Consider the following 65,954-nt stretch of genomic DNA (forward strand, 5'->3'; position numbering starts at 1 on the left):
ATTATTTTTTCCCTGGATTCCTTGGGTCATGACGCATCTCCCCATATAGGCCACGCCCATTTTCGCCATGATAGATTTTCCGCCATTTTGAATTTTGTCCAAAACACACTTTTTGCTTTTCCTCCTACAGATTTCGTTCAAATCTCACAGAAATCGGCCCACGTGATCTCTGGACCCATCCAATTAAAACTGAGCCGCAGAATTTTGAAAGTGCGTATCGTTCGGCCGTAATCGTCTTCCGAAGTTAGTAGGAGGGGCCTATATCACAAAAAATGCCATAAATCACGAACGGAATGTCCAATCCATCCCAAATTTCAATCACAGGTCCGGGGTGGTTCAATCAACCAAGTTCTAAAAGCAATTCCATTTTCATCCATAGGGGGCGCCGCAAATGCGAGAAATGTAACCGTTTGTCGCAAAAACATGAATTTCGGGGGTTAAATCCCCTCCGAATTACTTACGCATGATCTAAGGCGTGACTTGAAATTGTAATTGGCTGGCAATACTAGTGGGAGGGGCATATGTAAGCCACTGCGGCAACCACACTCTGCAATTTTTTAAAATTGCGAATTTTCTAGTTTAATTTTGTATCACTATTATCATTATTTTATTTTTTGCACTCACTGTATAGGACGTAGCATTTTCAAAATGCGTTATATGATTGGATTCAATGCCGTAATGAGGCTGTGAGGTTTTCAAGGTTTGCAATGTTTATCGTTTTGTCTTGTACATGTATGTTGTATGTAATTTGTTTTGTCTTATTGTTTACATGTACAATAATGATTGTGACATGTGTTGGGAACCCTCGAAAATGAGACGGTACATCTCAAGGGGTCTTTTTCCTAATAAAGAAACGTATTGGCAAGAAAGGGATTTGTTTTCACCGGAGGAAAAATCTTCTCTATAAGGGTTTTCTCTTGGCAATATCAGTATAGGGCGCAGTGGAGTGAAGTATTTTTTTTCCGGTGGAAAACAAATCTCTTTCTGGCCAAAAAGTGCTTTTTATACGTGTGGTGGGGGTCAGAGTGCATCCACTAAGGAAAGTAGGCTTTCTAATTACACAATCCGCCTTTGTATTGGTGAGTAGGTAAAACATTAATTAATTGCATCAATAAACAGATGAAACTTATTATTAAAATTAATATTTGGGTTTATCCCAGAGAAGAGAAAAATGCTTATGCGGAAATGCTTAGCGTGATGTTTGAGATATATCGTTCTGAAGTTTAAACTGAGAGTACAATACAACACTAAGATGTGTGGGGAGGATTCATTGGCCTAATGACAATAATTGACTGTAAATAATTGGCTACTCAAAAAGGAATAAGGTTTCCAGAAAGGTTTGTGTTGTGGTTAATTGAGCTTTTATGAGCCAATTAGGACATGTTTCAGTGTGTATAGTAGTTGCTTATTTGGGCTTGCTTCCACATTTCTTCACATCAAGGAACCCCAGATTTATAGGCTATGACGCTATGTAATTGTCCACAGACATCCATCTGAACATATATGTTTTGAAAATATTCAAAATATTTCGATTTATTCTCAATAACGGATGTACAACCTCACAATGTGTCGCTGTGAGCTTGTAGATCAGCTATTTTCATTTGTGCTTTTTTTCATAGACCTGGCCACGTTTCTCTTGCAAAACTGGCAACACTGCAAGAGAAAGAGGAACTCATGCACACACAAACGCAATGCACTATGGGCGGTAAGAAAAAGGTGAATAGACCCTGTGGGACTACGGTTTACAAAGTAAGTATATAGGGTTTAAGTGGTTAAAATTATTCTCACAGAGTGTGACATGCATTCATACCTGCCAGCGTGACAATGCCTTTGCTCTTGGGGACTGTCCTGAGGTATTTGTTGCAGAAGTCTGCAGACTCCAGAGCCAAGAAGAGCACATTTCCCAGGAAGTAGCCAGCTGTCTGGCCGACTGAGTTGCACGTGGATGCGTAGCCGACGTTCTCTCTAGACAACATAGTCAGGGCCCAGCCGTCCACAGCTATGTCCTGTGGGGCAGAGAATGAGAGAGATAGAGAGGGGGAGAGATAGAGCATGTGAAGTTTTCTTATCCATCTACCACACAAATTATGTGTATCAGTTTTGCCTTTCCTGTCTACTACAGTACAGAATCTGACAAATGAATGCTTTGTTATTGCATACCTGTGTAGCTGCCAGGAATGCCAGCATGAAGAAGACAAGAGTAAGTGTGACTACATCAGGCCCTCGTCCCTCCTCACTGTATAGCAGTGCATCTACTTTTAGAGAAAGGTAGATCATGAAAAGACCCAGCAGGTACTGAGTAGGGACCAGCCATGACTTCCTACAGAGGAGAGACGGGGCCCAAGAGTGAAAAAAATGACATGGGGAAGACATACAAGAATACAATGGCCAAAAAAATGTTGTGCATTTATTTTATGCACAATGAAAATCAAATCAATATGAACCCATTATGGGCGGGAAGTTCCAGGAACCCATTTTTGTAACCATAACGTTCAACACAGTACAGTGGTACTGTCACTGTGTTGTGTGTGTGTGTACACCGTATATAGCAAGTTTTTCAGAAAACGTAGTTCAGGATTTAATGGCCTAACGGTTAAATAAAACTCACTTAGGATGATAGACAGTCGGCTACAGCCTAATTACTGGAATTTTCATGTTTTTCCGCTTGAAAATCTATTATTTCTGGCAACACCGGCCAGAGAAATGTAAATTAGACTTACCTCCTGAGGCGTTCCAACGCCTCGGAACGCATTGAGATCCCCCAGGAGGAAGTTACAAATGTTGCTCTGGAGAGGGAAGTCTGCAGCTCTCTGGTGGAGCTGTTGCCCCCGCGACCCGACTACGGATAAGCGAAAGATGGATGGATCATGGATGGATGGACTTACCTCCTCCCAATCCTGGTGATGTAGAGTGCATCCACAAGTGGAGCCCACAGCAGCTTGAGGCTGAAAGGCCAGAAGACGAAGCTGAAGAAGGCTTGGTCCTTGTAGCTGACACTCTTACTCTGCAGGATGAGGGGGATGCTGCCAGCCAATCCCAAGGGAATGCCCTGAAGCACGTAGAGGAAAAGGAGAAGCGAAACATTCCCCAGCTCATCGCGAATCCCCGTCCTGACTTTGGGACGTCCACCGTTCTCGTCGTCCGACCCTCTGATGAGATCTGCCTCTTCCTCTGAGCCGGAGGCTTCCCTCATGTTCTCGGACTGGGGGCCGGTGTTCACTGGCTTTCTCTGCCGTCCGTTTTTGTGAGTGACCACGTCTGACTCCATGATGGCGGAGCAATGGGCATCAAACCAGCTGTGCCCTCCAAAATACTGGAAAGGAATGAGGGAATGACAAAGGAAAACAATTGTTCAGCACAGCATCTGACAAGACTTTGGCTGAACTTTTGAATGATTGGCATTCACAATCATCCACCAACGTCAACATTGATTTTCTTTTGTCTGTCTTTATTTGAAAACGTAATAAAAATATTAAATACTAACATTGATTGGTCACTTTGACATCACCACCAGCGTCTATATCTAGACTATTACACATACAGTATGTGTTGTTAACTTGTTATTGCAATTAAAGCTAGAGCTCTTAACCAACTGGTACGAGTCAAACAACATTTTTCTAACAACGATGAATGGATGTTGTGACAGCCTGGCTAGAGCGACAAGCAGGAAGCACAGGTATACAATGGAATGGATGCTATGTAAAACACCCAGCAGGACCATAACCATATCTCAAGAATCCACAGAAAAATAAAAGTTAAAACCGACAATTAATCAATAGTGGACTGGAAAGGACATGTAGACAAAGGTAGTCTAAATTAAATCAATGGATGCATGCATACCTGGTGATGATGAAAGCAAAACTAGCACCATATGTCACAATAGAGGTCTAACGGTTGATACATTAAATAATCGATAAGAAAACAAAGCCGCTTGAGTTTGCGTTCATTCGGCTGTGAATGAATTGCATCTCATACACAAAGCAAAGAAGGAAAATAGCAGGTACCCGTTCGGCTTTGAACCTGTTCTTACATCAACATAACAGACAACCACAACCAAGAGAGAGGACCAGGACGTGTGTGTGCAACGTTGAAATGTGTCCGTTTACTTCATATGACGTGTCCCTGTTATATTAAATATAGTTCCTATTAAATCCAGGTTTTTTTTAAGCTAATGATTGATTATAATAATACTATTACAAATAAACAAGACTATATTTTCTATCATATTAGGTCTGGGTAATTAGACTTATTTGGATGAATATGAATAATAATCCTTTATACTCCGATGCGCCGAAAATAGCAAACCTACAAGCACAGGCGTCGCATCCGCAACGCGGATTCTTGTAAATACATTGTTCTATTTTGATTGTCTTGTTCCACTTTAGCCATGGTTCATGACTCTCGTATTCATACGAGAGTAACGAGAGTCATGAAGAAACTTCACCCTGTTTTTTGCGCTCGCTGCATTTACAAGATTTCCGTATATATAAACATTCAGATTTCAATTATAAAGTACTCACAATTTGTCCCACGGGTGTTATTTAGTAGCAGCTCCAGCGATTAGAATTTCTGCATCCCGCGTTGTTTAATAAAAAGCATTTTTATCCGAGGTGTTATTTTGCCATTGGCTTTCAACTACGCGCCCCTATTGGTCGGGAGGAGGGTGGCACTCGGTGTGTTCGATATACGTACGCTGACCGCCCTGCCAATACAGACTAATAGGTGAGTGCGCTCCCGTTGTGCAACTGTGGATTTCCCAAACGAACCCCGTTTGAAAAGAGTAGCCGGGGAGCTCGGACAAAAATGCTTTTTATTAAACAACGCGGGACGCAGCAATTCTAATCGCTGGCGCTGCTACTAACTAACACCCGTGGGACACTTTGTGAGTACTTTATATTTGAAATCTGAATGTTTATATATACGGAAATCTTGTAAATGCAGCGAGCGCAAAAAACAGGGCAAACTTTCTGCATGACTGTCATGATAATCATCACGGCAGTCATGTTCCAGGGCTAGTTCCACTTCTGCTTTGGCAATGTAAACGTACGTTTTCTCATGCCAATAAAGCTCCTTTGAATTGAATTGAATGCTATGTTATCATGATGCATCACCATGTGACAAGCCAACTTTAGGACTGTACCCTCAGATACAGATACAGTTACACTGACTGTTTGGAGAATGGTTTTAAATAAATACATGGGGATAAGGATAATATGTGCGCATGTGTTTTGAAATAGTTTTTGAAAAAGTTATGAAGTAAACAGAACGCTAGAGTTCTCAACCATACGTTCTGCAAGGTGGTCTTTTAGGCTATAGGTGGCTGTGTGCCTGCGTAACTGCGTTACTACCTGCCTGTCGGGCCATATGGCTCTTTAGCCGATTGATAACATACGCGGTTTATTGATACGAGCTCCCGAGTTCGCCTCCCGGGCGTCCCGGCCGAGGCTACAGTACGGACCGGTACGGTACGTAACTTACCACATTTGTTAGTAAACATTTAAACAGGGAATTTGAAAGAAAACTACAGTTATAGCCTAAACTAAAGGGTGTGTGTGTGTGTGTGTGTGTGTGTGTGTGTGTGTGTGTGTGTGTGTGTGTGTAATTACTGCAGCCTGCCCATAATGGTTGTCGTCATACCTTTTAGAGTACACTTGCTGCTTTACCAGTTCAATATCCAGAAGTCTTTAGTGTTTGAATGGTTTTGTGAATCCCAAGTCAGACAGCATTTCCATCTCTGTAATTATGAGAGCAGAGAAGGCTATTCTACAGCAATCCAGAGGATCTGTGGGCTGTAGAAGTAGTCTGTTTACTCAATTTCTCTCTCCCCCTGCTTTGCCAGCAGAGAGAGGGGGGGAAAGTAATTTGGGATCAAGTGTAACGGGACCTTGTAGGGGAAATCCACTTAGCAAGCTTGTTGATAAATTTTCAGGATTGCAGGTTGCATATCCCACACAGCTACAGTTTCACAAAACACACACCAGCATGCAAGTTTGCAACTACAGCCTGGCCACAGCAACTACATGCAGCAAGTAGGGCTGGGCAATAAATATCAATAGGCCTATCGATATCGTGATGAAACAAGATATTGCCTGTGATTTGGTATATCGTAATATTGTGAAATGGCATATGTGTTAAAAGCACAATTTATAATGTAAAAATCACTCCCGTATGAAGTTAGAGGAGCTATCATCGTACACCATCATGACGTACGGTACTGTATAATAGACTGTCTATTTGCTCAGACCTATGATGTAAAATTCACCATTCATTGTCAATGGGAATTTAATGTTTGTGTAGGACAAAGTTTGTGAGACAGACATGATGGATAAATTTAAATGGGATCCATCTTTTATAATGAAAGCGAGGACTGTATAATTTGTAAAACATATTGTAAATCTATAACTTCAAATAACCCAGCTGGGAGACCAATTAAATACCGTGCTGTATTTACCTTGAAAATGAGTGATTAGCCCTTTAAATGACAATCACGGTACCAAAAATAGAAACATACCTTAAAAAATGATTTGGAGGCAGGATGAAATAAGTTTCGGAGAGAGCTTAAGGTTTAACAATTATTTTAGTCTGTATAAAGTCAATTTACATAGAGAATGTGCTACATGGTTCAGAATATATTTACATCAATATAATTTAGAATAATCAATTGTTGATTCCAAAAAGAACCCGAAGCTGAACTGAACTGAACTCCTCTTCACAGTATTTGTTCCAGGCTAAATACTGCAGATCCCGTCAGATTTGTTGATATAATGTTCATTGGCTGGAGATGTTTCATGTCCGCAATGTCAGATGACAAAACCAGTGTTGGCTGTCCCTCATTAGTCCAACGCCTAGATGATGAGGATGGCGTAGCGACGCAGAGTTAATCTTCCTTGGTTCAGTCATTGATGCCCATTGAGGCCTGGAGAGCGGCAGCGCCTAGGCAGGCGTTGCGAGGCAACCTGTAGATAACTTCTTTCCCTGTACCAAGTTACTAGGCCAACTGGCCAAGGTCAAACTAGACTGATAACACAGCAGCTGCATGTTGAATTAAAAACAGCGCCTACAGTATTGAAAGTTTGTATAGCTGGAGGCAGACCCCATGGAGACTGAATAAGGAACATGGTGACTGAATAAGGAGTCAACAAGATATTAAATGGGACAGATGAAAGCATATTTTGACCATAAACATGGATGACATGACATTATGATGATAAGGAGAACAACAGGCAGTAGGTTAAGAGTAAAATGATGAATAAGGTGACAATATCAATGACCCGGCCTGGCTCATAGTTCAGGAGAAGGAGAATATGACCACTGGACATTAGTTTGTATACAAATAAGACCCTTTTTATCTATCAAGACACCAAAAGAGTAGGCTAGCCTATAGGAGGGGCTTGCGGCCCTCAAAAATGTAAAAACAATAATATGGTCACACATTTGACATTTGATTTTGCATATCACATTCCAATACCATGTCCATGAATGCAGCTCTGTATTTGAATGAGTTGCCCTAATATCCAGAAGTGTAAACAGTTCCAGTTACTGAGTTATATAATCCTTCAGAAGACAAGGTGAAATTCCTTCAGAAGACAAGGTGGAATCTCTCAGCAAAGATATAAATTCCTAGCAGCACAGAAAGAGACAGATTGTTCCATCATACCCCCCAAAAATGGTGGTGTTCAATTATTGTCGAAGGCATGGGGAGAGTTTGTTTTGCAGAATTTGTACCCTGTCCATCCATCCGTGTGTCCGTCTGTCTGTCCGTCCGTGCACAGCTCATCTCCGGTACCGTTGGCTCCGGTCGATGCCAAACTGTGCACACACACTTCCTGGATGCATTTTACAGAGCGGCCAGTTATAGTGCCACCATCACCATGAGGCCAATTTTTGAGGGGTGTTTTCCCTCCTATATACAGCTTTTGTCCCCACACTTTTCCATTGACAATGAAAGGAGATTTTAGGTCAAATGTCCGCCAAATATGACGTAAATTTGTAGCAACACAAACATGACATGCCATTGACAATTAATTAAATTCAAATCATATGTAGACGAGGAAATCGGCTAACCAATCATAAATTCAGTTGTTCATGAGATGATGTATGATGATGTATAATGATAAGAGTGCCCCTCACTTCACACGGGTGTGATTTTTTAAAATATATTATATCCTTAGTATACATCACGCAAATCAGTACATGATAAACACAGATCTGTCCGATTTTCCATATTCCATCTGATTGGCTAAGATTGCCTTCCAAAGTTTGCAGGATTGGTGAGTTTTTAACAGAATGCCTCTAATCATGTTTTCTGTGACATTTTGCACACACATTCTCACTTACCCACTATAGGCTGAGGAAGAAACGCCACTTTCAAATCAGCCTCATGGTGGCGCTATAAGAGGCCCTGTAGAGTCATTACCTGCAATAACCACACTGATCTGTGTAAAAGTTTCAAAAAGCAGCAAAAAAGAAAAAAAACTAAAGTTGTCCTTTAAACACATTTTTGTCAGGTGAAACCTTTAGAGAAGGAGGGAGGCAAATGCCTGAAGAAGGCAGAAAGGCCGAAATGTTGCTTTGACTCTTAAAATAAAAAACCTCTTGAACCAGCAAGTGGCAGTGTGCGGGTCTCCCTCCTTCTCTAAACGTTTGCTGCTCTGCTACCAACGCACCTGCTGAAAATGAAACCAGGTGTCTTCTCTGTCTCTCTATATGTCAGGTGAAACCTGACATACAATAGAGCATCGCAGTCCCGCCCCTCAAGAGACCCGGAAAATAAATCCCCGTTCATTTTCCTCATAGACTTTTCAGAATGTATTTATTTAAAGACGATTACGCAGCTGACAAAGCCAACTCTTGTCGTGACAAATCATGACAATAAACACAATGTTTTGGGCTTTGTAATTATTTGTTTGGTCCAAAATATTGTGTTGTCATGATTTGTCACGACGCTTAAAAGGTCTTTAAATAAATACTTTTTGAAATGTCTATGGGAAAAATGCATTGGGATTCATTTCCTGGGCCTGGCGCAGGGGGGCAGTCAGACAGATATTTTGTGAAGCCACTAAGGAAATCGTAGTTCATATAATGGCCTGTTGTGGCGCTGTCATTGGACCCAGAAAAACCCATAGCCCCATAGAAGTCCATGTATTTGGGCCCAACTTCACCTAGATTGTATTACCTTAATAAACATGGTCATGAATACTTTCTGCTTCCAGTCACTAGTTTAAAGTCTCATTTCTAATGTCATAATATTCTTTTTGGAAAATTATGGTCCCATTAATTAAAAAAATTACCATAAAGTTGCGTATGTTCTGAGGGGCGTGGCTACCGTTACAGTCTATGATCGGGATTCCCCTCCCACTCGAGTCAAAATAAAAACCAACGGAGAAGAAGGGGGGAAGTCCCGCCTCGTTGTCTGGGCCAGCCAATGGCCAGCTGGGCCAAAACGGAGCCAGCCAATGGCCAGCTGGGCCAAAACGGATCTAGAAAGATGGCGACTTACAGTGCAGGAATAACCAAGGGGCCAGCTAGGCACTCCAATGTTGAAGCGCTGGGCCCTAGTGGTAAGAGGAAGGACTGCAGGCAGACCCGTGGATTCTTGACGAGGAAACCCCGTGCAACCAAGTTCTCAATGTTAAAGCCCAGCTGCACTTCCGCTACTGAATCAGCGAAAAAATGCGGAAATAGACGGTACTTCCGGCAGCCTTCCGGGTGCTTCAAAACGCCACTGAGCAACTTCCACTGACATGAATAGCGGAGGGGGCGGAGCTTCGCGCCAGTTTAGTCTCTATCCTTTTAATACTCTATGGGAATAACAGGCTTCATTTTACGTCCATGTTAGACCCGGGGAACGCTTTGTCCATATTTTTTACTGTCTATGGCCTGGCGTCGTCATGAAAGGGGGCGGGACTGCGACACTCTATAGGCCCGTTTTTATTAGCGTTTTTTATACCCAAATTTGTGCATGTACAACTTCCTGGTCTCAACTGCGCATGTTTCTTTCCTTCCATGGAGCACCATGGAGCAACATGGCGTCGCCCGTACGGTCTTCGCGTCTCGTCCTCTTTAGACCACAAGCCCTCCACAAGATGACAGCAGTGCTGACATTGTGTAAATACTTGTGTAGTGTATTCATTTTCTGCCCCCGTAGATGTTGTATTATCCATCCATCTTCAACCGCTTATCCACCAGAGAGCTCCAGATTTCCCTCTCCAGGGCAACATAAGTGACTTCCTCCTGGGGGATCCCTAGCCGCAATTTGCAACTCTAGATTTTTTTATAATGGGATGAATCTAGAGTTGCAACAAGCTCCATCCACTTCCTATTCATAATTTTTGGTTTGTGATCTGCTTGTCTTAAACGATGTTAAACTCACCAACATTGCAGCTGCAGTGCCTGCAGTCCAAGCTTGAATTATCCTCTTTCAATCTGCCGAGTTTGTTTTTCATAAAAATCCCCCGTAGACATGTTATGAGCTACTTTCTGTCAAGACATCCTCTGCAAATGATTATTTTTTTAAGTGTTGCAGTTTGGAAGCACTCGTTTCTGTTAACGGGTCGCGCTGCTGCCTCATTATGTGCAAATTCGAAACAGGTTGAACGCAGGGCCGTTCAGTGACGTACGACGAGTGCTTCCAAACTCCAGCACTTAGAAAAATAATCACTTGCAGAGGATGTCTTGACAGAAAGTAGCTCATAACATCTCTACGGTGGATTTTTATGAAAAACAAGCTCGGCAGATTGAAAGAGGATAATTCAAGCTTGGACTACAGCTGCAATGTTGGTGAGTTTAACGTCGTTTAAGACAAGCAGATCGCTAACCAAAAATGATGAATAGGAAGTGGATGGAGCTTGTTGCAACTCTAGATTCATTCAACCCATTGTAAATCTAGAGTTGCAAATTGCGGCTAGGGGATCCCGAGACGTTCCAAGGCCAGTGAGTCGATGTGTTTCCACCAACTGCGCCTTGGTCAGCCCTGGGGTCTCCTCCCAGTGGGACATGCCTCGAGGACCTCCCTAGGGAGACACCAGAGAGGCATTCTAACCATATGCCCGAACCACCTAAGCTGTCTCCTTTCCAGGCGAAGAAGCAGCGACTCTACTCTTGAGTCTCTCTCGTGTAACTGAACTTCTCAGCCTTCTCAGCCTACTTCTCAGCCACCAAAACTCATTTTGGCCGCTTGTATTCGTGACCTTATTCTTTCGGTCATGAGTCATGATTAAAAAAACTTATATATAAAAAAAGTCAAATGATCTATTGCTTGTAGGCATATTATAGACAGGATGCAAATTCAACAGCTATTTATCCGGCTATCAGTTGCATTTAGAGCTGAATTATTAGGTCCCTCAGTGTGTTTGCCGGTGTCAGTGAAATGGTGAAAATAGACGCCCCAATTTGGTATTAATTTATAATACTGTACTGTATATTGATCACATGAACACTACACACAATAGCCTAATAAGTCTTACCATCTGATGAGGACACGCAGTATGAATTAAATCTAGCTGTGTCCAGAACAGATCCATTCCCCATTCCGACATAGGATAGTGATGTTTCCCCTCAGTAATCAACATCCATCGGATAAGTAGGCCTATGCCTTGGATTCCAGCATTGACACATTTACACATTGTTTACAACCAGCTTAGTGAATCAGCCTAATGAAATCATCCTACTTTTCACACCTTGACTATTGTTGCAATGATATTGACTTAATACTTAATACTTAATACTCAATAGTCTCCAAATTGTACTGAAATTATTCTGCATCACCCCACCTATAAGGAGTAGGCTCTATACATTGTTTTTAATCACTGCAACCTTAATTTTATTGATAGACTTATTTGATTGCCTTAATGTTTTTATTCTCACTGTGCTTTATGTCATGTTTATGTTATGTTTATGTGTGTTTTTACCTGTTGCAAATGTTATTAGATTTTTCTTCTGTAAGGCCCTTTGTTTTTATATTATTATTATTATTGGAGCAGTTTTAATGAACCACTTAAACCCAATATAGTTTGTTGACCGGTGTTCCCCCAGAGGCTTGTATACTTGGTCCCCTCCCATTTCCCTCTACAATTGTTTTCGGTCAAAATAGCCGATTTACATGTGTTGTGAGCTTGTAGATCGGTTATTTTCACAGAATGTTTGCCTTGAATAGGGTTCTAGGGGTCATGTGGTTTTTTAAGTGTGATAAATGTTGTCACAGAAATAAATGCATCATAATCCGTTCTTTGTTTTCCCCATTAAAACAACTTTATTAAGATCAGTTCATCTCCTGATATTTAAACTAGTAATAGGAATCCATGATGCGCCTCATGCTCATGAACCTCATGCTGCTGTCCATGCCCATGTTCTGGAAGTTCCTGTACTCGCCAGGCCTCATGTACATCTGCCTGCCTCTGTATTGGGCCTGCTCGTACATCAGCCAGTGGCCGTCCATCACGTTGCAGGACATGCAGTTGTTCATCTGGTAACGGTCCATGATGTTGTCACAGTCGTCCATCATCTCGTGCATCTGTCCGCCGAAGTTCTCCCTCTCGTAGATCTTCATCCTGTAGTTGCCCCTGTGCATGGGGATCATACGGCAGGACTTGATGTGGTCCCTCATGCCCATCATGCTCATGTGGTCGGCGTACTCGCCCCTCCTCATGAAGTACTGGTTGCCCATGTAGTTGTTGCGGTCGTACACCATGAAGCAACCCCTCTCCACCCTGCAGGAGTGGCACCTGTTCATGTAGGAGGACATGTCAGAGCAGTCGTTCATGCACTCATAGGAGCGGCCCTGGAAGTTCTTCTCCTCGTAGAAGATGATCTTACTCATCATGTTCATGCCGGAAGTCATCTTTGTGTGAGAGTTGTTTCAGCTGCTGTTGCTGCTGCTACTGTTGCTGTGGCTGTGGGTGAACTGACTGACTTCCTACCTGCCTGAAGTCATCCTTTTATACAGTACCACCAGCAGGTCAGTACAGTACTGTGTCCACTCCCAGCCCAGGCAGCTGCCCTGACACAGCAACATTCAATAAAAGAGCATAGAGCTCAGCTGAGGTTGTTCAGTGTTTTTCCACCTCAAATAACCTTGAAAAGGCTGTTTCTCTGACGGCACAAAGCCTGCACCATTACGACAATGCAGACAACAAGGAGTGCAAGGCTGCGCAGTTCCGGCGGCTGTACGTCCGGGGCGAGGTGGTAAAGGGGCGACTCGTTTGGTATTCCTTCATTGTCCCTTATTGCCTATGTACTCAGCCTATCAGAATGCTTGTTACATTCCAAAATCACTTTCTGACAATGCTTTTCAATGGGAAGGCATAATTTCCCCCCCCCCCCCCCCCCCCCCGTTCCATTCCCATTGAAAATAATTGACAGAGTCTACCGCATAAGGTAGCAGTTTGGTGTGACTTTAGGTAGAAATGGTCTTTGAATGTAACAAGCATTCTGATAGGCCAGTGGTCCGGGACCACTATTGGTCCCTCACGGGTCCATTTGGTTTCATTTTATACGCTCTCTGGGGTTAGATTATTAAACATTTGTAAACATTTCTTGTAAACATTTAATTTACAAGAAGTCTTAGTTAGAGAATGTAGAAGAATTGCTATTTTGATCATTGTTTGCTTGTTATCTCTCCTATGTTATCACATCAATTCAGCATGGAATTGTGGACAAAATCGTATCCAACAACAACAACATATTTTTAGATTTTGGGTCTGTGAGGCTAAATCTCATCAAATGGTGGTCCGTGGCTCAAATGCCGAATAAATAATGGACCTTGATATGAAAATGGTTGAAACCCACTGTTGTGGCTGATAATAATTACCAATAAAGTATTCATGCCGGCAGGCTAAACCTGGGAGATAAAACAAACTGTAATGACGCGCGATAAAACAATGATAAAATGATTCATATACAAACGAGCTCAAAGTTTAAAATGTTTATAGTTCAGTGCACCAAATATTACAATACAATAAATATATATATAATAAATATGTGCAAAGAATCTAATAAATAACAATCAAAACAGTGAGCAAACAAAACGTGAATGAATCAAACTAACAAAGTATATGTGCGGTCAACAAAGTGTATCCTCCCAGCTCACCCTGCCTCCAAATTCAAACAGCCTTAGGGGCGAGCTGGTGCAGACACCCGTATTTGTTGACTACCAGGGGCCACCCACAGAGACGCTCCCACCAATAACGGAACGTCAATGTGGTGCCCACACCCATCACCAACCAAGTGACAATTACTGTATATAAGCATTCTTTGGCTCCTACACCCACTGTAATAGGCTGAGGACATAGGTAATAATGACCCACACTTCATGACCATAGGTGAGAGTAGGAACGAAAGATTGTTGTATTATTGTGTTATATATGATAAATTCCTGTTTTTTCTTTTCTTTTCTTTTCTTTCTTTCTTTCTTTGTATGTATGGATGGTTTGGCGGCACACACACCCAGTGCCTGCACACCCATTGCCATTGTAATGTACTATTTTACTGTACTGTACTATTTTTACTGTACTATTCTTATTGTACTGTACTATTCGTACTGTACCATACTGTACTGCACTGTACTATTCGTACTGTACTAGCATTGCTGCTGCAGTGGTCAATGGGTGTACTGTACTAACATTGAGTACAAATAGTACATTACAGTATGGTACGGCACCAGTACGGTACAGTAGACCTACTACTACAGTACAGTAATGTACAGTACTACAAATAGTTCAGTACAGCACAGTATGTGTACTACAGTACAGTATAGAACTTATTTTAGCCATTGTGAAAAAGAAGGTGCTTTATCCGATTCTCCATTTAAGGAGGATTAGTCTGGTCTGGCCACATCTTGGGCAGCCAGGGTCTGGGATGTTAGAGAGCCTGGCCAGCTTATCCCCTGAATAATGAAGTCGGTGTAGTATTTAAATTGAATTAAACCATGGCGTATACACATTAAAGAAATGTGAATACGTAGTAGACTTTCCTGCCACATCTCCTCAGGAATCTCTACACCCAGATCTCTCCCCCTAGCTTTTGTTTTATCACAGGTTACTGGTTTTAGATCCCATATCAAATCATAAATCACAGACAGACACACAATTGTTTTCATAGGGGCCAAATTCCAGTATGTCCAATTGATTCTTGGGTGGTATGTATTATATACTATGAAATAAGGATTTTCTGGATAAAACTACAAATGTGAAGAAATCTAAAGAAATGGGTAAATCTGGGTATATTATGATCGGCAAGTGTTTGAAAAGAAATGAAAATTTCGTCTGGAAAGAGATCACAAAAATAAAGTGTCCCTCGGGGCACAAGTCTCCACCAGGCAAGGTCAGGTTATTGTGGCCTCATGGTGGCGCTATAATAGGCCAATGTAAAAAGGGTGCCATTTCTTCTTATGCCTTTGATGGCAATTGGATGATTTAAGTAACCTTAGTAACATCACTGAGGATACATCCATGCGATGTTTTAGTTATAGTTATTCTATTTACAGTGGCTCATAGGAATAGACTATGTGACAACCGGGTATAGTCTGGTGACCACCGGAGAGACGGGTGACAGCCAGAATGTAGACGGAACCCGGGTGAGCAGTATGGGTTATTATAATCTACCACTCCTTGTGCCTGGTGCTGGGAGTCTGGTGCAACACACAGGTCCTGGGCCTGGTGAGAGCAGGAGGGGCCCGGACAGGAGTCAACCCACAAAGCCTAGTCCTTCCACGCGCCAGAATCTGGTTCTCCCAGGCCCAGCAGAGTATTTCCGGAGCAACGGATTGTGTGGCCTTGCTCATTCCCTGATGGACTGATCGAGGGTAGCTACTGGGACGTAAGTCGGGATTTGATCACCCTCTTGTAAACAAGTGTAATGCTTTATTGGGTCGTCACAGTTAACAGTCTTTGTATTGAGTTGTGCTTGAAATGTACTGTAATTCTGCAAACTGTTAATAAATATTTCAATCAATCAATCAATCAACCCCAGCTGGGTCACCTGAGTGAGGGGTATGATGTTGGTAGACCTGAAACCCCGACCTCAGGATACATAACTTAGGATACGTCCCAGGTGCATCCATGCGATGTATTTTTTGTTACAAGGCATTTTGTTCCAAAAATCCATCTGTTGGTGGCGTTATAACAGGCTAATGTGAAAAGGGTGGGATTATATTCCTCAGCCTAGTGGAAAGTGTGTGAAAATGTTCACATAAATTGCTCTGCGTTCTAGGCCTCTAGCCTAGGGAGTGTGCATGCAACGTTTCACACAGATTGGTGCAGTTATAGGTAAAATTTTGAAAATGTGCCTTACGGTGGTGCTATAACAGGCCATTCTGGAAAATTTGTGTGCAAAGTTTGGCATCGACCTGCCGGAGATTAGCCGTACGGACGGACACACGGACAGTGTGCTTCCCATGCCTTCGGTTGGTGGAGACAAAAACACCAGTCCATTCCTATGCCAATGTTGAAATGCACTGTCCATCACCGATGGGGGGACCCACTTTCTTTATTTTACTGTGCAGCTAACTTGCTTGCCACCTTGGATTGTTGCAGTTTAGAGCAGTTGTTCCCGGGGGTCCTCAGCTAAATCACTGATAGATAGGAACCAAATTAAAGCTTACAGTTCTAGTCAAAAATGTCAAAAATGGACCCAATGGATGAGAGTTATGGCCTGGTGGTCCAAACTGGAAATTAAATTAAAAAGATTGAGAACCGCTTAGTTTAGACTTGAGGACCATATTAGAAATAAATGTTTCATTATCCATCAACTTTAGTGTAATCTGAGAACCCATCGTGTAAAGTATATGCTAATGCAGAACAATGCATTATTAAGTCTAACTTCCCATTTGATCTGACTTTTTGAGACAAAAATAAACAATAGCTGGCTATTTTCTCTATTTCCCCTGGCAATTTAGCCCTAGATGATTATGACTGTGATATTATAGGCCTACATAGCCTAACTAGTAGGCTACAATCTTTAGTATTTCAGGAATAAAGTAAAAAATAAAAGAAACGTCCTGATATAAAATAAACTCCTATACAGTAGTCATTGATTTTTTTTGACAAATTCTAATGTCAGATCCACCCCGTTCTCTCGTTTTGCACATTAACTTTTTGCTCCACCCATGAAGCCGAAAATACATAATCGACCGATTTATTTTTTGTCCCCACGCAAGTTTTCGGTGATTTGCGGCGGCGAGGCAGACAAACAGGCATTCCTCTCTCTCCACCGAGACACACAGGGGACGGCTCTCCATTTGAAACAGTAGTCGGCGCGCTGACCCAGGAGGCGAGCGTCTGTCTCACTGAGCTGCCTGCCTGCGTGTGAGATCAGGGATTGGGATACTTACCGAGGCGAGGGACACACAGAGAGAGGGATAGAGCTCATTCCACAACACTACAGTCATCCATGGCTCTGTGCAACGGAGATAGCAAGGTCAGTTGAGAACCAGCTTACTACGACATGGACACGTCTGTGTGCGGGGTGTGTAGCGCCGCTAAACGGGGTGACTTGATTTTAGGACTCACTCCGTCACTCGAGTGCCGGGTGGTGTTGTAGTCTAGTCTCCCCCGGTTCATGATGGCCTGTGTGGGGGAAAGTTACAGAGTACCGTGCACCAGCACCATCCTTGCGTGCCTGTTGCAGTGTCCCGTTAACATGTTGCTGCTGGCAGGAGATGGCTGCTGCACCGGGGCCGTGTCGTGGCAATGATCAGTGGTACGGTGGTACCATCGTTTTACTTCACTTTGAATGTTCGCACAACTGACGATGGGTCGATGAGAGCCGCTGTCTTGTCTTACAGCGCCTCGTGGATTGTAGCATGGCTCGGCTAGCTTAGCAGCACTGCCATCACACATCACAGCACTGGCAGCTAACAAGCTAATGCTAAACACGGCTACACATCTAGAATAAAGAACTTGGGATTCGTCAGTGATGTCACAAGAAGGCGTCAGTGAACCTTTTGACTTGACAGAAAATTGCTATACGCAATTTCATGTATTTCATGAAAAGTATACTACCGGTAGCCACTTTAACTCTGGTGTCACAATGTTGTGCTTGCCATTTTAGTTGAAAATGAAAAACATAATAATATTAGAAATATATTATGTTTATAATAACAGTGTTTATACACGTTTTGTTTGAGCAGATCTACACGATCTACTCTGGCTATTTTCGATTTATTATTATTATTATTATTATTATTACATGTGTTTGTAGGTAAAGGGCCCATGACAAACGTCCTTGTTTGTGACATCACAGACCTATCCTAGGTATCCATTGTATCTTTATTCTAACACTAATGGCACTAAAAGCTAACTTAGCTTGCTACGCGCCTAGCTAGACAAGACAACCAACAGGATGTCAAGGCACCTGATTTAAACTCATGATACTCGAACTTAGACTGTCAGCTGCTGGCTGGTCATGTCACATAGTTTTGATTTATTTATGTAGGTTATCTCACCAGCCGATGTCTGGCACTACATTGACTAAAATGTCTTACTGGCTGTATCAAATCAAATCAGAAAAGTGAACCATTCATTGAAATAATTTGATTGTGACTATTCCACCTGACAGCAGCGTTGATATTGATCTACGTCCAGTAGGTGTACAATACAACACTGTCTTGTGGTGACAGTCAGTGAATCACAGGCGACGTTTCATTTACATTTTATTTATGTTGGGTACAAAACACCTTCAATCTCAAGCAAAGAGAAAAGATGCCATGTCTTATGTTTCTTAGTATCAACAGAAGTGTTTTTCTCAAAACAAGTAGGTGCATAATATAGCGTCCCTGGCCTATGTATGTACTCTAAAGACCCGCTCTCATTCCTCTTACAAAGACTGTCTGTGAAAAGTTACCCTCTGCTAGGTCAGCTGGAGTGCTATACAAGTCAGCCTCTCTAACCCTATGTGACTTTATGGAAAGTTAATGTCATCACGACATGTGATTGTAGTGAGTGGCTGAATGGATGCAGCACGTTTCACACAAGTCTGCTACTCAGTATTGACTGAGCTCACAATCACATGTCCATAATTGTGTTAGGTCAAGCCGAAACGTCAGTTAGAACTCATCATTCCATTGAGTCACATTCCTCATGGTGGTGAGGTGAGGCCAAGGTGGAGGGTTGGTATAATGGAAGCAAGCGCTGAACCCACCATCACAAATTGTACATGTCCTAACATAGTCGTTACAGTGTGATGTGTTTGAACAACTGTGTAAGAGTAATTTGCACATGGCATTGCAGTTTACATTTTTTGTGATTCATTTAATTCAGATGCATTGCATATATTTCGTAAACATGTAGCATGTACCAAGCGTTGAGGTGTACAGTTAAATGCTTGAAAAACAGTGTTGTTTACACTGAAAATAGTCAATCTACAAGCTCATGCCGCAATGCACTACAACTGGCTTTGGGATGACTTTTGGTGGAGGATAGACTTTTCATCCCTCAGACATTATTTCATCTAGAGTCTGTCCTGTATGTATGGGGTGCATACGTTGGTTAGACATACAGTACCTACAGTCATTAGTCCGACAAACCTGTGCTGCAGGTTCAAAATCATCTGTGCTGGGCGTTACAAATCACCCGTGCCTCCTGTCCCGACATGCGTGGTGGGTTAAAACTAATCTGTGCTGCGGGTTCAAAATCACCTGTGGCTTCCTGTGAGGTTAGGGTTTGGGGAGGGTGTCTCACTCGGGTGTGTCTGACTGTAGTGTTGGTAAGGTATGTCTAACTGCTCTGGAGGACACACCTACAACACCAGACATTCACATCATACGGTCTAGTTATGCTTCCCATCTAAAAAACGAATGCAATGCAATACACAGTATGTATAGAGCAATGAAAGAGCTGCATCTTCCATTATTTACAACTCATACAAGCAACAAGTAAATCTGTAGAAGAAAGCGGAGATCCGGGCACACTTAATAGTTAAAAAGGAGGAAACCTTTATTAAACCAACATGTTTCGACTTATACCGGTCTTCATCAGGGCTGATTTTAAAAATATATGAAAGAAATATATCATGGAATCTGCTTTTTGATTACGGCTAACGCATACATGGATGATACACTGTTTAAGTTCTAGTAATCAGCATCGCAAGACCGCTCACTATGGGAGTTGGCGCCCCCTGGCGTAAACACAGAAGCATTCAAATAAACTCACAGACTTTTAGGCTGGGACACACAGCGCAACGAAGTCTCCCTCACGGATTAGTATCTGATTTATTTCGGTACCGCAGAAACTGCTTTTCCCAGAGGCTTCGAGAAGAAGAAAGTCGGTAAGTCCGCTTTCTTTGACTGAGTTAACACTAACTTGGGGGTAATTTAGTCCGTTTAGTGGCTCACGGCCCTAGCTGGTTTCTTTATTACCTGTGTGACGGTCTGTAAACGTGGCTGGCAACAGCCAGTTTTTTGCTTCCACACAAACCTTCGCTGACCTAAGGGTCTCGAACGTGTGAAGGGCCAGAAACGGTACACAACCCTTCCTTGGCTTCCACACGTGTTGCGGCGTTAGCGGTGGCTATTAATAGCCCGCTCTAGCCACACACTTACGTCCCGCGGCTTTTCCAAGCCTGCGACGGCAACTTGAGCAGCATATTATTCTGTTTAAGCTTCCACGCTGTGTGACGGTCTGATAAGGCTATCATTAGCTTTCTCTCAGCTTCCACACATACGTCCCGCGGCTTTCACAAGCCCGCGACGGCGTGGCTCTCGAACGTGTGAACGTGTGAAGGGCTAGGAACGGTGCAACCCTTTGTTAGCCTCCACACGTGCACCGGCCGACACCGCTGCAGCTCCGACGGCTCCAGCTGCTCCAGCTGAACCGCAGCTCCACTATGACAACACTGACATAGTCGATCTGTTCAAGAAGGCTACAGTCCGCTGTGGTCTGGTCTGGCCGGCCAGTCTTGAACCTCCGGTGGCTAAAGACACCCTATGCGAACAGTTTCGCAAGAGGATTCATGGCAACCCAGTGAAGTCCCAGACCAAGGCTGAGATCCCCCTCGATGACGGGTTCCTGAAATCCCTCATGGTGTCTTGGGGACGGCCTCACTCAGTTTCCACCTCCCTGAGCGGAGGCATGAAGCTTCTTGACTGCGCAGGACAACGGGAGGCAGGCCTCGAGGCCATGCCTCCAATGGACAAGTCCTTCGCCGGCTGGCTCATGGGTATCAACCCCAACGTTTTCCACGAGGACCCGGACTTCTCCTTGCCTGCGGACAAGGATGACTCCAAACTTAATAAGGCTGCCTACAAGTGCGCCTCAACTGCGGCCAGAGCACTGAACGCCACGACCCTTCTGCAGGGGTCAGCGTCTCATGTCCTCCTGGAGGCGGGTGATGAGCCTACCCCCGAACACATGGCTGAGTTGAGACGCCTGCACCTTGAGCTCCTCCGTCTCACTCAGGCCCAGGCGGAGATGGTGGGCGGAACCATGGCGAGACTTCTGGTCCTCGAGAGGGCCAGGTGGCTGGAGCTGTCCCCCAAAGTGGGACGTACTCCTTTGAAACAGAGTCTCCACTTCGACACTCTTCGCGTCCATGCTCGAGGAGATGCGCTCCCGCGACGGACAAACAAAGACTGACACGGAAGTCATCGGCGCTTGTCTCCCGGCGTCTGGAGTATGGCCCAAGCAGGCTCAAGCCTACAGGCCGACCTACGAGTGCACCAAGGACAGGGACGATCGTTCCAGGTCCAGGAGGAGCACCTTCGAGGTCCCCGACGCTCAGAGGGCTCCGTCAGCGGCGGCCTCATCTTCCTGCCCACCTCGCGGCCGCAAGAGGGTCGACAGGCCCAGGCGCCCCTCGGCTTCTCCGGCCGGCGGCCCCCGCAATGGGGCCAGGGAAGGAGAGCCACCCGGCGGGAAGGCGGAATAACCACCACGGGGAGACATCGGACACTGTCTCCCCCACCCTTCCCCGAGTTTCTCTGAAGCGCAGCATAGTGGCCACGGGCCTCATGCCGGACGCTCTTGGTGTAGACGGAAAGAGGACTTGTTTTTTGAAAATAAATGTCTCTCCAGTGTTTTCTGTGCCACCACTTTTCTCAATAAAGCAGTGTTCTCTACTGAAAACCGGTCTTTTGAATCGTCACTTGAAACTCAAGGGAATGGGCCAGCAGCCCGGGCCTCGAAGGGGCCCGTGGCTGTCGGCCGAAGTGCAAGTGTAGCTGCCGTGGGCACAGCACCAGAGCCCCAGGTCCATATTGCAGGACAGAGGCCCCAGGCCCAGGTTCTGACCGTAAGGGGCGCCGCTCTACCACAAAAAGGTTCGGAGCTGGCTTCAACCCCTCTGGCGCTGTGTCTACAGGAGTGGAATCGTTGTGGTGTTCATACTTGGATGTTGAACACCATCTCGAAGGGTTACAAACTACAGTTTGCCAGAAGACCTCCCTATTGTGGGAGCGTTCTGCTCTCGCAAGCGGGTGGTCAGGCAGCCGAGGTTCTCCAGGACGAGATAACGTCTCTGTTGGATAAGAAGGCTATACGTGTGGTGTCCATGGAGCAGAGCAACACCGGGTTTACTCCCGCTACTTTCTCGTGGAAAAGAAAGGGGGGGGGCATGTGGCCCATTCTAGACCTACGTGCTCTGAACGGCTATTTGAAAGTGTTTCACTTCAAAATGCTCACGAGCAAGGCTCTGCTGCGCATGATGCGTTGAGGGGACTGGTATACAACTCTCGATCTCAGAGACGCGTATTTCCACATTCCCGTCTACCCACCACACAGAAAATTCCTGCGGTTCGTCTTCAAGGGACAGATATACGAATATCTGGTCCTTCCGATCGGACTGTCACTAAGTCCAAGGACTTTTGTGGAGTGTACACAGACGATGTGCTATATCAACAAGCAGGGGGGCCTACGGTCCACCAAACTGCATGCGCTAGCACACAGACTGACGTTATGGTGCGTCGAGCACCTTCTTTCGTTCAGGGCCTCCCACGTTCCGGGACTCCAGAACACGGGGGCGGATCTGTTGTCCAGGGGCCGATACCTCTAGGCGGCTTGGTCACTGCACAAAACAGTGGCCAGGCAGATGTGGGAGAGGTTCGGCGAGCCACGAGTGGATCTGTTTGCGTCGGAAGAGAACAGCAAGGGTCCTCTGTTCTTCTCCATAGCAGGGACGGCTCCGCTAGGTTTGGATGCCTTGGCGCACCGTTGGCCCCAGGGCCCACTTTACGCATTTCCCCCGTTGTCTCTCATCCTTCCCACGCTGGAGAGGGTGAGGACACGGCGCCTGTCAGTGATCTTAGTGGCCCCAGGGTGGGGCTCTTGGAGGTCGGACATAGTCCCTCTCTTGCACGGTCGGCCCTGGCAGCTTCCGTTGTGCAGGGACCTATTGACCCAGGCGGGAGGGGAGATATTCCACCCACGGCCGGAAGATCTAGGCCTCTGGGTTTAGCCCGTGAGAGGTTGAATCTTGGCGCGGAGGGTCTTCCCCAGAGCGTCATCGACACTATTCAGTGTGCGAGGGCGCAGTCGACCAGGGATGCTTATGATATGAGGTGGTGGTTGTTTGAAGACTGGTGTTCACCAGCTCAAGTTATGCCATTTCAAGCACCAGTAAGGGTCGTTCTGTCGTTCCTCCAGGACCTCTTGGACAAAGGCAGAGCCTTTAGTACTGTCAAGGTGTATCTGGCTGCTATCTCAGCCTGCCACAGCGGGTTTGAGGACAAGACGGTGGGCCAGCTCCCGCTGGTGCGCCAGTTCATGAAGGGGGCTAGCCACCTTCATCCGGTGACCAAGTCTCTGGTCCCCTCGTGGGACCTTGCTTTGGTTTTGGACTCTCTGTCCCGGCCACCGTTTGAGCCCTTGGAGGGGTTGAGTATGAAGCTATTGTCGCTGAAGACAGCGTTATTATTAGCTTTGGTGACCGCTAAAAGGGTCAGTGATATCCATGTTTTGTCCACAAGTGCGGAATGCATGAGGTTCAATGGGGATGCAAGGGTGGTCATGAAGACCAATCCGGCATTTTACCTAAGAACCGCCTAGCTGCCCCGGTTCCGATGGACTTGGCGGCGTTCTGTCCGCCCCCCCTTTGCCTCTGAGGAGGATAGGAGGAGGCATAACCTCTGTCCGGTGAGGGCATTGAGGTTGTATTTGGACAGGACTGAGGTGACGAGGAAGACTACACAACTGTTTGTCTCCTGGGATCCCAAGACTGTGGGACTGCCTATCTCAAAGGTTAGGCTTTCCCAGTGGATCGTGGAGGCTATAGAGCGGGCCTACTCTGGTAGGGATATGGTGCCTCCCGTAGGGTTGAGGGCACATTCCACGAGAGGTATGGCATCATCCTGGTTACTAGATGCTGATTACTAGAACTAGGGGTTACGTATGTAACCAAAGTTCTATAACAGCGAGTAAGACCGCTCACCAGGATTCCCTTCTTGATTGCTTGAGAAGAGAACAATTGTTATCGAATGGAGACGTAGACGTTGAGGCACGGTTATAAGGTGCACCCGGCGGGCGGGGTTGTCAACGTCATCAAGTCTAAAGTCCCAGCCTAAAAGTCTGTGAGTTTATTTGAATGCTTCTGTGTTTACGCCAGGGGGCGCCAACTCCCATAGTGAGCGGTCTTGCTCGCTGTTATAGAACTTTGGTTACATACGTAACCCCTAGGTTTCTTACTGTATCTGTAAACCTGAAATTGCGTGCATGCGTCGGACCCGTGCACACACGCATGCACGCAATTATTTATATATATATATATATATATATATATAATTTGTTTTTTGCTGTCTTTTGTGGTTATTTGCCTTTGTTTTGGCCTATTCACGGCCACCTACTAAAATCATACTGTGGTGGCTAGTCATGATTGTGTGGTGGCCTGCCACACAATATGCATATGGGGAAACACTGGTACTAGAGTAAAGCTGGACAATGCTTCATTTTTTTCCTTTTGTTAAATACATTGTGTGTGTGTGTGTGTGTGTGTGTCCACAGCTGGACATCAGCAGCACGGAGCAGAATGGGTCATGTGAGGGGGCCGTGGTGATCTTAGACGCTGGGGCTCAGTATGGGAAGGTGATTGACCGACGGGTACGGGAGCTATGTGTACGCTCGGAGATCCTGCCCTTAGAGACTCCTGCCTTCGCCATCAAAGAACAGGGCTTCAGGTGAGAGTGGAAGTCGTATATATTGTCACTATCAGGCACAAACCATGTATGTCTTGTCAATTGTGTTTTATTATTATTACCAGCTACTGTGTAAGCACAGCTGGTCAATGTTCTCTCTGCAGTGCTTTCATGCCCACTTGCTTTAGTTGAAACCTATGTTTCTCATTTGCTATACTGACAACCTATCGTCCTGATTGGCTGCCTCGTCTCTAGGCAACCACACACTTTTTGCCTCTAGCTGGCCTCAGCCATGGGATATGAGGCAGCAACTGGTAATTGTCATTCTTGTTTTCGTTGTTGTTTTTACTATTTTCTGGAAATGGAACAAAATAACCTGCATTTCAATGGATCCAATGTAGTTATTTTGTCACTACTACTTTTCGTTGGTGGAAAATGTATAGAACCATTAAACCATAGACTGACGGTATCGGAAAAGTATCGGATCGGCCCTTATTTGGGCATATTGGGTCATATCGGTATCGGCAAATATGCCAGTCGAACCACCGATCCGACACACGGGTAAGGGGTTGACACTTGACACTATGGCAGGTAAATATAATGTTGGGGCATGTGGAGTTTGCTTTTGAGTTGCCCAAACTGCAAGTGCATATTTGAGTGAGGAGTCTGCTATAAACACAACACAAGATAGCTAGATGGCTATAAACACAACACAAGATAAATAGCTAGTTAGCTATAAACACTATTCCCGGTTAGTGGACTTCAAAATAAGATTTTTTATTTCTTTTTTCCTTTTTATCTATATATTATTCTCTGGTATCGGTATCGGCTAACTCAGAAATTGAGGTATCGGGCTCGGATATGAAAAAAGTGTATCTGGACCTGCTTTTTCATACGGTGGTAACTGTCACAGTTTTTCCCATCATTATTATTATATGGCAAATGTGTCCGTCTCATTTTGCTTTGCATAATTGTGGAAGTAAAATCAGCACAATTGCATTGGCCACTATTTTGTTTTTTTGTCATTTATTTGTAATGAGGACTTTTCCTGATTTTTATCTCCTCATAGTGTTTACATGATAACACATTTGATTAAACGAAACAATATGTTCCTAGCTGTTAAACCAAATTCATCATATGGAATGCTGTTAAAGTTCTTCAATGAGTCATCTAGTGTTAAATTTTAACATTAATTTTCTTTTGCCTGCTGTGGCCATCAATAAAAATAATACAGCATTAAAACAGCCTTGAAATAAATTCAATACTCCTTTCTTGTCTTTGGCCTCAGGCGTTCAGAAGAGGCCAATAGAAATTTTGTTTATCTTGTGTGAGAGCAGACCTCCATTTTGGAGACCCCATCAATCTTCTTTTTTTTTACTGGTTTCTTTATTGGTGTTTGTGCACATGACTGACAGAGCACACAGGAGCCCACCGGAAATCTAAAGATATGCACCTGCCATATGTTTTTATCATAATGTGATACCACACTGTCAGTGAGTCATTGGATGCTGCCACACATGTGACTGTAGTGTGTGCATATGGACGACTTGCACTTGGTGATTATATAGAGAACAAGCTGGACAGTGGACAATGTGTTGTGAGTCAGCTCATTGAGGTTTAGTACCCAACCCAACATTGCCTGGGTTATTGTGTGGGTGAAAGAGGGTTTCACTCTTCCTCTCTGGGTTATTGTGCGGGTGAAATACCCCCCCTTCCCCTCCCCCCAACCCCCAAATAAGGGCCGACTCTTTACTTCCAATTGTGTTTCAGGCTATATGCTCTTTTCACTCCTTTTCTTCCATCTCTTTACTCTCAACTCTCCACTCAGAGCGATCATCATTTCTGGAGGTCCTGCCTCCGTTTATGCAGAAGATGCCCCCAGGTTTGACCCAGCCATATTCACTATCGGGAAGCCTGTCCTAGGAATCTGCTATGGCATGCAGGTACAAACACATCGCATCATTTTTAAAAACCCTTATTTTATCAAGGGAGTCGTTGAGAGCATATATACCTGTCGTTGCAAATGTCTGCATGGGGTAATTGAAGGGAGAATTTCAGGGGTTTTACATTTTTCATACGCTCACAACCTGGAAGCTGCCCAATCGCTCAGTCTGTTACTGTTCTTTGTCACTGAGAAGATATACGTGAACTCTTTGAAGTACCTAGCTTTGGTCAGTTCAGTTGTTTTAGGGAGGGGAGTCTTTACATGTTTACATCTCCAGAGAGGTTATCTTTTTCCATTCAGCCAAAGAAATCTGAACGGGCGACCCTGTAGTTACAAGCCGGTATGTCTCAATATCCAGCAGTCACAGATCTGAGTGTGTGAGTGCTGAGTGTATCGTCTGTCTGTTTCCAGATGATGAATAAAGTGTTCGGTGGCACGGTACACAGGAAGAGTGTGAGGGAGGATGGTGTATTCAACATTGGACTGGACAACACCTGCTCTCTCTTCAGGTACAACGGTGATCAATGTAGATTATATGAAAATAAAGTACTTAACTTTCATGTCTGTCCTAAAGTATTTTCTGTTAAATGTGTCCTTATTGTATATGTCTTTTTCTTCTTCTCCTTCCGCCAAAAATAGCAGTTTTAGCTGAACCGTGCAGTGGTTTTTCGCGAAATGTGGCAATATGGTAGAGGGCCATGCCAAACTGAGGATGCGAAGCCCACGACCATTGGTCAAAGGGTGGCGCTATACTGTAGCACTGAATTGAAAATGCAAACTTTGAACGCGCATTGCTCATGAACCGTTTGACCGTCGGCTCACATATCAGTAAACTGGTACAGCTGGCCGACCATCTCACTTGTAAACAAACACACTCCATGCGTGTAGCATAGCTACCGTCCCTAGCTACCGTCACGCTCTGATTGGTTCAGAAACTTCAAAGCGGTGTTTCAACTTGAAACTGTCTGAAACTTCAAAATAAAATGTCCACCATTTCCGTTTCACTACGCCTTTAAGCAACTAGTCGACTATTCAACTAGTCGACTAGTAAATCCACTAGTCGACCTTGTTGGTACTAGTTGATGAGAAAAAGGCCTCAAGATCAACTATTATTTAAAAAAAATTACATAATAGGCATGCCTAGTTAAACAACCACTAGTGAAAGCCCCCCTCCCCCCACACACACGCAGTCTGTCTGAAATAGAAACCCACACTATTCTTGCTCTCACTCTCACACAAATAGAACCTCCACAGGAATAAATTATCACATTAAACCCACCCACTTGTCTGACCTCCTTTAGACTCACAAGCCAGTCTTTCTAAACGCTTTGCTGAACCAGAGACTGGGGACAATTTCCCAGCTTGCTGTGTTACAAACAAATTGGAAAGAAAAACCCTCTTCAGGGCGATCCCTGATATTGGACCGGTGACAGATGTGTAGGATTGGTGGTAAGTCCCTGTGACATACTAGCATCATGTCCAAAGGGGTGTTCATCAAGCTGCCTCACTCTACAGAAACAGGAGATGGGCTCCTGCCCTATGGGCCTCATGACTCGCCAAGGCTTACATGCATGTGTGTGTGTGTGTGTGTGTGTGTGTGTGTGTGGTTCATCCAGAGGTCTGCAGAAAGAGGAGCTGGTGCTGTTGACCCATGGAGACAGTGTGGACAAGGTGGCTGATGGCTTCAAGGTGGTGGCCCAGTCGGGGAGCATCATTGCTGGTAAGACCCAGCCTGGGTAATGAAAGGTGTATCTATAATCTAAGATTATGGTCCACAATATATTTAGTTTTAAGTCAGTAAATGTAATGGCTTTGAAGTTGCAATAAACATTGTTTAATGTTTTTGTTATTAAATGATCCCCTCACCGGCTCTGATTTCTTTCTTTTTTTTAACCACAAGGTATTGCCAATGAGCAGAAGAAGCTGTATGGAACACAGTTTCACCCAGAAGTAGATCTGACGGAGAGGGGAATGGAGATGCTGCGCAACTTCCTGTTTGAGATTGCGGGCTGCACCAGCAACTTCACTGTACAGAACCGCCAGGAGTCCTGCATCGCGGAGATCAAGGAGAAAGTAGACAAGTCTAAAGTACTGGTGAGGAGGAATTTGTATGTGTCAAAAGTATGCAGTCCAAGTACTTGTTAGTAAGCCACCAAACCAAGATATGTACATATCATTGTTGTCGGGCAGAAAAGTCTTGTGTTTTTTTTGTAAATCAAACCCTACTTGATCATACTACAGCATTCCCGTAGAACATACTAAAGCATTTCGAGCTTGCGGATCTGCTACATTTGCTGTTTTTCAATTTAAATCCTGAAAAGTAACAGTTCTGGACACACAGTAGGTTTCCACCCGACAGATGATATAGTTATATGCGTGTGACAAACTGACATCATCATCATACCCGGAAGTTATGAGTGTCAAGAAACTACTTTCTGGCCTTGACACCCTCATTTGCGACTGACTTTCTGCATGCTCATACCCTCTATATAAACCAAGGTGCATAAGGTTAGGCACAGAGGTGATAGCACTTTGGTTCAACGAAAGCCAAATAAGAAGAAAGATGTGGGTGTTATGAATGCAGGAAGCAGCAGTGGTGTGTGTGTGTATTGGTGCCGGGGGGGAGGGGGGAGAGATTAAGTGGAGCAAATTAATTAAACTCAAATTGAAAATCCTTCTCTGTTGGCTGAAAGGAGTTGATCCAGTCCCTGAGCTTCTCCAAACTGGGCTTCCTCTCATGGGAGGAGGGGGAAAGGAAAGGAATGGGTATATAATTTGGTGTCCTCTCCTAGTCAGAAATGATTTTCATTTTCAAATGATGTCCATATTTCTTGTATGTTAGCGTATTGGGTGATATAATTTTTGTATATTCCATTAAGAGGAATATAATATATTTCTATCAACATTACTGTGTATCTGTGTAAGAAGACAGAAATAGCCAGGACTCAGAAAAGATTAATCCGTCCATGCGTTCTTCATGATTACAGAAATATCACTGGGTGGATTTATCACCTGAAAGTTTGAATTTCAAAAAAAGTGCAATTTGATCATTCTAAAGCCCTGTTCAGATAAAAAAAAGCTGTAAATAAAAAAAAAGCAAAACTCATTTCCACGCAGCTTTTGTTTGAGAAAGTGGGCGTGTACAAGGTACCTGTCACTCAAGCTGCCTGGACTGGCTTTGAGGAGGAAGAACACACAGGCAGTTTTTTAGCAGATGCGCATTTCTCAATCCCCCCCGTCCTCAGTGCTCATGCCCCCCCCCCCCCCCACTCCGCTCTCCTCTCCCCCAGGCCACGAGCGAAACCCTCCGGGTATTATGTAATGTTAATGTTGATTTAGCAAGAGCATACCGTAGAAATACAATTGTATATATCCAGCACATTAGCAATTAAAACAGCTTATGTTTACGTGCGGTTTCCGGACATTCAGACTGATTCAATCCCCGGAGAAGGGAGCCCCTATCTCGGCGCTGTCTGTCTGTCACTGACCCTCCTCGGCTGGCTATATGTGAGGGTCCGGGGTGGTCCTCCACCACCCCCCCCGGACCCTCACAGTTTACACTACAGCATCAGCACATTTATGGTGTGAAACATTGTGCCAACTAGTAGGCTAGGCATACTTTAATTACTTAATAAATAATCAATATCACCGGAACGGAGTCCTGTGTGTGTGTGTGTGTGTGTGTGTGTGTGTGTGTGTGTGTGTGTGCGTGTGTGTGTGTGTGTGTGTGTGTGTGTGTGTGTGTGTGTGTGTGTGTGTGTGTGTGTGTGTGTGTGTGTGTGTGTGTGTGTGTGTGTGTGCATGAGTGAGAGAGAGATATCGTTTACTTAACATTAATAGTTAATAGGGCCAGTATATACGGTATATGGCATATATATATATATATATATATACACACGTGCCATTATATCGCTCTCACACACACACACACACACATGACGACCGGCACATGAGCGCAGCGCGCTGAGAGTGGCCGCCTCTCAGCGCTCATGAAGAGGGGAGAAGCAGCCCGGGCTGCAGGATCAATTCTCCCCAGAAAAAGTGACAATCCAGTGGGAACACAACCTGTTTTCACCGCTTCGACAACTTGTTTCTCATATAAACTTTCATTTCTATCGATAAAATCTGCTATGGTCTTGCCAAATATCCATTCATATTTCATATACAGCCCATATTTAAAAAGTTTATTTTTTAATTCAGAGATTCGGGCCGCACAGCTTTCGGAGAGGCAAATGGTTTTGTGAAATGATCTCAACTCCGCCTCCTCAAACCACGCTGTGCTCTGATTGGCTACACGCAGCTTTTAAAAGCTCCAGCTTTTCAAAGCTGCTTTAAAGTTGAGTTTTGGGGAGAAAAAAAGAAAGCAAAAAAAAAAAAGCTGTTCATTCCAAGCTTCAAAACGCAAAAGCTGCTCTGCATAGAGATAACATGGGACCACGAAGCTAAAGCAGAAGCTAGCTTGTGCAATGTGAATGGGGCTTTAGAAGATGTAACAAATGGACATATGCTTTGATAAATGGTTGATCGTAATGTCAAATATATTGTGTATTGTAGTCAATGGACTACAATACACAATATGCTCACCTGTGATTCTGATGTCGCGGACAGGTGCTGTTGAGTGGCGGTGTGGACTCCACGGTGTGCACAGCACTTCTGAACAAGGCTCTGAACCCGGACCAGGTGATAGCGGTTCACATCGATAACGGCTTCATGAGGAAGAGAGAGAGCCAGAGTGTGGAAGAGGCCCTCACCAAGCTGGGAATCAAAGTCAAAGGTAAATGGAGCATAGGCTATTTTTGAATAGAGCTTAAAGACCTAGTAGTGAAATGAAAAATACAGGCATTTTATTTTGAAGTTTCACTCTGAAAATGAAAGCTGTGTTTTTTTTAACCAATCAGAAAGTCGCATCCCTCCAGGCTATAGGACGTATCTCTGTGTCTGCATGCACGCACATGCAGAGTGTTTGTTTACAAAGTGATAGAGAGACAGCAAAGTTCATGGCTTATTTCTAACCTATAATGTTTTCAGATACATATTTTAGCATGCTGATTAAGTTTTAAATGAGTTGACACAAGGAAATAATTAAAATTGTCTTTATGGACTTTGATATAAAAATTCACAAAAATGAAAAACTTCCCATTGTTTTGGCATCCATTGTTAGGTATTCCCATATGATGACTACGGATATGGTCTAAATGTGTGAAAAACTTATTTTTCATTCTTTAAGTGGATATTTGAGCTCTATTCTTATTTATTCAGTTCTAAGTTAAATATTTTCAAATAATAACTTTAATCAAATGTTTCTCGAATTGGTTTGCAAATGTTTTCAAAAATTGGTAATCGGTGTTTTGGCATTGGTCCCAGAACTCTGGCATCGTTAATGCTCTAATATCGACACGGTCACAATAGAGCCCAAGATGCCTGTTGCGTCTCAATGAACGTTTGCTCTGTATATCGGACATCATTTGACTTTCTTTGAGTCATGATTTTTAACCACTTTCAACCTGGAATCCCTATTTTGGTCACCCCATTGTTGACAGAATCTTTTCTTGAATTTACAGATTGGGAATTTCTGAAAGAAACACCAAAAGGGATTTAGTGATTAAGTTTAGTCTGTTTGTTAGCTTTATGTTAAAATAGAATGGAAACTTCAATTTCATCAAATACATTTTATTTTTTAAATTTATTTGAAAATGTTGCACTTTTTGATCAAATATTGTTTATAACATTGGTAACCGGTCATCTAGGAAAATTTGGATTGGCATTGGACGGACCCAATAATCTGGCATGGGTCTCTAGTGATGTGCTTTCTGCATGCTTTTTGTCTGATCCGTTTTGACCTCTGTGCTCTCTAAACATCTTTCCAGTGGTGAATGCAGCCCATACTTTCTACAATGGAACGACAACCCTGCCAATCTCAGAGGAGGACAGAACACCAAGGAAGCGAATCAGCAAGACGCTCAACATGACCACATACCCTGAAGAGAAGAGGAAGATCATTGGAGACACCTTCGTCAAGGTGGGATTAGCTACTTTTACCTGCTTATGTCTGGTTGTTGTTGTTGTTGTTGTTTTATCACTCGTATTTCCCACTTAATCTGTTTATCACACCTTACTTTTTGATTGACGTCCTGTATTGCCTAACTGTATTGCTTCCTGGTTTGTGCTAATTGACATCGCCAGGTGGCCAATGAGGTGATAGGAGAGTTGAACCTGAAGCCTGAAGACGTCCTCCTGGCCCAGGGTACTCTTAGGCCTGATCTTATTGAGAGTGCCTCACACCTCGCCAGTGGCAAGGCTGAGCTCATCAAAACGCACCACAATGACACCGAGCTCATCCGCAAGCTCAGAGATGAGGTAACGCATGCAAGCAAAGCATATACACCAGAAATGGCTCAACAAAGTTCTCTCAAATCCAGCATACATTTGGATGTATTCAAAGAGCCAGACTAGTACAAGCTCACAGATTGTAGATTGACTATTATTTAAAGAACATTCAAAATACTATTTGAAGCGCTCGGGGCGCTCAGGGCGCTGTGGGTGCTGGCGGCGTGTGTTGGCGAAAGGGCCTTTCTGTGTGGAGTTTGCATGTTCTCCCCGTGTTCCCTAGGGTAGGTACCCTCACAAAAACATGCAGTAATCCTGGTCTCTAAACTGCCTCCCCCTGGCCAGCCGGGGCGCCTGATAGAGGGGAATGGAAATGGTTGGAATAACGTGTTCCTTCCACGCGCTACGTCCAACCAGGGAAACTCCCCCCTGTCAGGTGTAAAGGAGCAACTTGGACACTCGGGCATGAAGGAAGCATGAGTTCAAGTCCGTTGCTCTCCCCAGGTTGGCGGAGGGTGTGTAGAGCCCAGGATCACATTAGATAATTGACACAGGGGAATAATGGGTTACAAAATCGTGGGATAAAATTTATAAAAAACTATTATTTTTGTTAACCTATAATGACATGACCAAAGGGGGTTGCACAGTAACTAGGGTTTGCATTTCTGATCCAACTCCTTTCCCATCTTGCAGGGAAAAGTAATCGAGCCACTGAAGGACTTCCACAAAGACGAGGTCCGAGCGCTGGGGAGAGAGCTGGGTCTGCCAGAGGAGATCGTCAGTCGACACCCTTTTCCTGGTTAGTACTGTAGTGCACTCTTCAATGTGACCCAACGGTTGAGATTCTTCAAATGGGATGTTTGATATATCACGGTGCTTTGCAAACAATATCCTTTCCCTGCCTACCTTGTGTAGGTCCTGGTCTGGCTATAAGGGTGATCTGTGCAGATGAGCCCTACATCTGTAAGGACTTTGCTGAGACCAACAACATCCTCAAAATCATCACAGACTTCTCTGCCAGTGTCAAAAAGGTCAGAATACAGGGCACCGCTGCCAAGTGTGTTGGCCACGACATAGTTGGCTCATGTTCGGCTGGAGACCTGTACTTTGCACATTACCTTCTCCCTCTCTGTGGTGACACAGAAATATATTTTATTCCATAGCTGTCGGTTGTCCGATGGAACGATGATGTGCATGATGCATGTTGTTAGTCTGTAGTCAATTGATTTGTGACAATTAAGCATTAACTGCACAGAAGCACTACTCCATAAAAGTTTATTTTCTGAAGTATGGTAGCTCACGTAAGTATCATTTGCATAGATTCAGTCTCATACATCAACTCTATATTCCTCTCCTTAATGCATTTAATCTCTTTCCCTCCCTACAGCCCCATGTGTTGCTGCAGAGAGTCAGGTCATGTATATCAGACGAGGAAGAGGAGAAACTCATGTCAATCACCAGCCTTCATTCACTCAACGCCTTCCTACTGCCCATCAAAACTGTCGGAGTCCAGGTAGCCCAAATGAACAAAGACAATCAGTTATTCCCATCTCTGTAAATTAGTCAGTTCATCAGTTAAGATGTCATTAACTGCTAGTCAGTCTGATGATAGGCTCTCTGCCTACCTATGTATACGTCTGGTGAGATCAAAACAAAATGTTGCAGATCAAACTGGTTGGAGTTGGAAAAAAAACTGCATTGCTTAACCAATGCTAAGACATTCAGGAGGTCCTTCATATTGATACATTATCAGAAATGTTTCCAAAGCCGGGCTTGGGTAAGTTAGAGATTGTTTCCTCCGCTGTTCTAGCCACTACATTGAATTTAGATCTCCTCAGAGTGGTAGGCGAAGATCTCTGATCCTGTTTACGCAAGACTGATGAAACGTGCTAATGTTCCTTAACCCATTTAGGCCTGACCTCCAATATTAAAAAAACATATTCTAAATCCTCCAGTTTTCTGAAATAAATATTTTCACGATAAATAAAATAGCATTTTTCAATAGCTAAATTAAAAATGGGTTAAATCCAATCAATTGATGCATAAATACATAGATCCGTCGAGACGAGTGTCTGTTCATCCGCACACACTATTTACAGTATACGATAAAGCAAAGATGGTTTTAATAATGGCCAGCTTTCACTTTGAAGATTGTGAGAACATATGTTCAAAGTAAGCAAATGGCTACTCGGAGGGAAGGAATAATTAAAGTTGGCCTTGAGACAACTAAACTAGAAAACTAAAGTGAATTAAATCAGCCCAGACCAGCTTAGCAGTCAGCTGTGTTTGTGTGTGGAGTGTTTTGCTCAGTTTGACGTCTGCTAAGGTATGGGCAGAAACAGATGTTTGTCTCCATCGTCTTCATAAGCATAGTTTAGTGGTAAACCACCACACCAACACACCCACTGACCCTGGCACCTCCTCCCTTCTCCACTTCAATTCCATTCTTTCTTCCTGTCTACCAAAAAGCTTTAAAGTACTTTTTTACTTAAGTAACGGTAGCAATACTGTTTCATTCAAAATCTGTCAAACTAAAAATATAGTAAATACGTTTCTGTAATCTAAATCTACAAAGGAACTTGTAACTAAAGTTTTCAATTAATTGTAGTGGAGTAGAAATGATTTGCAGTGTTGAAAAATGGGCATACTCAAGTATCTCAAAATTGCGCTTGAGTACTGTACTTTACTACTTTCCCTCCTTTTTTTTCCTCCACTCCTTTAACTTGTGTGGAAATGTGGTTTATTTTATTGCATCAGTGCTGCTCAGTCACAGATCATTTAAATTAGTGAGCTTGACTTATACAGTACACTACAGACTACACTGTCCCACTATAGCTACAATAACAAGGATTCAGACTCACTCACCACAGCCAGACAGTGTCATCATAGTGGGTGTAGCTCTGTTACTTCCTGCTTAAATCTACAGTGCAAAATGTCCCCCAAACCTCAGACCTCGACGCAGCCAGGAGACTGTAGACAAATGCAGTAAATGTATACCTCTCAGGTGGAAGAAATTAGAATTACACCTGCAGTAGCCTACTAAGGAGCAATTGAACAGATAGAATGAAGCAGCACACAGAGAAACTCAATGGCACCGCCCTAGAGAAGGGAGAGGAATAAGGTGAATAGTACTACAGTAATCGCCGTCTTTGACGCCATGTGTCCCTTGCTCTTTAGGGAGACTGTCGGTCCTACAGTTATGTGTGTGGTATCACCTCCAAAGAGGATCCCCACTGGGAGTACCTCATGTTCCTCTCCAGACTCATCCCACGCATGTGCCACAGCATCAACAGGTAACACAATGCACAAACTCAACTGAGGATTGCTACTTTTTACATCTTTATGGATCTACATATGTGTATCTATCAGTCTATCTCTCTCTATATATATCTCTCTATTTCTATTACTGCCTTCAGTTCAAGTGAAGGCTGTGTCCAATTACAAGATGACAGAACAGTGTTGCGTTTGAATTGGTACTACACCTACAGTAACAGTACTGTACCAATGTGTAAGCACAAACATAACTGTCTCTCTCTCTCTCTCTCTTCCAGAGTTGTGTATGTGTTTGGCTCCCATGTGAAAGAGCCCCCCACAGACATTACGCCAACCTTCCTAACCACGGGCGTACTGAGCACACTCAGACAGGCTGACTTTGTAGCCCACTCTATCCTGAGAGAGTCTGGTAAGGAGTGTGTGTGTGTGAAATGTCTTAAAGTGGGGAGTGGGGACATGCCGAAGTTGAAACAGAAAGATGTGGTTTGTTCAATTGCGTGCAAAATGTAGGACGTAGGATGGTGTCGCACGCCGAGAATAGCCGATCCACATTGGGACGCGTTGTAGATGTTGGTTATGCTAAAGCTTATAATGAACAACATTAAGAAATCACCTTAAGCTCATAATATATCAAATCTGTGACATCTTTCATATTTTCTGCTATAGCTGACCAATGAAGCAGCGATGGTCTAAAATTCATTTGAATATAATCAAGTGCCTTCAATTTCATAATCTGGGAATAACTAATCTTTTCTTTGACATGATCTCCCTCTCCAGGCTACTCTGGTAAAATCAGCCAGATGCCCATCATCTTGACCCCCCTGCACTTTGACCGTGACCCCCTGCAGAAGCAGCCGTCCTGTCGGCGCTCCGTGGTGATCCGTACCTTCATCACCAGTGACTTCATGACGGGGATCCCTGCCACACCTGGTCAACACATCCCTGAAGAGGTACTACTACTGATGCTTTTTAGCCTCTCAACTGAACTGCCTTTAACATGCTGTGCATTAGCCTGCTGTCTGTTAGCCTTGCTGTGCATTAGCCTGCTGTCTGTTAGCCTTGCTGTGCATTAGCCTGCTGTCTGTTAGCCTTGCTGTGCATTAGCCTGCTGTCTGTTAGCCTTGCTGTGCATTAGCCTGCTGTCTGTTAGCCTTGCTGTGCATTAGTCTGTTTGCATTACCCTTCTGTAAGGAAGTCTGCTGTAGGGCTGGGTGCAATAACCGCAATACCGCCATACCGCCGGTATGTAACGCATACCGCGGTATCGGGTTCATTACCGCGGTTTAAAATAATAATAATTATGCAATGATTTTTTTTTTTTTAAATGAAATGAAAAGTGTATCATAATACACAGTGACGCTCAGTCAGTCTAATCATGCCAGCAACACAACACCAGAGGGAGTTCAAAAAACATGTGCAACCCAGATTCGGCACAAACAAGGATTGATTGATTGATTGATTAAAATATTTATTAACAGTTTGCAGAATTACACTACATTTCAAGCACAACTCAATACAAAGACTGTTAACTGTGAGTGGACACTTGTTTACAAGAGGGTCCACCTAAATTCATTTCACTCCTATGCCACAAAAATGTGGAACGCCCTACCAACTGTCATTAAGATGTAAATCCCTTGACTCCACCCACCCCTTTCCCCCCTCACTGTATACGTTTTCCCCCTTTTTACCTCCTTTATGATGATTTCCTGTTTTTGGCTTTATAGAAGTGCATAGTGTACAAAATGATATGATGAATTGAAAATGGTGGACCCTCTTGTAAACAAGTGTAATGCTTTATGGCAGGGGTATTCAATTAGATTAGGCCTCCTATGTGACACAGACAGAGTAGAAAAAAACGTGCCATTTTATCATGATTATTAGTGAGGACCTATTATATGAAGATAGGTTCAAAAGTGGTCCTTTAATGATTACCGTCATTATGGTAATCTCACAATTAATATCGCACACACCATACCTGTAACTTTTATTAGCCCTCTTATTATTCCCCCTTTTTTTTTTTTTATAACCGCCATACCGGCGGTATGGGGGCCGGCAATAACCGCGGTAATAAAAATCCCATACCGCCCCAGCCCTAGTCTGCTGTCTGTTAGCCTTGCTGTACATTAGCCTGCTGTCTGTTAGCCTTGCTGTACATTAGCCTGCTGTCTGTTAGCCTTGCTGTACATTAACCTGCTGTGTGTTAGCCTTGCTGTACATTAGCCTGTTTTCATTGCCCTTCTATACATTAGCCTGCTGTTTGTTAGCCTTGCTGTACATTAGCCTGCTGTGTGTTAGCCGTGTTTAGCCATATTGTATGTTAGCCTTGCTGTATATTAGCCTGTTTTCATTATCCTTCTGTACATTAGACTGCTGTCTGTTAGAAGTTCTGTACATTAGCCTGCTGTCTGTTAGACTTGCTGTACATTAGCCTGCTGTGTGTTAGCCTTGCTGTATATTAGCCTGCTGTGTATTAGCCATATTTAGCTATATTGTATGTTAGCCTTGGTGTATATTAGCATGTTTTCATTATCCTTCTGTACATTAGCCTGCTGTCTGTTAGCCTTTCTGTTCATTAGCCTGCTGTCTGTTAGCCTTGCTGTACATTAGCTTGCTGTTCGTTAGCCTTGCTGTATGTTAGCCTGCTGTTCGTTAGCCTTGCTGTACCTTAGCCTGCTGTTTGTTAGCCTTGCTGTACATTAGCCTGCTGTGTGTTAGCCTTGCTGTACATTAGCCTGCTGTGTGTTAGCTTTGCTGTATGTTAGCCTGCTGTGTGTTAGCTTTGCTGTATGTTAGCCTGCTGTTCGTTAGCCTTGCTGTACCTTAGCCTGCTGTTCGTTAGCCTTGCTGTACCTTAGCCTGCTGTTCGTTAGCCTTGCTGTACCTTAGCCTGCTGTTCGTTAGCCTTGCTGTACCTTAGCCTGCTGTTTGTTAGCCTTGCTGTACATTAGCCTGCTGTGTGTTAGCTTTGCTGTATGTTAGCCTGCTGTTCGTTAGCCTTGCTGTACCTTAGCCTGCTGTTCGTTAGCCTTGCTGTACCTTAGCCTGCTGTTCGTTAGCCTTGCTGTACATTAGCCTGCTGTGTGTTAGCCTTGCTGTACATTAGCCTGCTGTCTGTTAGCCTTGCTGTACTTTAGCCTGCTGTGTGTTAACCTTTCTGTACGTTAGTCTGCTGTCTGTTAGCCTTGCTGTATATTAGCCTGCTGTCTGTTAGCCTTGCTGTATATTAGCCTGCTGTCTGTTAGCCTTGCTGTATATTAGCCTGCTGTCTGTTAGCCTTGCTGTACATTAGCCTGCTGTGTGTTAGCCTTGCTGTACATTAGCCTGTTTTCATTACCCTTCTGTACATTAGCCTGCTGTTCGTTAGCCATATTGTATGTTAGCCGTGCTGTACATTAGCCTGCTGTGTGTTAGCCTTGCTGTACATTAGCCTGCTGTCTGTTAGTCTTGCTGTACATTTGCCTGCTGTCTGTTAGACTTGCAGTTGCTGCACATTAGCCTGTTGTTCATTAGCCATATTTAGCCTTATTGTATGTTAAAGGACCACTTCACCACTTTTCAACCTATCTTCATATAATAGGTCCTCACTAATAATCATGATAAAATGGCACGATTCTTTTGTACTCAGTCTGTGTCTCATAGGAGGGCTGTGGGCAGTTTAGAAACAGTCTTCCAGTGACATCATCATTAGGCAGATTTCTTTTTAAATAAGATTTGTTTAAACAAAAATGTTTAGGTTTTCATTATCGTGAGAACGATGGCTTCCATTTTTGCATTGCAAGTTTTCAGGACTAGAAAGCCTGCAGTTTCTATTAGCTTGGATTCCCCATCGATGATGTCACTGGAAGAGTGGGAAGACGGTTTCTGAACTGCCCACAGCCCTCCTATGAGACACAGACGGAGTAGAAAAAAATTGCGCCATTTTTTCATGATTATTAGTGAGGACCTATTATATGAAGATAGGTTGAAAAGTGGTGAAGTGGTCCTTTAACCTTGCTGTACATTAGCCTGCTGTCTGTCAGGTTTACTGTATGTTAGCCTGCTGTATGATAGTCAACAGATGGTTGCAATCTGGTCCCAAGTTTAACTAAACGGTTGTGCTGTTTATCTGCTTCTGCAGGTGGTGCTAAAGATGGTAAGCGAAATAAAGAAAATCCCAGGGATCTCCAGAGTCATGTACGACCTAACATCCAAACCACCTGGCACCACGGAGTGGGAGTAGAACCTCAAGAGGACCACACACACACACACACACACACACACACACACACACACACACACACACACACACACACACACACACACACAGTCACCATAGATACCAGAGAGGGCTGGTGACCCCCTCTTCTCCTCTTACCTTTACCAGGTTGTCTTTCCTCCTTACTACTCCTAACTCACACACACACACAGTCTCTCCCCCCCCCCCCCCCCCCCCCCACCTTTCCTCTCTTGAACATTCCCATGGAAGGCGGGCAGTACTGTGACCAGCGGGCGCACCAGGCCGCTACTACTCTGCTTCCCCTCCATATTTATATATATTTTTTGGCAATTGGGTCTGATATTGTTATTGGTTATTGATGATAATATGACAATTCATTGTTATTATTTTTTTCTTCTCATTCATGCGTGACAATGGATTTCTTTCTTGTCTCTGGTGGAATAATTAACAGCTGCCTCTGGGTTTGAGGTCGGACATTTAAAGGAAAAAAAATAGAAAAACAAATGAAGGAAGGGGACTTTAGCGCACGTCGTGCCTCAGGTTGTGTTATGAGATGAATTCATTAAGAAAACTAAATGGAAAGATGTCAATGGAATGGCTTAAAAAAAAAAAAACTAAAACATCCGTCACTTTTTGCCTTTCTTTTTTTTCTGTCTCAACTTATATTTTTACTGTTATAGTTAAGGCTATTCTTAGCCTAAGACTGTTCTCCCATATATAAGATACAATACATATACGTGTTCATTTTCCTACTGTATACTGTGTTAAGCGTGGCAGGGTATACCTGTCCAAAAGTTAACTAAAGAGAAACTATATGACCAATTAAACTATTTTTTGATTTTTCTTTGCCAAATGTAGAATAAACTGTGTTGATATATCAGTGGTTTCTGATCTAGTCCAATCTGGAGTCATTGGCAGGTGTTGCTACAGTGGGCTGTGGTCGACCAGAGAATTACTTATTAACCACATGAACCCTAGTGTCCGTATTCTGGGGTCAACATAAGGCAAAAGTAGCACATCTATAAACTCACTAAATGCAACGTGTTGTGAGCTTGTAGATGTGCTATTGTGAAGATGGGGTAAGGAGGGGGGCCTAATATAGACACCTGGGGGACTCCGGACAACTAAGTATATAGGGTTTAAAAGTGGTTAAGTATCACAATGTGCAGGATAACCTCCAAAATGGTAGGTGACCTTTTGTGTGTGCCTGTTCTTTTTTCTTTCTTGAGTTATTTTAAATGTGAACTGATCTGGACTTAATGCTCGCCTCCTGAAAGGCTGATTATAGTTTGTTCCATATGCTGCAATATATATGCTTTTTATGAGAAACAAGAGGACTGACTTAAAAATGAACTAAATTCTTAACTAGAGTAGAGTTGATAACTGTTGAATGCATTTGTCATTTTCATTGCCATTTGGCTGCTCACGTGTTGTGTGGGAGCAACTTCTTTGCACATTCTTAATTTCTTTACCCATAAAGCCTTGATGCTTCATGACATAAAAGATAGTATATTCATTTTCAAGCATTTCTTGCCGTAGTGTGGTCCATTGAAAACGTATCTGTTATCACCTCCAAGAGACCAAACCAAAAGGGGTTTTGTTTGGGACACCAACAAAGGCATTGTTGGTGTATTTGCTGTTCAAGCACCCAGTAGGCCTATTTTCTAAACTCTGATCTCACTCCAGTAATTTAGTCCACAGCAGGTGCACTGCGGAATCTTGTGTTTTAGGCCCAAACCACACCAATGATTTGCCATGCAACTGCATTATCCCCAATGGCACTTGCAAGGAGTTGCATTGGTGTGACATGTCCTTAAAACTGTTTTTTGCAAGGCGTTAATGTGACTAGTTACATGATGTGGTTTGGCTCTAAATGTAACGCTTGGCGGTCCATTTAATTAGATTTGTACACTTGAGTTAGAAGAATGAACACTGAGGATTTTACTAGATAGTAGGTACAGTACTCAGGTTTAACTGAGTTTTGTAATGTTTCTTCAGCCACCACATGGATCTAGTAACATCTCTGACTGCGGTCTCATGGTCAATGGACGCTTAAATTTGCGTTCATGCTTCCTGAACATAATTGTCTCTCATCCGTTTCCTTCATGTCAGTGGCAAAATCACTCAAGTCAAAATCCAAACTGAAACTGTCCCCTTAATTTGTCTAGTGTACCCCCCCCCCCCCCCCCCTCTGTTTTGCCTGTGTATGTGACGATACATGTCTCCATAGAAAACGGCTTGAATATTAACAGACATTAAATGTTTTTGTTGGATTTGCAATATTGCGATAAGATTAAGTTATGCTATTATGTCTTTGTTATTTGTTCAAATAATGCTCATCCTCCTTAGTAATGTGCCTCAAACCAAGCCACCGCATGCAGTTTCAACTATGATGACATTTGTATAATGAAAAATTGAGCTTTAATAAAGAAGTCCACATTGAGATCATTGTCTGGTTTCTCTTTTCACCACAACAATGATGGTGAGGCTTTCATTTGATTAGCTTATCACCACTTAAGCCCTATATACTTGACAAATGCCAAAATCTACAAGAACACAATCTGTTGCAATAACTTGTGAGCTTGTAGATATATTTTCACTGCACTGGTCTGCTATATGCTATTTGAAAGCAAGCTCTATATCCCACACTAGTTGTTTTTTCTGTGTGCCTTGTTAATTGATTTCTTGCAGATCTCATCAACTACAGGCAGAAGGCTGTCATGTGCACTCAAGGATCACGAGAGCTCAGGGACCAGTCACACGACATACTGCAGGCCTATTCCCAGGCGTCTTATTACGTGAGTGATGATCATGATTATCATTTAAATCTGTGAATATCGTAATGTTTCGACTAGTAATATGGGCATCTCCCTTTGGTTTTCATTAATAAAACAAATAATGCATGCCTGTTGCAAACAACCACATTATCAGGTAAGTTTTTGTGTAATTAATTTGATTACGATGGGCACCTGCTTGTGCACCATGTGTGCCTCATTTACTAACTTGTCCCAGGAGAGGTATCCAGGCCTGTGGGTTCAGGTGTGTGTTTCCCTGCTGATTGAGACAAAGAGTACAAGCTCTTGGCTCACTCACTTAAGTTGTCAACACGTTAATAATTATTAAAAGAAGCCCAGGGGACAGTGTGGAATTTGGAAACAGTATTGAGGCTGTTATTGAGGGACAAGAATACGAAGAAAGTGTCCTGTGACTGCTGTTACGTAAAGAAAATACAGGTTGCCAGCCACACGCAGCTACCAATTAACTCTGGGCCTGTGGCGGTGTGTTCTCTGTGTCTTGTGTCATTAACCTGAATTCAGGGAAATAATCAGATTGGTATTTCTGGGAACCTTAACTTATTATGATCAATTGCACAATTTATTGATGGTTACAATACAGACCCCTTGGGACCCTTAAGCCCTAACCACACCAAAGGGTCAAGACGGTTTTAGCGTTGTCCCTGCGGTGTGATATGTCTTGTTGCACGTTGACCCTAGTGATTCATCGCATGGAATTCAATGGCCCAAACCACACCAAAGGGTCGAGACTCGAGATGGTTTTAGCGTTAACTCCTTGCAACTGTTTTGACCCAAGGAGTTTCATGTTGACCCTTTGGTGTGGTTAGGGCTTCAGCCTCTACTGGGTGGCTCAAAGTCAACAGGACATCTACACTATGCCATGGTTCTCACGCCCCCCCAGGGGTCACCAGCATTCAGCAACATGAGCATTATAGCATTATAATGTTTTTTTTATACTTTGGCTATTTGAAAATGGACATCTTCAAGCTCACAGCGTGTTGTGAGCTTATAGAACTGCTATTTTTTTTACTTTTGAAAGAGCTAGAGTTATTTTTAAATAATTTAATATACATACATCCGCTGGCCAAATACATTAGCAATTTGGGGTCCTTGGACATTATGAAAATTATTGAGAACCACTGATCTATGCCAATGACAAGATGAAAATGGATGGAGGCTCCCTGATTTTCGTCATTACTATTGGGCTGCTAACATCCGGTGTCTTGCCTTTTGGAATCATTTCTACCTTAAGCCTAATTGCCCAGAATGGACATCTCTGGAGCTTAAATCGTGTAGGAATCTATCACTTCCAGCTATTCTTAGTTCACCGCTTGGCCGCCCCCTGCCTGATTCAAAACTAACCCGGTGGTGCGTCATACGCTGAGAGTGTGGGCCCAGTTCAGGAAAACTTATAATTATAGAGACCTCTCCCTGGTCAGTCCTGTGGCTTCCAACCACCTTTTTGTTCCATCAATGCAAGACGTGAATTTTCAGAGTTGGCATGGAAAGGGCATCAAATGGTTTAGAGACCTGTTTGTGGGAGAGGGGTTTGCATCCTTTGATCAAATTTCAACGAAATATAGTCTACCTAGACCACACTTCTACAGATTTCTGCAGGTCCGGCATTATGTGAGCTCTATATTACCTGGCTTCCCTAATAAGCCTAATCCTAACCCTATTGATGAATTTCTGTCTTTTGACCCAATGACTAAGGGCGCCATTTCAATATTATATGATACCATTTCAAATTCGAGGCCAGCACCCTTAGATAAGATAAAGGCCGACTGGGAACATGATCTGGGGCTCACACTGTCTGAGGAAGTATGGGATTCTGTTTTCTCTTCTATACACAGGTCCTCTCTCTGTGCACGACATTGCTTAGTGCAGTTTAAAATAGTCCATAGAGCTCATATGTCTAAGGCTAAACTGGCTAGTATTTATCCTGACGTAAGTCCTACCTGTGACAAGTGCAAGAGCGGTGATGCAACTCTGTTCCATCAGTATTGGATGTGTCCAAAATTACAACCATTTTGGGGGAATGTGTTCAAGACTCTGTCCAACATTTTACACCAAAATCTAGACCCAGATCGGCTCTGAAAAAAAGTTTTATAAAACCTGGGGTCCGTTTATGACATTCTACCACAACACACAAACGGTATAGTGTGCCGTGCCTATGCCTCGGCCACGCCAACCACAACTGAAACAAATTCTGCTCTGCTATTATAATCTGCTTTATTATTTTTATTTTATTTTTTGTAATTATGTATGCATGTATTTCGTGTATGTGTATATAGATTTAAGTATTTTCCGACTATCCTTGGGATTGTGGGTGGGGGGTGGGTGGGATAGGGGATGGAGTTTTATTTATTTTTATTTTCATATTTGATATATCTCTGTTTAATGCTTGCCCCTGGGTTTGTCAAAAAACTTGAATAAAAAGATTTTGAAAAGAAAAGACAAGATGAAAATGCTCTCCATCACTTGTTGCCATACTGCAGATGCATCATCAGTCTCTTCTGTCCAATGTGTTTTCTCCACGCAACAGCATCCTCCAGAGAATAGATGCAGGCACCTGTCACAGTTACCTGTTCTATTACTGTCTGGCAAAGCGACAACTCCTTGGCTTGTTTTTTTTCTTCACCATAGCATGGAAATTAGACGACTTTTGTTTGGATTATGTGCATTTTTCTACCTTTACACCTCAGTTTCAGCGAGATCCACTTGCAAGCTGAAGGCAAAATTCAACTTGAGTGGATACAAAGATGTAGAGAAGAAGAAGGTGGTAATCGGAGGGATGTTTCCTGTTCACCAACGCATTGCTACCGTTAAACGCAACACCTCCAGAAGCCCTGTTTCTGCAGGGTGCGAAGGGTGAGTCCAGATCATTACTCGGATCCAAAGGTCCATTACTTTTGTTTTTTAGAAAAAGAGAGAAACCTAAAATGTTACTTCTGTTCTACTGACAACTAATACTTCTGGGATATATAGCTCATCTATAGTGAGATCTTGTTTCATGATTTGTTGCGGAACTGTCAAAAGGCCCCATTACGTATATCATGAAGCACTTTATCTAATTGAGAAGAGCACACTTTGTGCACGCACACCTTTGTCTGCGGTTCGGTTGGCCAAGTCATAGGCCGTGACGTGGAGTACGCAGAAGTGCCGTTCACGCCTGTGATTTGTGGCCGTGATACGTCACTGACTTTACCTCTGCGTTTTCAACCCCGCTTTGTGGGTGTTCGCAGTTTCCCTTTCCGTGATGCGATGGACCGATTACAGAGCGCCCACACAACCCGCCCAGCACGGAAAAAGCACGGTCAGTGGCCAGATAAATCGCTGTCTGCCTTCGTTCAAAATGTACGGTCTCTCACTCAGATCACAGTGCCACATAGACGCGTGGCGTTAGACTTCTAGTACTGTACATTGTTGCAGGTGTCAGGCCTAGGATATTTGTCCTTCATTGATTTGATTGGTCTTTAAACCTTTTAATTGTTCATTTCACTTGGGAACGCATACAGTAACAGGGTGAAGATGTGTTGTATATTTTGTGATGGCAAGGTTGATGCCACTTCCTCTCTCCCATACTGTCCCAGTCTCCCAGAGGATCAGCACACTCCATAAACAACTTGAACAACAATCTCACAGGATGATTTTGCACTCTGCCATCCATCAATTTGTTCCTATTTTAACATCTTACATGAAGCTATTTATATATATCTTTTTAAAGATTTATTTTGGGCTTTTGTGCCTTTATTGATAGTTACAGTGAAGACATACAGGAAAGAGGGAGAGACATGCAGCAAAGGTCATCATGAATGGGACTCGAACACACAATACGCTGTCAGGCCAGAGCCTATATGTGGCATGCGCCTGGACCACTAGGCCAGCGGGCACCATGAAGCTATTTTTACAGCCTGCATCTGTAGGAGGCTAGCCGTCTACAAATCTCTGTTTGTCTGACTCTGGACCGATCAGTGCCAAATGTCTAGTGAACATTGACAGTGGGCAAAGGAAGTAACTTCACTCCATTTTAGATTTACTGGCAGTGTGGGGATGCCCACTGGCCTAGCGGTCCAGGAGCATACCACAATACCACATAGGCACATGCCTGGCAGTGTCGCGAGTTCGGGTCCCGATCCGGATGACCTTTGCTGTGAGTAATTCCCAGACTCTCTCTCCCTGTTTCCTGTCTCTCTCCACTGTGCCCTATCAATGGAGGCAGAAAAGCCCCCCCCCCCCCCCCCAAAAAAAAGATTTACTGGCATTTCAGACCATATGTTTTGGCTGACATCAGTGCATGTTATGGTAGACACACCCCCTTCCTATATAAACCCATTGTAACTTCAAATTCCATTGTAACCATGTTAGATTCATTAAAAACGCCGTCTCGGTTCTGGTGACTGATATTCTTTCTAATGTGTGAGTGGGCCATGTTTTTCCAAATACTTTATACATTATATTTTTGAGCGATGCTAACCGCTCCAACATTTTACCGTGTGTGTCTGTCTATATCCAGCAAGAGAATTGCCCATATATGGTTGGTCATGTGCATATGGGACTGACCAATTTCAAACCTTAATGAATTTAACTAATTCCACTTATTCTCCACTCAGATTTAACTTCCGTACATTTCGCTGGACCCAGACTATGCTGTTTGCCATTAATGAGATCAACAACAGCCCGGACATCCTGCCCAAAACAGAGCTGGGCTACGTCATTTACGATTCCTGCTTCACCATTTCCAAGGCCGTCGAGGGCACACTGACGTACTTGACAGGCCAGGACGAGGCTGTCCCCAACTACCGCTGTGGCGACGGGGCGCCCCTCGCCGCTTTGGTAGGGGCCGGCGGCTCAGATCTCTCCATTGCCACTGCTAGGATACTGGGACTATATCATTTCCCACAGGTAAGCCTGTCCTGTCCTGTCCTGTCCTGTCCTGTCCTGTCCTGTCCTGTCCTGTCCTGTCCTGTCCTGTCCTGTCCTGTCCTGTCCTGTCCTGTCCTGTCCTGTCCTGTCCTGTCCTGTCCTGTCCTGTCCTGTCCTGTCCTGTCCTGTCCTGTCCTGTCCTGTCCTGTCCTCTCTGTATCTCTGTCCTCATCTATCTCCCCTCCTCATCTCCCTCCATCAGGTCAGCTACTCCTCATCCTGTTCAGCCTTGGAGAGTAAGTTCCAGTTCCCCACCTTCCTGAGGACCATCCCCACTGATAAGCATCAGTCGCATGCCATGGCTCGGCTGGTGCTGCATTTTGGTTGGACGTGGGTGGGCACCATAGCTGCTGACGATGACTATGGCAAGTATGGCATCAAGGCCTTCAAGGAGCAAATTGAGGATGCCGGTGTCTGCATCTCCTTCTCCGAGACCTTGCCTAAGGTGAGAAGAACTCTGTCTTGTCTGTCTGTCTGTCTGTCTGTCAAGCTATTTTCGAAAAATCGTGAAAACTCAAAACAAATGTTGACAACATGAAGAGAGAGCCACTCGCTTAAGAGTCTTTCATGAATGACATTCTGTCCAGGTTCATTCCCCGGGGGCCATCCAGCGCATCGTAGACACTGTGGTGGAATCCACGGCCAAGATCATCGTGGTGTTCGCCTCGGACGTGGACTTCAGCCCTCTGGCCCTGGAGCTGCTCCGCCACAACGTCACCAACCGCACCTGGATCGCCAGCGAAGCCTGGGTCACCTCCGCTGCCGTCAACCTGCCTGATGTGAGTTCTGGAGTCCGGATCAGCACATTCCTCCGTATTCCTCCCAGCCAAATTGCGAAAGTAGCAAAATCCTATCTGAGAAGTGGGCTCGCAACTCAACTTGTGCTCCAATCTTTATTCACAGTAGCAAAATATGTTTAGCTAAAAAAAACCCTACTGGGGACAAATAATTTATGATGACTTTGTCACTTGTGTGTGTGTGTGTGTGTGTGTGTGTGTGTGTGTGTGTGTGTGTGTGTGTGTGTGTGTGTGTGTGTGTGTGTGTGTGTGTGTGTGTGTGTGTGTGTGTGTGTGTGTGTGTGTGTGTGTCTGTGTGTGTCTGTGTGTGTCTGTGTCTGTGTGTGTCTGTGTCTGTCTCCAGATAAGCCCAGTGCTGGGTGGTACCCTGGGCTTTGGGCTGAAGAGAGCAGTCATCCCTGGCCTTCAACGCCATCTAGTGGACATTGACCCATATGAAGATGCTCTCACAGAGACATTCTGGCAAACGGTTTTGATCAATTGATTGAACATTTTATTCACAGTTTGTAGAATGGGTACATTTCAAACAAAATCACAAGTCAATACATAAACTGCTACGATGATGAAACCAGAAAAAGCACTAAGACTTGTTTTCATCATCATATTAAAAGAAAATTAAAAAGGGGAGGAAATGTACAGTATGGAAAATAGGGGGGGGGGACTTAAACTTTTTTACAGGGGCCAGTTTCGAATTGCAGCCGCCCGTAAGTGCTCTTTGAGAGCCGTTTTGCATGTTAAGCTGTGTGACCCTCATGATAATAAGGGTTGTGTATCTGTCGCCATCCTTGTATTAGTCACATCCAGTATGTTGGAAAGCATTGGGCCGATTCTGAGACTTGATTGAATGTGGTACAGGATGCTTTAAAAATCAGATGAGCAAACTAATTGAAGGTCCATTGAAATCCATGTCAGTGCCTGTCAAAGTGGGGCACAGCAAAATTAGTTTTGACTATTTTATCAGCTACTTTGGATATTCTAAAATAGCTGATCTGCAAGCACACAACACAGCACTATGTGATGCATTGTAAGCTTGTAGAATTAGAAAAATCTTTGAAAATTGTGAGAAATCTGGAATATTTATTTTAAATGTAACGAGAAAAAAGAGGTCCTGCAGCAGTGTGTTTCAGCCGACATTTCGGTCTAAACGTTTCGGTCAGGTATCTGGTTACAACAGCAACCGCTAACGGCTATATAGAGGAACTCAGAGAGGCGAGGACCAATCAGAGGCACTCGCCACAATAAAAATTTAACAACACAACTCTTCTCTTATGGGGGTCCCTGACACAAAGAAATGTCATATGGGGGTCTGCAGCCAAACACATCAGTGTTGCTGTCCTTGACATGAAAGTGTTTGAGAACCACTGATCTATATGTTACAGGCGTTTAACTGTACAAGTGACTATGCCAAGGCTCTGAGACGGGCCAAAGCGAGGGCCAAGGCAGCTAACCGTACTCTGGACAGAGCAGGCAACGCTGTGCCTGAGGGTCTGTGTACCGGAAAGGAGTCTCTGATGCAGCTCAATAACACCTACACCGACGTCTCACAACTACGACTCACCTACAGGTCAGTGGGGTCTGGGGACTCCCCATGGGTCCTTGAGGGGGTTCCAGGGGGTCTGGGGACTCCCCATGGGTCCTTGAAGGGGTTCCAGGGGGTCTGGGGACTCCCCATGGGTCCTTGAGGGGGTTCCAGGGGGTCTGGGGTCTCCCCATGGGTCCTTGAGGGGGTTCCAGGGGGTCTGGGGTCTCCCCATGGGTCCTTGAGGGGGTTCCAGGGGGTCTGGGGTCTCCCCATGGGTCCTTGAGGGGGTTCCAGGGGGTCTGGGGTCTCCCCATGGGTCCTTGAGGGGGTTCCAGCCAGGGGGAACCTATAGCTAAGTTATCGGTAGTCCGACCCAAATGGACCCTTACAGGGCAGTAACTCTGACGTGTACAAATGGAACCAAATGGACCCGTAGGGCTGTGAATCTTCTGCTATCTCACAATTAGATTCTGATTCTTGGGGTAAATGATTCAATTGAAAATCTATTTCTTCAAATAAAAAAACGATTCCCAAATTGATTCCAATTCTTGTGTTCACAATTCGAATAATTCGATTTTTTTTATTCAAAACGATTGAACAAAAATCAATTCTCATTAAAAAAAAAGGTTCCCAATCAGTTTTATCAAAATTATTCATATTGTTTTCATCTGGACTTTAACAACCAAATGTATCCTAGTTATTTCCAACAGCTCAAACAAAAAAATATATAATACCAGAGATGGTCGTGTAAAAATGATTGGCTTTGATGGTAGTAATAATAATAATAATAATAATGTGTCTGTCCACAGTGTGTATAAGTCAGTGTATGCAGTGGCTCATGCCTTGCACAACCTGGAGCATTGTGTGCCTGGAGAGGGCCCTTTTCCTTCTGCCCCCAACCGCTGTGCTGATATCAACAAATTTGAACCATGGCAGGTGTGTGTGTGCGTGCGTGTGCGTGTGTGTGTGTGTGCGTGCGTGTGCGTGCATGCACATGCATTTGTTTGTACCTGCATTCGTGTGTGTGTGTGTGTGTGCATGTGATTCTTCTCACTTGCATGCACATGTGTCAGAATAGCTTTCAGTAGAGAATTAACACCTGACATGTGACCTTCACTCATCATAACCAAGCATTATTTACTGTGTGAATAACAGTTTACAGTCTACAGTTTATTTTATGGGATTTGACTTGCTATAAATATAGCTATGTGTGAATTTTATACCATTGTCGGTATACACATACACACAGTAGGCCTATGCTATTTACGATTGTGAGCTTGTAGATCGGCTATTTTTGGCTGATGTTCCCCCTGGAATATGGATGCTATAGTGGCATTTTAAGAGTTTTCAAGCGTTACTTTTCAGGATTCAAATTAAACATTATAAAAAAGTTGATCTATAAGCTCTGTACGCAATCATTTTGGCCACAATAAGCGTGACATGACAACGACTCATCTTGTTTGTGTAGCTGATGTACTACCTGAAGAACGTGCGTTTCAACGTGCCCCACACCGGAGAGGAGATCTACTTTAAGAACGGTGATGTGGATGGTTACTATGACATCCTTAACTGGCAAACCAGAGGGGACGGGACCATTCACTTTGTCACTGTGGGGAACTACAGCGCTGTGGTGCCTGGAAACGCCAATATGACCATTCTGAACGGTTCTATCATATGGAATAATGAAGAATTCGAGGTCAGTGACACTTTTAGATTAGTGGCGGATTAGCAGCAAGGAATTTATAAAATAAAATAAAAGCAATATAAAATACATTTAGATATTGTTGAGCGACTACGGGAGATTGATGTAAAATAAGTCGCTGAGAGGCGATGGGATGGGCCAGGTTGTCAGACGCGCTCCGCAAACAAAATGATTTCGCTGGGTCCAAAACAATGCGTTTAAGGTGGTTTATTGTAGCAAGGTGCATAACTTAAACGGTGCTCAATAAGGAAACAAAGTTGCCACAGCGATCCAAAGTAAATAAAATAAAGCAAAATAAGCGTTATAAAGCGGTCAACAAAAGTGCGGCTTCCCACACACCCCCTCTCTCTCACTGTATGTGAAGCAGGTGAACATGCGAGTTATTGAATGAATCAGGTGAATCAGGTCCGCGCTGCCCGTCAATCATCCACGTTAATCACCAGTGACAGCCCACTCATTTCATAACCTGACGCTGCCAGATGAGGGCGGTATTGGGTAACCATGTTTCCCAACACAGCAATCATCTGGGATCTCTCAGGCAGTTGAGCTGACAAAAATCCGTTCCGTACCGGACCAATCAGCGTGAGCTAAGGGCGGGATATGTGCGAAACCGGACGTGAAGCTATATGGACACGTCAATATGATTGGTTGTGTTTGCACGCCCACACGGTGATAGACAGACGGTCCCATCGAATCATCTACTAAGTATCTTGAAAAAAAGGAACAGCCCCGTCATCGAATTTGCTTCCGCGATCCCAGATCCCAATAAGCTGTGAAACAAATTTGTGTAGCAAGCTTCTTGGATCTGGCAGCGTCAGGTTACTCATTTCATAGACCAAACATCATTTCATAGACCAAACATAATAAACCAATTCATGGCTCTTACAGATATAATCAAATACAAATATATTATAAGTATATCGGCTGCTATTCAGGCAAAACTGTTAAAGTTAACGATACCGACTTCATGCTTGCAGGTAAACCGTTCCAACTTCCACGTAACAGCTGCATAGTATGATACAATCTGTATGGTATACAAAGTCTGTGCAGCTCCTTCTGTAAAATTGATGTTAACATTGCTAACTGTAATTGCATCAATATTTGGGAGCCACATTGTGAAGGATACACATTTTTAATATGTGATACTCCACATGGCTAAAAGCATAGAGGAGATGTAGGATGGATGTTTAGGAGAGTTAATTTATTATGAGATGTCTGCAGCTTTTTTTTTAGGATCTGGGGGATGCTAATGCTAATATGCAAATATTCCCAGAGAACATTTAATGTTGATATTTTAGCTAGAAATGCTGTCAATGTTTGATTGACCTTTGAGATACTCTTTGTTGCCATACTCTCCAGAGTCTCCAGATAGTTTATTGTCTAATATGCAGCCTGCATACTGTAAGTAACGAAATTATTGGCTGTAACTCCAGAGTATCCCACTATGAACCCAGAAGATCATTTTTCTACCTCTAATTTATCACAATGAGAGACTTTAGACCGATTCCGTAGCGGGTCTCATGGTCGCAGCCTACGTATTTCCTGTAGGCGGACTCGACGTAGCTGCGGGGTTTAAACCCTCACCAGGCACACCTCTTCCACTACAGTGAACGGCAGAGTGACTGATGTTAGTTTGCCTCAAACTTTACTCCTTTACCTGCTTTTTTACTAACACTAACATTACAAAGATGCCCAGAACATCGAGATGAACCTGTGTAGTTTATGGCTGCTCAAACAGTAGTGGCAACATAAAAATAAATAAATAACGGAATGTCTAATATCCACCGCGGTGGCTGAGACCAGGGCCATTGAGTAATGGTTGAGACGAAGCAGTGAAAGATACATAACACCAGTCTTACCCAATACCAAATCTTTCTGTTTTATTAACACAAGGCTGCTGTACTTTATACCTCATACTTTAAATGCTTAGTATGAGGTATAAAATACAGCAGACTTGTGTTCATAAAACAGAAAGATTGGGTATTGTGTAAGACTGACATTGTGTATCTTTCAGGACCTTTCACTGCTTTGTCTCAACCATTACTCAATAGCTCTGGTCTCAGCCACCGCGGTGGATATTTTGACATTCCGTATTTATTTATTTTTTATGTTGCCACTACTGTTGGAGCAGCCATAACTACACAGGTTCATCTTGATGTTCTGGACATCTTTGTAGTGTTAGTGTTAGTAAAAAAGCAGGTAAAAGAGTAAAGTTTGAGGCAAACTAACATCAGTCACTCTGCCGTTCACTGTAGTGGAAGAGATGCGCCTGGTGAGGGTTTAAACCCCGCAGCTACGTCGAGTCCGCCTACAGGAAATACGTAGGCTGCGACCATGAAACCGCTACGGAATCGGTCTATAGGAGAGATGAATCATCAGGAAAAAAATCAGAGCATAATATAAGCACAACATCCGTGGCTTCCCCGTTCTCTCTCCACCCTAGCCTAATGCATACCGGCCCGTTGTACTCCACTGATGTAGGCTACTCTCTGAATTAATCAGTAAAGCGCCATAAAATATCAGGGCCTTTTGGTGTTTTAAACATTGTTATAATTTAGCTATTGAAAAATAGCAGATCTACAAGCTCATAGCGCGCCACCGAGTGGCGCGCTACGAGCTTGTAGGTCTGCTATTTTTGAAAAATCGTAAAAATGTGGCGCAAATCTTTGAATATATATTCTTTCATAGGGAATGTTTTAAACTCAGGTCTAAATGGGTTAAAGATTTAAAAACTAGCCTCTGCTTGTTTCTCTCCACGTCCCCTCATGGCAGCCTCCTCGGTCAGTGTGCAGCGAGAACTGTCAGCCAGGCACCAGGAAAGGCATCCGACAGGGAGAGCCAGTGTGCTGCTTCGACTGTATCCCCTGTGCCGACGGGGAGGTCAGCAACTCCACCAGTCAGTATACCTTCCATCTAGCTTCCACAGTGGTCAGGGGTTTTCAACCAGTGGTCCTTTTGAGGCGGTTCCAGGTGGACCCCAGCTAAACTCTTGACAGTGTTTCATTTTACGCTCTCAAGAGTTAAATTATTCTTTAAAGTTATAAACATTTGCATTACTTACTTTACTACAGTGTACATAATTAGAGAATGTGGAATATTTGTTATTTGTATCAACCTTTGCCTGTCATCTCTTCTATGGTGCCATCAATACAGCAACAGCATGGAATTGTAGACAAAATATCATCAAATGACAAAATAATAATAATAATAATAATAATAATTTAAAACGTTTGGTCAAAAATGTACTGCATGTAGGAAATTACACAAATAAAACCATGCATCCTTTTAAAAAGGTGTGGACCCTCACATTCACCCCATAAAATATAAGATTTTGAAATTATAATTTTAATAATGTTGTCACTTCCAAAATAATTGATTTTAGTTCCCTCTGTCATCATCTTCATGGTTTTTCTTCTTCTGTCTCCATCTCTTCCACCCACCTCACACTCCCAGATGCTCGTGAGTGCATCCAGTGTCACGAGGACTACTGGTCCAACACGGCAAACGATGAGTGTGTCGCCAAACTCATTGAGTTCCTGGCCTTTGGAGAGATTCTGGGGATCATTCTCATTGTCATCTCTGCTTTTGGGGCTCTGATCGTCATAGGTGTGATGGTGAGATATTATCTTGCAAACATGCATACAAACAAACGCACGCACGTGCGAGCACACATACACACCAAGCCACACGCAGGCTTGAAAATAGAGATATGCTTTATGTAAGGGATAATGTCTGGCTAGCTGGTCATTGTTGGGAGATAATTCACCGACAGGGTGATTACACACCAATGCTAAGCGGAGTTGGTTAATCACCCTGAATTATATCCCAACAATGACCAGGTAGCCAGACATTATCCCAATTATTACAAACGGCTACTTACATAAAATAATAAATAGACAGTTGACACAAAGGGGCTATAAGTAACATGGGTTTTATTTAGGCTATTTAGCATACAAAATAAAGTAGTTCATTTTAAATGTTGTACTGGGCCGGCGCCCCTGAATGTCGATCAGAACAAACACAATGGACCACCACCTTGCTTCTAGACTTCAGTTTACTTCACTTTGACAAGACAGTATGACACTGACCAGTGACAGTATGGTCTGAAAATAAAGCAACAAAAATACACACTCATAATCATGACACACTCATAATACAGAGCCTAAATTGCAAATTGTTAACTGTATAAAACTAATTAACTTAATTATATAAACCATGAATACACCATAGCAACATATACTATATATATATATATATTAGTTAACAAGAAAGGTATTGTAACTTGACTGAATTCAGCAAACATTATGACCGCAAACATTGTTGGCAAACTTGGCTTAATGTGTACAGAAACTACATCAAATAAAATGCAGGCAATTCAACATAGCACACGATGGCACACTATACTGACTTAACTAAACACATAATCACAAAACACCCACAAATAATGCTACTCACATATCAAAAATGACACACACTGCACAGGTCCTTACTGTTGGCCATACTGAACTAAAAATGAAGCACATCAAGCTGGATTCACTAGCTCTGATTGCAGTGTGCAAGCCTAAATTACTATTTGACCAATAAGGCCATACAGCCTGTTAAGGAGCTAGTCTTTGATCAGTTAACTTCAAAGTCAAATAGCTGAGTGATCAGCACCCAAAACACCTGTGGCAATCAGGGCCTCTCCACTGTGTATGCGTGTGTGTGCTGCTTGTGTGTGTGTGTGTGAGCACTGTCCAGGGCCTTCCTTACACTGGCGTTGATTAGCCATCAGTCTGTTATAGAGCAGAGTGGTCATTATCCAGAAATAACACCCCACTGACTTCAACGATTGACCAATCACAATCTAGCATTCAACCAAGCCGTGTAATACATTCAGGCAGATATATAATATATATACGCTCAAAGCGAGTCGCTTCCGATCTTACATGTGCTAGTTTTCTGGCCGACAGCAACAATTTGTCTGCGTATTTCTGTTCATCCCTTGCACAGGTGGTGTTCCTCATGAACCTTAACACCCCTCTGGTGAAAGCCAATGACCCCGTGCTGAGCTTCACGCTGCTCTTCTCCCTGGTGGTCACCTTCCTCAGCTCCATCGTCTTCCTGGGCAAGCCTGAGCCCTGGAGCTGCATGACCAGCCAAGTAGGCCTGGCTCTGGGCTTCGCTCTCTGCCTGTCCTCCATCATGGGTGGGTGAAACCTGCTTTATAGCTACGCTAGGTAGCTTTACTCTTTACTCTTCTACCCCGTATTTGAACCCAGTTTCCTCCGCAAGTGCAGATTCTTATTTTATATATAGTTTTGAACCATTGAGCTAATAGAGCCTGCCTGCTTGCTCAGATACTGTGTCTAGGTGAGACATGACCTTTGACACAATCTAAATGTCTCAATAGAAGAGCAGGGAAACAAAATACAACCACCCCAATAATTTTGTAAGTTATATTGTATTAACATACTCTACCATACAGATTGGACAAAATTAAAATGTTAAAAAAAGGTTATAAGTGCTGCTTTAACCACCTAAACCCAATATGTGATCGACCGGAGTCCCTAGCTCATATACTAGGCTCTGTTCCTTTTCGGCATTTCTCTCTACATTAAATGTCTTTGCTGACAATTGCCGATCTACAAGCTCACAATGAATCATGTTACAATGTGTAACTTAGCTTATAGATCTGCAATTGTCTGTGAACGTTTTTTTCTCAGGTAAGACCATAGTGCTGTTCCTCAGAGCCCGGGCTGTGAAGACGCTCCGCAATAGGGCCAAAGCGGCAGCCAGAGCCGCCAAAGCTGCCACCGAGGCAGCAGCCAACGCCGGAGATCCTGATGTCATAGCAACCAACACCACAAACATCAAGGTCGACGACAGTCCCATCAAGAACCTGGACACTGACACTCTCACTTTTGCCCACCAGAGGACGATAGCCACCGTGGGGACACTGATACAGGTAAATGAGAGCGAAACCACATGTGTAGACATCCAGTTTTCAAACACAATTCGTAGAAAATTGAGACTGTGCTGTAGGTAGAGCTGCAACAATTGATCGAACTAACCGTTTTAATCGATTATAAACAGAAATAACCAATGTTCACTATTTTTTATAAAATACATTTATGAATATTTTAATTATTTGAAAATGAGTTGCAGCCCTACTCTGCAGTGGTTATGGGATCCCTGTTTCTGGATGCAAACATACCTGCCATTGGTAGTATAGGGCCTTAGTCCTACTCCTCCTCCCAGCCCAAATCACACCTTGGAAAGCATGAGTGTCTATGTTTTTTTTTATGTGTTTTTTTACTGAGGGGGGGGGGGGGGGGGTGTCATATTTTGACAGCAGGTCTAATAATAATAATCTATTATAGATACCGTAGCATAGAAGCATCGCGACCAGTCCAGTTTTCGGTGAAGAGGTGTCCACCGAAAACTACAACATGACGTCACGCCGTGGTGGTCAGGTCACCGCTCACACAACACAACTCTCTGTTTTTACTAACGGTGGTCACCTCTTCACCAAAAACTGGACTATGCAATGCCTTTCTGTCTCTCACTGTTTTTGTGCTCTGTTTTCATCCCAGGCTATAGCATGTACAGTGTGGCTCTGCGTCCTCCCGCCTCATCCTGTCAAGAACATGGCTAACCAGAATGTGAAAATCATTCTGGAGTGTGATATAGGTAACGTCATCTTCATCTGTGCAATTTTTGCCTACGACATCCTCTTGGCTCTGATCGCCTTCATCTTCGCATTCGTGGCTCGCAAGCTGGAGGACAACTTCAGGTATAGCATTCATCAGGGTGTGTGTGTGTGTGTGTGTGTGTGTGTGTGTGTGTGTGTGTGTGTGTGTGTGTGTGTGTGTGTGTGTGTGTGTGTGTGTGTGTGTGTGTGTGTGTGTGTGTGTGTGTGTGTGTGTGTGTGTCTGTGTCTGTGTGTCTGTCTGTGTGTCTGTCTGTCTGTCTGTCTGTCTGTCTTTCTTGTACATGCTGAAAACCATTCAATTACCTCATATTCCTGAACATTCATCTATTCATCTATTCATCTATAGATTATAGATAGATTCTTTATTAATCCCTGTAGATAGATTATAGATACATTCTGATATCTCATAGCAAGCTCATACAGGCAGGTTACTTAAAAACACCACAAAAAGGTTCAAACTGACAAATATAAGAAATATATTTTTAAAAAAGCATAAAAAAACATTTAAAAGGTCACTGGGATAACAATAATCCCTTGTTATTGCACATATCATGATTTGATTTGAGTTAATTTCATATGCCCTTATTTTATTGTGAATTTTGTTTATCTATCTTAGTCTGACATTTGGGCTTTGCAGGCCTCCTGATTTGACAGTTACATGGCATTTAGTTGTACTTTCCAACCTATGTTTCAGTGAGGGGAAGTTTGTGACGTTTGGCATGCTGGTATTCTTCATCGTGTGGATCTCCTTCGTGCCGGCATACCTTAGCACCCGGGGCAAGTTCATGGTGGCTGTCCAGATCTTTGCCATCCTGGCCTCCAGCTTCGGCCTGCTTGCATGCATCTTCCTGCCCAAGTGTTATGTCCTGCTGCTTAAACCTGAGCGCAACACAGAGGAGACGGTCAGGGCCGTCCGTGGTAAACCTAAAGATGCTAGCGCAACTGGTACCTCAGCCTCGCTGGCTACAACTGGCACTGAGGTCACTGCTACTACTGCATCTACAGGCACCTCTGAATAGAAAGAAAACAAAGTGTTGTCTAAACCAGGGCAGGCTTCCATACGCTTTCATCAAAATTAATTAAAACAGACAAGGTTTTTGTGTCACCCGCTGGCCTAGTGGTCCAGGCACATGCCACATATAGGCTCTGCCCTGACAGCGCGTTGCGTGTTCGAGTCCCGTTCATGACAACCTTTGCTGCATGTCTATCCCCTTCTCTCTCCTTCTTTCCTGTCCGTCTTCACTGTAACTATCAATAAAGGCACAAAAGCCAAAAACAAATCTAAAAAAACCCCTAAAAAAACCCCACATAAAGACCATTGATAGCCCACCATGATCATACAGGGAACCACAGACAAATGATGTCAGTTAGTTTCCATAGTCCCCCCAAATTCCTCTAGGTGGCAGCATCACCATGACAAGTCAACAGGGCTAATGGTCAAAGCTGATTCATTGTCTTTAATATTGATATAAATCTGTCAAAATTCATATTCGATATTGTACCCAAATGGACCTGCAAGGGTGTATTTGTAACAATTAAGTTACAAGTTACAAGTAAGTAACAATTGCATCTGTGTGTGATGCATGCGACACTCTTGACTCAGTGATCTGCTGTTTTTAAGAAACATTTTACTGCCACCTATTGAACTCTGGTCATTTCTCCAGCTTTGTGGTTAAAGTAAAACCTGGCTAATCTGCTATTAATTGCTCTTGTGTATCGTCCACCAAAAATATTACAAAATGTTCTGACTTCCTCCAACATTATGCCCTCCTTTGATCAAGGTTAAGACATTTTGTGAATCGGTTTGAGTTTTATAATCTTGCCTATAAAATCTTGCTTCTTAATATAGGCCTACATTAAGCTGTGCCAGTGGTTCCCAAATATTTTTAGCTTAGCTTTTGAGTGTGGTTTTAAATATGGCGAGGGGCAGCTTTGATGTGATGAGAGTGGGCGTGGTGTTGGTGAATTAAAAAAAGATTGCCTATTTTCAAATAACCAATTTAGGGTTAAAGTGCATGGTTAAAGTGATGTTGATGCTATATTAACTCATTTTGATGGGAACCCCCTGGAACCCCCTCAAGGACTCCTAGGGGTCCCCAGACAAACACTGGCTTAAATCATGACATGTCACATGCCCAAAACTGGGACACCAAGTTGAAAGTTGTTAAACTAGCACAATAATCTTATGAACTGAAATAAATATTTTGATATACAGTATATATTTTGGTAGTGGTTTTATTTTTCTCTCTCTCTCTTCTGGTCCCCCATGGACAAAACCCCCACTTTGAAACTCTACAGCAGAGTACTGTATATGTTTATGCAGACTACAGCAGAGTACCGTATATGTTTATGCAGATTGTGTGGGTCAAAGAGTGCTGTGGTCACTGCTATTAGCATATGATACAACAGTACATGACTGCTATGCTATTAGCATATGATACAACAGTACATGACTGCTATTAGCATATGATACAACAGTACATGACTGCTATGCTATTAGCATATGATACAACAGTACATGACTGCTATTAGCATATGATACAACAGTACATGACTGCTATGCTATTAGCATATGATACAACAGTACATGACTGCTATTAGCATATGATACAACAGTACATGACTGCTATTAGCTTAGCATATGATTCACCAGTACATGACATCTCAAATTATGATGCAATAGCCTATATTGCAGCACACAGTCTGGAGAATAAATACTATACAATACTATATCCTGTATATAAATTCAATCTTTGGATTGATGATACTGCACAAAGAAAATGGACTGAAATAAGGCTTTCTTTCCCTGTTACGTAGAAAAATGGGATAAGCTTTCTTTCCCTGTTAAGTAGAAAAATGGGATTAGAAGAAGGTTAGCCTCGGTACCAGGCTTTCATTTTTGTTGGTGCAAAAATGTAAAGCCTGGAGGAACGCATTGGCCGCTCTGGTCTAAAAGTGGGAGTCAACCCTTCCGGGTGGGCGTCGCTCCAAATGATGTGACGTAGCGCTGCACTATCAGGGAGAGGAGGGGCCGGGGGTGACGGACAGATCGATGAGATCCAATCATGGTGTGCGCAAATCTCAGCCGCGACCCACCCCTCTAGACCAGAAACCTAACACGTTAGCTCAGGCTAGAAGACTGAAGAAGGTAATCAAACCCCATGGTGCCTTCCACGCTGCAAGACTGCTTATGAGGAGAGATAAAAGGCTATTACACTGGAATAGATTGATAGCTTACTGCTGAGACCATAAAAAAGAGTTTGCTCACACCATCGTATATTATGAGTATGACTAATCATCTCTCTTCACAATCCAGCAAAGCAATTATTGTTCTTCTGCCATTATATACAATTATGTAGGTGCATCTGTGTCCCATTCGCTTAATTATATATTCGAGTAGAATCCTATCTCCGTATTCTAACTTTTTGTGTTTTTTTTAACATGAATGCCCAACTTGATCATACTGCAGCGTCACACAAAAGCATCAAAAGTAGCACAAGCTTGAAACGCTGGTGCGAAGCGATGCGCTTTGACCTTGTAGATCTGCTAATTTAATTTGAATTCTAAAAAGTAACAGTTTTGAATGTCATAGAAAAGTAGTAAATATAGCAACCTACTTTAAACAGTTTTGAAAGTGAATATCACAGTGATTCAGTGTGTTAATATTGAAACAATGAAAGGTATTAATTGCGACCAAAGGTCACCGATATCTGAAATCTTGCGTTTTTGTCACATAACCCACAATTCCCGTCACTCTGTCATGAAGTCGCAATTTCCGTCACACACCCCAGGCAAGCCCCCAGATCATCGTGTCATCACATGACATCAGCCCCCTGCCCCTGGTCACCCCCAGGCAACATCCCCAGGTGATGTCACGTGACATCAAGGACCAGATAGCTCGAACCAGTGCTGGTTGTATAGTTAGAGCCCGCTGCAGTGGTGTCCGATCCAAACTTAACCAAAGATGCAGAAATTTCGGACCCAACGATATCCGGTTTGTAAAGCCAGATATCACAGGACATTTGGGTTGTAAGGCCAAATATCCTGTCTCGTCCGGAAGGCAATGGAGTCTCTCGTGAGGAGCATATAGCAAATGCTGCTAGCTCCCTAAACCTCTTCGGATTCTTCTTGGTTCACTAGATGCGTGTCATGATGACAATGCCAGCCAACTAAGTACGTATCACCACCATGACGATGCCAGGCGTGTATATCCATATATGAGGTTTCTACTCTAATCTGATGTCTGGGTGTGTCTGGGTGTGTGTGCATTAAAGCTTAAACTATTAAATTAAAACCATGCTACGATTCCTAGGATATGATTTGTTTTTGATGGTGGTTATCTCGCATGCGTGCACACACATTTTAATTGTATTAAACTGTCACGGTTTGCAGGTACATGTTAGGACCCAAGTGCAGGAAACTCAAACAAAGGCATGACAAGAAGATCACATAAACTTGACTTTACTTGGTAAATGACAAACGATAACAGAAGTACATACACTGAACATAAAACCTGACACTAACTTAAGATCCAGCACTGAACAAACACAAGGCAGAGTTTAAATAGTCACTGGAGCTCATCACCCAACCTGGCTCAGCTGGTCCCCACAGGTGATGGCACTCAGGGCAATCAGAGTCAGAGGAACAGGATTTGGGAGAGACAGAGGAAACTCATGGACAAACGGAGGGGCTCAGGTCGTGACCATGACAGTCTGACATAATGACATTAATTCCATAATCCATATACCCTTACGCCACCCCTTTGAAATGTAAGTACAAATGTAATTGGGGATACCAGTTTTGTCCCCAATTTGACATGCTGACCCAGTCAACTGGTTTCAAGTCTCCAAATGTGGCCTATGACAGGTATGCATAAATGCAGACAGACAGACATACACACGCACGCACGGTCACACGCACAGGCCCTCATAAGGTTAGATAGGATTAACACCATAGAAAAAGCTTCTTTTTGATATAGGACGTAAGGCTAGAGTAAGTCAGGGTTAGAAGTTGGGAATGACCCCTATGCCAGTGGAATGTCCCCCCTTCCAGATATAGCAGTGTGTGTACGTGCATGTGTTAGAAGTTCCTCTTTGCTCCTTGTTCAAAGACATTAGTGTCTATAGGACATTGTGAACAGGATGCCTTTAAACGGATATGTCTTTACTGTAGTATGTGTGAAAACATATGTAAGCATGCATCTCGTTTTAAATGAAAGGTCAAGCATACCACTCATGTCATAGAACTCCATTCCTCGTACTACTTCACAACAGGTCCGAATGGCTGGTTTCTCTGTGGAACTCGGCCCACAAACGGTCTTTAGAACATTGGTTCTCCCCAGGGATTTAACCCCTTTATCCTTATTTTCTACACTGGGGGTTTTCAGATGGGAGCTGTCTTTGAGACAAAGTATGGGAACTAATGCTTGGTTGAATTAAGCCATTTCAATATTATGGCTACAGGTAATGACAGCTGGACAGAAAATGAAAAGCAGAGCAAAAGTTATAGCAGGGGTCAAACCTGTGTTTGTGAGGGGCGCTCTTATCATCATACATCATAATCACATACATCACATCATCAATAAGAATTTGCGTCTCCACCTTGTTTGTTTACACAAACACTCAAAACTTTCCATTCATTGTCAATGGCATTTATTGTTTGTGTTAGGATTTAGGACAAAGTTTACACTCACACTAAAAGCTGGACATAGGAGGCCCCTCAAAATGATATAAGTAATTACATTCTCAGAAGTCATGCTTACTGTACATCATTGTCAATGTCAGTAATGTCACAGTAAAGTTTTCTGAGAATTAGCATTTCCTCAAACCGAACTCGGGTTAAAAACATGATTATGTGTCATTATGTGATTGGTTAGGAAAACTCTTATAATGTGACATCAATGTATCATGTAAGTTGTAGGTAATGTATCCCATCTATCGAGCAGAAGAGCTGACCAATTTTTCTCCCCAATTTAGTCGTTATGCCAATGTATTCCTCCCCTCTGCCTTTTATTGAGTCGGGGGTTCAACTCGTTGGAGCTATTTTATTTCAGCTGCCTGTTCTGTGTATGGCTTTCAGTAAGTAGAGTCAATCTGTCTGTCAGTTTATCCGTCTGGCTGATGTCTTAGTTTATCTCATTGCTGTCTCAGGTTTACCAGTCTCTGTCCGTCTGCTTGGCCTGTCTTGAACCCTGGCTCAGAGAGCCATTTGGCATGGATGTGTTTACTGTCTAACTCTAGCCAGTGTATCTTTTTTTGTGTCGTGTGGTCACTGTAAGGATAGAGTCCACGCTATAGAGTTCCTCTATGGAGACCAAGTCACATGACAAGCCCAGGAAGCCCTATCTATACCGTCCAGCCTCCTGGAGGGACGACCTTCAGGGAGAAACACAAACTTCATGTGAGGAACCCAGGCTGGGTCATCTCTGACCTCCAGGGCCGGAGGGCCCTCAGGGCTGTCCGGAGACTGGACACCGTCTCATTACCTGGATGAATAATTCAGGGTGACACTGCATCAATCAGCACTTTACGTGCACTTTACACCACCACCTCTCTCTCTCTCTCTCTCTCTCTCTCTCTCTCTCTCTCTCTCTCCCCCTCTCTCTTTCAATTTTTTTCTCTCCCCCCCCTCTCTCTCTCTGGGTGTTTGCTTACACATAAAGGGTCCATGGAGACAAAGGGCTTGACCATAAAGACCTGTTAAA

At 43.5% G+C, this 65,954-nt stretch overlaps 4 protein-coding genes across 6 annotated transcripts in view; 2 read left to right on the forward strand and 2 right to left on the reverse strand.

Annotated features, from left to right (window-relative positions):
- The window catches only part of slc33a1 (solute carrier family 33 member 1), a 14,391-nt gene extending 8,572 nt beyond the window's left edge, over positions 1 to 5,819 (reverse strand). Inside the window, exons 1-4 of one of the 3 annotated variants that reach the window (XM_083773679.1) lie at positions 5,638 to 5,819; positions 2,886 to 3,313; positions 2,161 to 2,320; positions 1,811 to 2,006 (exon numbers count right to left, since the gene is read on the reverse strand). In XM_083773679.1, coding sequence (XP_083629805.1) covers positions 1,811 to 2,006; positions 2,161 to 2,320; positions 2,886 to 3,268 — 739 coding nt within the window. In that variant the 5' untranslated portion in view covers positions 3,269 to 3,313; positions 5,638 to 5,819. Of the gene's footprint in view, positions 1 to 1,810; positions 2,007 to 2,160; positions 2,321 to 2,885; positions 3,314 to 4,004; positions 4,089 to 5,637 lie in introns of those variants that run through there. The other 2 variants (XM_083773681.1, XM_083773680.1) reach the window with 2 other exon arrangements.
- A 6,464-nt stretch (positions 5,820 to 12,283) lies between these two features.
- On the reverse strand, positions 12,284 to 13,050 carry LOC310865043 (gamma-crystallin M2-like; the record flags this gene model as incomplete). Its single annotated transcript, XM_083773988.1, has 1 exon — positions 12,284 to 13,050. The coding sequence occupies exon 1, from the start codon at positions 12,836 to 12,838 to the stop codon at positions 12,284 to 12,286; it is 555 nt and encodes a 184-aa protein (XP_083630114.1). The 5' UTR covers positions 12,839 to 13,050.
- Positions 13,051 to 17,159: 4,109 nt separating this feature from the next.
- On the forward strand, positions 17,160 to 43,260 carry gmps (guanine monophosphate synthase). Its single transcript, XM_083773061.1, has 16 exons — positions 17,160 to 17,412; positions 24,924 to 25,096; positions 26,883 to 26,997; positions 27,411 to 27,508; positions 28,616 to 28,719; positions 28,900 to 29,093; positions 31,608 to 31,773; positions 32,867 to 33,018; positions 33,183 to 33,356; positions 34,020 to 34,125; positions 34,242 to 34,357; positions 34,714 to 34,839; positions 36,504 to 36,619; positions 36,878 to 37,008; positions 37,377 to 37,549; positions 40,717 to 43,260. The coding sequence occupies exons 1-16, from the start codon at positions 17,386 to 17,388 to the stop codon at positions 40,816 to 40,818; spliced, it is 2,073 nt and encodes a 690-aa protein (XP_083629187.1). The 5' UTR covers positions 17,160 to 17,385; the 3' UTR covers positions 40,819 to 43,260.
- Positions 43,261 to 46,257: 2,997 nt separating this feature from the next.
- On the forward strand, positions 46,258 to 60,270 carry vmn2r1 (vomeronasal 2, receptor 1; the record flags this gene model as incomplete). Its single annotated transcript, XM_083773213.1, has 14 exons — positions 46,258 to 46,481; positions 48,224 to 48,515; positions 48,739 to 48,981; positions 49,124 to 49,315; positions 49,677 to 49,802; positions 50,713 to 50,897; positions 51,665 to 51,791; positions 52,324 to 52,551; positions 55,330 to 55,453; positions 56,011 to 56,171; positions 57,550 to 57,745; positions 58,263 to 58,504; positions 59,133 to 59,332; positions 59,946 to 60,270. The coding sequence occupies 14 exons, from the start codon at positions 46,258 to 46,260 to the stop codon at positions 60,268 to 60,270; spliced, it is 2,865 nt and encodes a 954-aa protein (XP_083629339.1).
- Between the last annotated feature and the right edge of the window lie 5,684 nt (positions 60,271 to 65,954).

The sequence above is a fragment of the Protomyctophum parallelum genome (assembly GCF_964188405.1).
Source record: "Protomyctophum parallelum genome assembly, chromosome: 9".
Lineage (NCBI taxonomy): Eukaryota > Metazoa > Chordata > Actinopteri > Myctophiformes > Myctophidae > Protomyctophum > Protomyctophum parallelum.

Excerpts from the sequence above, each read along its gene's own strand:
- gmps (XM_083773061.1), top strand. The coding sequence starts at position 17,386 with ATGGCTCTGTGCAACGGAGATAGCAAG. Across the intron at positions 25,097-26,882 it reads ATCAAAGAACAGGGCTTCAG|AGCGATCATCATTTCTGGAG; the intron begins GTGAGAGTGGAA and ends CTCTCCACTCAG. Across the intron at positions 27,509-28,615 it reads AACACCTGCTCTCTCTTCAG|AGGTCTGCAGAAAGAGGAGC; the intron begins GTACAACGGTGA and ends TGGTTCATCCAG.